At 36.5% G+C, this 60,529-nt stretch overlaps 8 protein-coding genes and 1 long non-coding RNA gene across 13 annotated transcripts; 1 reads left to right on the top strand and 8 right to left on the bottom strand.

The window, feature by feature from the left end:
• Positions 1–1,805: 1,805 nt before the first annotated feature.
• Positions 1,806–6,016, bottom strand: LOC125585482 (probable disease resistance RPP8-like protein 2). Its single transcript, XM_048754614.1, has 5 exons — positions 5,609–6,016; position 4,714; positions 3,000–4,194; positions 2,080–2,383; positions 1,806–1,980 (listed from the first exon to the last, which is right to left on the bottom strand). The coding sequence occupies exons 1-4, from the start codon at positions 5,797–5,799 to the stop codon at positions 2,100–2,102; spliced, it is 1,671 nt and encodes a 556-aa protein (XP_048610571.1). The 5' UTR covers positions 5,800–6,016; the 3' UTR covers positions 1,806–1,980; positions 2,080–2,099.
• A 121-nt stretch (positions 6,017–6,137) lies between these two features.
• On the bottom strand, positions 6,138–7,490 carry LOC106396093 (probable disease resistance RPP8-like protein 2). Its single transcript, XM_048754612.1, has 2 exons — positions 7,311–7,490; positions 6,138–7,023 (listed from the first exon to the last, which is right to left on the bottom strand). The coding sequence occupies exon 2, from the start codon at positions 7,011–7,013 to the stop codon at positions 6,159–6,161; it is 855 nt and encodes a 284-aa protein (XP_048610569.1). The 5' UTR covers positions 7,014–7,023; positions 7,311–7,490; the 3' UTR covers positions 6,138–6,158.
• A 1,237-nt stretch (positions 7,491–8,727) lies between these two features.
• On the bottom strand, positions 8,728–12,861 carry LOC106396092 (protein GLUTELIN PRECURSOR ACCUMULATION 3-like). Of its 4 annotated transcripts, none has more exons than XM_048754608.1 (16): positions 12,610–12,860; positions 12,441–12,538; positions 11,984–12,122; positions 11,879–11,907; positions 11,704–11,800; positions 11,577–11,632; positions 11,389–11,496; positions 11,246–11,302; positions 11,052–11,143; positions 10,876–10,960; positions 10,536–10,691; positions 10,098–10,180; positions 9,826–10,002; positions 9,647–9,762; positions 9,168–9,252; positions 8,728–9,048 (listed from the first exon to the last, which is right to left on the bottom strand). In XM_048754608.1, the coding sequence occupies exons 1-16, from the start codon at positions 12,669–12,671 to the stop codon at positions 8,989–8,991; spliced, it is 1,500 nt and encodes a 499-aa protein (XP_048610565.1). In that variant the 5' UTR covers positions 12,672–12,860; the 3' UTR covers positions 8,728–8,988. The 4 variants fall into 4 exon arrangements, with proteins under 4 accessions (XP_048610565.1, XP_048610566.1, XP_048610563.1 ...); XM_048754609.1 differs by having other exon boundaries at positions 9,826–9,999; XM_048754606.1 differs by having other exon boundaries at positions 11,704–11,907; positions 12,610–12,861.
• An 818-nt stretch (positions 12,862–13,679) lies between these two features.
• Positions 13,680–18,429, bottom strand: LOC106396193 (probable disease resistance RPP8-like protein 4). The gene is made up of 7 exons (XM_048754613.1): positions 18,262–18,429; positions 17,110–17,987; positions 16,864–17,010; positions 15,038–16,417; positions 14,524–14,530; positions 14,075–14,413; positions 13,680–13,974 (listed from the first exon to the last, which is right to left on the bottom strand). Exons 2-6 carry the CDS (start codon positions 17,975–17,977, stop codon positions 14,095–14,097), a joined length of 2,721 nt encoding a protein of 906 aa, XP_048610570.1. The 5' UTR covers positions 17,978–17,987; positions 18,262–18,429; the 3' UTR covers positions 13,680–13,974; positions 14,075–14,094.
• Positions 18,430–25,020: 6,591 nt separating this feature from the next.
• LOC106396266 lies at positions 25,021–26,651 on the bottom strand. 2 transcript variants are annotated; one of them, XR_001279458.3, is made up of 5 exons: positions 26,367–26,651; positions 25,988–26,056; positions 25,780–25,886; positions 25,410–25,548; positions 25,021–25,330 (listed from the first exon to the last, which is right to left on the bottom strand). It is a non-coding gene; the product is annotated as an uncharacterized LOC106396266 (long non-coding RNA). The 2 variants fall into 2 exon arrangements; XR_007322406.1 differs by lacking the exon at positions 26,367–26,651 and having other exon boundaries at positions 25,988–26,288.
• Positions 26,652–26,876: 225 nt separating this feature from the next.
• LOC106396264 (1,4-alpha-glucan-branching enzyme 2-1, chloroplastic/amyloplastic) lies at positions 26,877–32,398 on the top strand. Its single transcript, XM_013836604.3, has 18 exons — positions 26,877–27,100; positions 27,224–27,348; positions 27,906–28,129; positions 28,318–28,416; positions 28,572–28,614; positions 28,874–28,933; positions 29,086–29,166; positions 29,465–29,581; positions 29,780–29,863; positions 29,966–30,087; positions 30,204–30,323; positions 30,430–30,559; positions 30,644–30,754; positions 30,848–30,976; positions 31,053–31,156; positions 31,228–31,372; positions 31,436–31,993; positions 32,071–32,398. The coding sequence occupies exons 1-18, from the start codon at positions 26,962–26,964 to the stop codon at positions 32,203–32,205; spliced, it is 2,526 nt and encodes an 841-aa protein (XP_013692058.2). The 5' UTR covers positions 26,877–26,961; the 3' UTR covers positions 32,206–32,398.
• A 2-nt stretch (positions 32,399–32,400) lies between these two features.
• Positions 32,401–35,304, bottom strand: LOC106396265 (growth-regulating factor 3-like). Its single transcript, XM_013836607.3, has 4 exons — positions 34,788–35,304; positions 34,495–34,686; positions 33,786–34,131; positions 32,401–32,924 (listed from the first exon to the last, which is right to left on the bottom strand). The coding sequence occupies exons 1-4, from the start codon at positions 34,999–35,001 to the stop codon at positions 32,498–32,500; spliced, it is 1,179 nt and encodes a 392-aa protein (XP_013692061.2). The 5' UTR covers positions 35,002–35,304; the 3' UTR covers positions 32,401–32,497.
• A 3,999-nt stretch (positions 35,305–39,303) lies between these two features.
• LOC106392670 (putative nuclease HARBI1) lies at positions 39,304–40,806 on the bottom strand. The gene is made up of 3 exons (XM_013848865.2): positions 40,795–40,806; positions 40,295–40,693; positions 39,304–40,107 (listed from the first exon to the last, which is right to left on the bottom strand). The coding sequence occupies exons 1-3, from the start codon at positions 40,804–40,806 to the stop codon at positions 39,304–39,306; spliced, it is 1,215 nt and encodes a 404-aa protein (XP_013704319.2).
• On the bottom strand, positions 40,143–43,640 carry LOC106408032. Its single transcript, XM_022718766.2, has 2 exons — positions 41,803–43,640; positions 40,143–41,678 (listed from the first exon to the last, which is right to left on the bottom strand). The coding sequence occupies exons 1-2, from the start codon at positions 41,833–41,835 to the stop codon at positions 41,133–41,135; spliced, it is 579 nt and encodes a 192-aa protein (XP_022574487.2). The 5' UTR covers positions 41,836–43,640; the 3' UTR covers positions 40,143–41,132.
• Positions 43,641–60,529: the final 16,889 nt, after the last annotated feature.

Genomic DNA, 60,529 nt, shown 5'->3' with positions numbered 1-60,529 from the left:
GGCCACCAAAAACAAGTAAGCGTTTCTCAACCATGGTGGCTGTATGACCACATCTAGGAGGTGGCAACGACCCCAAAACCGTCAGCTCCATCCATTCAAGAGACACTAACAGATACCAAGAAAGCTGACATTATCAGAAACTAAAACAAGTTTTATTACAAAACCGAAGTAGACGAGAGGTATAAAGTTTTACTTGTATCCATAACATACACATCTGACAGCCATTTTTTACCATCCCAGCAACCACACCTGCCAATGATCATAGGCTAAGCCAATGCAGGCAACAAGCTGATGAACGTCTAAAATTTCTGATACTCACAACACAATCTTCTGGTTCCCAATAGCAGCGGCAGCAGAGAAATCACGAGGCGTAGGAAAGTCGCCAAAGCTGGTTAGCTCAGACCACTGCCATATATCTGCAGAAAATGTTGGCAGCAGAGTATTAAAAAGTTCTCAGGCAGGTCTCAACGACATTGTTATAACTTGCACACTTACCTGTATCTAGAACCCAGAAGTCACCCAACCTGAAATTGATTTATAGAATGTAAAAACGCTTATAATTAGAAAACATATTGTAGTGCGTACCTCTTGCCACCAGAACGTCCACCAAAGATGAACATATGGCAATCAATAGTGATGGCAACATGAAAGGCGCGAGGTGTAGGTACATTCTGGCACAAACCAGAGTTTGTTCTCTAGTCGAGAGGATAAAGAAGAAGCAAATCATAAGACAAACCCGATTATCACATGATCAAAAAAGCTACACATATATGATACTTAAAACAAGGCTAAGGAGAAAAGAAAAAGAAAGCTCAGAAACAAAAGTAGTAAAATAAGAGAAGAGAGTATCCATTTGATTCCTATTCAGCACCGAACTGGATAATCTAATCGTCAAGTTTTCAGATTTCTATACTTTTTGCAAAGAAACTATCTTTGATATAAGCATCCTTCTAAACAAAGCTAACAATAAACTAGTAGAAACACTAGTCATTACAAGAAGAACAAGCCAAGACAGTAGTAACTAATAAAAAAAAAGCATCTTCTTTGGATCAAGGATTCAATATGATTATTACCAATGTCGTAGACAATGATGTCGTTGAGGAACTTCTTGTCGACGAGGCCGCCGAACACCACGACCATGGATTTTCCGACATTGACAGCTGTATGTCCACTGATTGAAGAATAAAAATAATCAGCTGAAATTAAAATCGAAAATTGAATGGAGAAGAAGTAATTAATTTACCTCCTAGGCTGTGGAGGAGTTCCCGTGAAATCGGAAGAGGAAGCTCTAACCCAGTTATGCATACGTTTGGCGATTGATGTCTGAAAACGCACGGATCACCGCGTTTTTGGATTCGCTTCAAGTACTAGACTTCTGATTTTATTATAATCCGGACCGAGTTTTGTTTTTAAATCATCAATATTGTCCGGTTTGATAGTAAAAGACAAATTACAGAACTGGATGGGAATTAACCGGTTTATCCCGTTACTTCAAAATTTTGGAAAACTCAGGTTCGGTTCGGTTCGGTCTGGGATCCATCATCTGAGTTAGGTGCTGTGTGGTATCATTATTCAATCAAAAGTGCTGATAACTTTGAGTTGTGAAAATTGGATTTGTGATAGGGAACCAGGTCGCGATCGAATGGAACTAAGAGACTTTCTGAGGTATATATATATATATGATTGCGCCATTGATATTATAATGATGTTCAGTGATCTCTATCAAAGCATCGTTCTATCTCCAGTTCCGACTAAACAAGTCAACTAAGCACACACAACGGAGGAGATACGGTTCAACATACAAATGTATTTCAAACTTAGCATTACATTCAAACTTAGCATTACAGTGAATGAGCATCCAACAGATAAACGGAATATAGCAGACAAGATATGTCAACTTTAAAACACCAATACAACAAGAAAACGACGTATTATCACATCACACAATCAATAGTAGGTACTGATTCTGAGTAGGTTCACCTGAAAACAGAATAATAAAAAGGTTAGATAGTTGAGACTTTCACACTAAACTTCAAGAAGAACAATATTGACTTTATACCAAAAAAAAAATATATATACCTGAGACAGTTTTGTTCTCCTTATTCCTCGCCACGATAGTCTAATTGAACACTAGGAATGTGTTGGACTTTGTGGTAACTTTCCCCACTTGGTACGAGTGTCGTCTTCCACTCCTTGTTCTTATCGGTGATTTTCAGTTCCTTTAAAGAAGTGATATACTTGAGCCCTTCCGGTAACTCCTTCAACTTTTCACAATACACAATAGACAAGGTACGAAGACATGGCATCGACCTTTCTTCGACTATCCACTCTTCCAAGTTGTCTAGGCAACATATTTCTAGCTTACATAACTGAGGGAATCCACCTTTTGAACACACCATCTTCCTCCCCACGAAAGCACTGTAATATAATTCAACCGACTTTAAATGAAGCAACATACTTGAGCCCTTCCGGTAGCTCCTTCAACTTGTCACAGAACCATAGTGATCTATCTCCAATTCCGACGACACAAGTCAACTAAGCACCCACAATCGAAGAAGATATGGTTCAACATACAAAATATATTTCAAACTTAGCATTACAGTGAATGAGCATCCAACAGATAAACGAAATATATCACAAACAAGATTAAAATAAACTATTTATTATCACATCACGCACTGGGTTTAAAATAGCGCTTCAAGCCTTGAGGCGGTGAGGAAGGTCAAGCTCGCCTCAAAGCTATAGCGTCGCTTCAGACCGCCTCACCAACTTAAGGCGTAGCTTGAAAAAATACACGTAGGATTAGTGGTTAGTCATAGAATCATTCAGGTTCTTCCATTCTTTGTCATTATCCTAAATCATTAAAATTAAAAATTAATAAATTTTCATAAACAGAGCATAAAACAGAGAATTGATCCAATAAAGTCTTCAAAAAGAGAATCACTCTTCCAAGTTGTCTAGGAACCTTATTTCTAGATTACATAACTGAGGGAATCCACCTTTTGAACACACCATCTTCCTCCCCATGAAAGATCTGCGACCTAATTCAACCGACTTTAAATGAAGCAACTTTTCCAGAATCTGCAGTGGATCCTCCTCCATTTCACAGTAACTTAGAGATATGCGTGCAAGGTGGGGAGGAAATCGAGAGTGATCAGGAAGCCTTGTCGTATGTATGTCCAGCTCTAAATACCTTAGATGAATGAAATTCCAAACGAAATCCACATCATGAGCCCCATCGGATTCGTTGTTCTCATCGATCAATGTAAGCTCCTCCAGGTTTCTTAATTCACAGAGAGATGACGCTAGAATTTCAGAAGTATACCTGCCTTTGAGTTTTATGTGGAGAGTCCTGAGCCTAGTCATTCGGAGGAAGTCTGTGATGCTACCGTATTTTGATCGGAAGCCGGTCAGGTACTCCAGGTTCACTAGATTGCCCAATTCCAACTTTGTTTTAGCGTCAAGAAAATGGGGAAGCTGCAGGAACCTCAACTCTACCATCTCTTTAAAGATACTTGGCAGATGAACTCTTTCGAAGGAGAAAATTCTCAAATAGATTAGAAGCTTTAGATTCCGTAAAGAAGAAGGTACATGAGTTGCATGACCCATGTCTAAGCTCAAATATCTCAAATGAATGAGCTTTCCAATGCTGGATGGTATTCTCCCTCCTTTAGAGTCGTTTTTATCATCTAAACTCAGATGTAAGACCCTAAGTAATTGTAAATTTCTGAGTCCTTGAGCTGACTGCTTCCACAAGTTGCTGTCGAGTCCAAACCCCAAAACAGATCTAGCTTTTTTATTGTTTTTACGTCCCAGCATATCAAGTGCATTACCACCATATACTGCGAGTCTGCGAGATCTTGTAGGAGTATGAGCATTGATGGTGGAGGTGGAAGAAGTAGGGACTTTGATAAACTGAAGAAAGTTCTCTTCTTTGGCTTTATATAAGCATACTTCTCTCATCATGTCATGCATTTGACAATACTCCCATCTGCATCTCAAATCCTCTTTTACTGCAATAACCATATTTCTCCTTACTAGCTCTTCTATGTATTCTTCCCCAATTTTCCTAGTGGTTTTTCCATCGCCACTTGACGTTATTATTCCTTCTGCTTCCCAGTAATAATACAATCTCTCCACTTGTATCATGTCATCTTCAGGAAAATGAGCTAGGTAGAGGAAACAATGCTTTAACTGCGTTGGCAAATCTTCATAGCTCATAGACAATACTCGGTGATTTTCAGTTCCTTTAAAGAAGTGATATACTTGAGCCCTTCCGGTAGCTCCTTCAACTTTTCACAATACACAATAGACAAGGTACGAAGACATGGCATCGACCCTTCTTCGACTATCCACTCTTCCAAGTCGTATAGGAACATTATGTCTAGCTTACATAACTGAGGGAATCCACCTTTTGAACACACCATCTTCCTCCCCACGAAAGATCTGTAATATAATTCAACCGACTTTAAATGAAGCAACTTTTCCAGAATCTGCAGTGGATCCTCCTCCATTTGACAGTGACGTAGAGATATGTGTGCGAGGTGGGGAGGGAATCGAGAGTGATCAGGAAGCCTTGTCATATGTATGTTCAGATCTAAATGCCTTAGACGAATGAAATTCCGAACGAAATCCACATCATAAGCCCCATCGGATTGGTTATCACCGGTCAATCTAAGCTCCTCCAGGTTTGTTAATTTACAGAGAGATGACGCTAGAATTTTTTCAGAACTAGACCTGTCTTTGAGAGTTACATGGAGAGTCCTGAGCCTAGTCATTCGGAGGAAGTCTGTGATGCTACCGTATTTTGATTGGAAGCCGGTCAGGTACTCCAGGTTCACTAGATTACCCAATTCCAGCTTTGTTTTAGCGTCAATAGAAGAGGGGAGCTGCAGGAACCTCAACTCTACCATCTCTTTAAAAAAAATTGGCAGATGAACAACTCCTGCGGATGAAATACTAAAATAGATTAGAAGCTTTAGATTCCGTAAAGAAGAAGGTAAATGAGTTGCCCAACCCATGACTAAGCTCAAATATCTCAAATGAATGAGCTTTCCAATGCTCGAAGGTATTCCTCCGCTAGAGTAGCTTTTATCATATAAACTCAAATCTATGACCCTAAGCAATTGTAAATTTTGGAATCCCTGACCTGACTGCTTCCACAACTTGCTGTCGAGTCCAAAACCCAAAACAGATCTAACTTTTTTTATTGTTTTTACGTCCCAGCAGATCAAATGCATTACCACCACCGTGTACTACGAGTCTGCGAGATCTGGTAGGAGTATGAGCATTGATGGTAGAGGTGGAAGAAGTAGGTACTTTGATAAACTGAAGAAAGTTCTCCTCTTTGGCTTTATATAAACATACTTTTCTCATCATGTCATGCATTTGACAATACTCCCATCTGCAACTCAATTCCTCTTTTACTGCAATAACCATATTTCTCCTTACTAGCTCGTCTATGTATTCTTCCCCAATTTTCCTAGGGGTTGCTCCATCGCCACTTGATGTTATTATCCCTTCTGCTTCCCAGAGAATATACAATCTCTCTACTTGTATTTCGAAATCTTCGGGAAAATGAGCTAGATAGAGGAAGCAATGCTTTAACTGCATTGGCAAATCTTCATAGCTCATAGACAATACTCGGTAAACTGAATCTTGACTGTTGTCATCTATGCGAACTATCTGAGTTTTAATATTGCCATCTACTCTTTTCCACTCTTCAACCATATTTTTATTAGCCAACAAGCCTCCCAACACTTTAATGGCTAATGGTAGTCCTCCACAATATGTGACCATTTCCTTACCTATGGCTTCCAGTTCCTCATCAACATCAAATTCTGAAAACAGTAACACATGTTATAAGATCAGAGTCTTGAAATAATAATAATGTGTCTAGTCTTTTCAAATGTTTTTAAAATATATATTTATAACAATATGCAGTAAATATTCTATAATTAATAGACACACTAAAGTACAAACAAAACATCGTATTATTTGTTTTATATTCACAATGAAATTCATTTCTATTTTTTCTTAACATTTCAATATATTTTGATAATATTTCGTACAATTATATATAAAATATATTTTAAATTCTATGAAACATATTTTGTATACACCAAATAGTGTAACAGTACGATATAAATGTCAGATTTCTAAAATTTAATTAATATATATATATCCCAGTCTTCTTTTTTCCATACATCATCCATGACAATTAAATATTTAGATGTTCCCAACAAGTGAAAGAGCTCAGTCTGGAGTGTTTCCTCATTCATTTGTTTGTTGCCTTTACCATGTGGTCTAAGGTTTTGCAATAACTTTCGCCAAATTTCCATCCGCTTACAATCTTGAGAAACGCAGATCCATGCAAATCCATCGAAATGACTTCGAACAATGTCATGATGAAAAACTTGTCTAGCAAGAGTGGTTTTTCCAATACCACCCATCCCAGATATGGAAACTACTTGGATGCTATCATTCTCCACCAAATGACCAACTAGTTCCTTAACACTCTGTTCCACCCCCACAAGATCCTTTTGAGATCTCTTTGGATATGTTTGTTGGATCTCCCTCTGTCTCTTTTGTAGGGGCGGTGATTTGTTGATGCTACGCTGTATACCAAAGCTCTGCATTTGCGCAACCACCTTGACTATTCTCTTAGTTATGCCTTCAATGTCCATAGAAAAACCTCGGTGATCCACTAAGAAACAAGCAAGTCTTTTCACACGCCCCTTGATCCCTTTTTGGTTTCCACTGAGTTCTTTCAAAAGAAAGGATTCAATTATATCTTCAGCATCAAAAACAATGTCTTTGACATCTTCCAAGAAGTTTCTCACTACTTCATTCTCATATTTCCTGGCATCTGCATCTTTCAACAACGACTGCAACGTTGTTATCTGACGTTTTAGATCATCAACTTTCTCATGAACTCCCTGCAATCGCTCAGATTCTCGGCTCAAGAGGTCCCAGAGTTTCTGAACTCCAAACGACACAAGTCCCTCAGCCATCACTATTCTCCTGTTCCACCATCAACAAATAAGTACAAACTTGTAGTAAGATTTAAAACCGTTTATGAGAATGCTTGGTTGACCTAATAAAATCAGTTAGAGGAACTTTACTCGACTTACTATTATTCAAACAATTTATAACAAGATTTGATGATTAAATGCTTTAAATTGGTAAAACAAGATTTGTAATAATCCAACGAATTTTCGTTTTTAAATTCAGATTCAACCACAACAGAGCCCAAAAGACAGATCAAAGCAAGTTAAACAGACAAATAATGATATAAGAACATGATTTACCTTTCATGTAACAGCTCTGCAACTTGCTTAGCTACGTTCTTTGGAAGAAGAGATATGAGTGGCAATGAAAGAGTAGACTCCAAGTCGATCTTATCAACAGTCTATATTGACTGCCATCTGTGGTTCTAATTTTGAATAAAAAGAAAATATGTGAGTTTTCTAGTCTGTAGGATAATGACTTTTCGCAAGGCAAATAATTCTCCCATATCCTTCCTTCCCTTCTGTACAAAATTTCTACCTTATTTTCAACTTCCAAAATATATTCGTTAATATTTAAAAAATATATTTTTGTTAGAAATAATTAATTAGGAAAATTGATAATATAGACAAAGTTGTTAGATCATGTAGTATATAACACCATACAAACTAGAGTTTACATACTATAATCCTTTACTCAATGATGGGATAAAACTGGAATGTGGCCAAGTTCTTCTGGTTCAACTCCTACTACATGTCGACAAGGTCGATGCTTTGTGGCCTTGACACCAAAATATCATATCTCCGGAATCTATGGAATCTCCGGAATCTGCATGTCCTTCTTCCTCAGTCTCTCTGGAATCTTTCATCCAGTTCCTCATACCAAAGATTGGTAAAAATTATCAAGTGTGGTTTAGATCTTACTTTTTGTTATGATCATAAGTGTTTTAGAGCTACCCAATTTTTAAGTTTTGTGTTTTTTATTGGGAGAGGGGAGAGGGGAGAGGGGAGAGGGAGGGTAGTTTCGAAAGTGTTTATTGTTGGTGATATGGTGGAGATGATATTACTAGGCAACGACCAGTGGGCTGGACATTGTATGGAAGCATCACATCTCAAGTAGGAGACCAAGATTCGATAGTGCAGAACACTGGTCTCGGAGCCACGGGTCTAAAAAAGTTGCTCAAAGATGGATCAGGATTCGAACATGACTTCTTACCAGTGTCCAACGTTGTATTTCAGAACCTCAAGTTTCCTGATAGCCCGCTTGTGAGCTTCCAGGCAAAGGATTTGATCAGAAGGTTGGTGATGAAGGATCCGAAGAGCCGTCTCCGGTCAGAGAAAGGAGCTGCAGTGATCAAGAGGCATCCATTCTTTGAAGGATTGAACTAGGCTCTTATCCGCTGCGCAATTCCGCCTGAGCTGCCTGATGTATATGAGAATGGTGCAACGGAAGCAACTTCTCCTAAAGGGAATAGTAATGGGTATCTTGAATGTAAAGCCATGGGAGATCATCTTGAGTTCGAGTTGTTTTAGGGGATAGAGAAAAAAGACAATACGGGTCTATGCAGACAGAAACTCTGTGGTTTAAGTTATCAATAGTAGCGTTGTTGTTGTAATCCATTTCAAAGTCTAATAGGTGAAGTTTGCCTACTTTTTTTCTTACTTTCCCATTGGCTTCAAGGCAAATCAATCTATGTTGAAAGCCCAAACAAGAAAGAAAAAGAGCAGATGCTGAGGTATGTGGATTAAGTAGAGATAATGAAAATCTTACATATGGGTAATTATCTTTTTTCTCCTTGACTAAGAAGAAGATGTACATGTCTTGTTGTCTATCAGAGATACGATTCTCTTGAGACTGTTTAGCTTTGTTGTTTGAAATGGTAATGCTAATAGCAGATCTTGGTGATCTTCTTGGCAGCTACTTGATGAGTTTAGAAGGGTTTTGTATTCTCCTTGTGAGTTTCATGGTAAAGCTCCTGGATTAGATTAGAAGGGTGGTTTTGTATTCTTCCAGCAACTTCGGAATATCATCCATCCGCAACTGAGAATAACAAAATGTAAAATTGACATGTCAGAGCATGTGCGGAAAGCCTGATGTTTGATTGATTGGTGTCAAATGTTCAAGAGAGCTCATAACAGGAGGAGAGTATGCAGTATTACCTCGGAAGAACTTCTGATATGATAAAATGTAAACGTCTGCTTTCCGGGGAGGCCAAAATCAGTAGATGTTAAGCTGCTCTGTGCTCTGAGACACATACACGCCACAACAACGAAAACAAACATGTGTGAAGGAAAGGAAGAATCAAATGTGAAATTTCATGACGTTTAATACTTTTCAGAGGGGTACAAAGCGATGCATTTACAATCAACTTTTATGTGAGGACTTCACAACATTAAGAAATGAATCAGTTCTGGCAATTCTTGGATTACAAAGTCTCAAGGGCTATTCAAGACACAAAAATGATATTCATATTAACTCTATATGACTCCTAAACTCTCAGGAGATTTATCTAAGTTATTGTAATGCCATGTGGTGATTCCAAGCGCAATCAAGGAACCACCATTTTAATTGAAATAGAAAGATAATCTACATTAACGAGAGCTGAGCTTGAAATAGTTGGAATGGGTAAAGAACTCACGTATATTTTCTGGTAACCAGTCGCTGATAATCTCGAAGCAAGGAACCAAGCTCTTTTAGTTGCAAAGTCTGTGGAGTGGACTCTTTCCAATGTTGACGAAGTGCTTCAGCTGCCATCTTTTCATTGAGAAGCATTTTCAGTACAAGAATAACACAATCACGACAAGAGGAAAAAACCACCTGAATCATGGAGGCTCGATTATCAATTACATCTCCCTCAATCAATCTGGTTCCTAACTCAACGAACTCTTCATCTTCTGACTCCTCAGGGATTTGAAGGCGTAGCCCTGATGAAACAGAGATTCCCATTTCCTTTTGCAAGTCAACGATGGTGGATCCCTCTTGTCCCCTTTCCTGCTATGACCAGACTCTTGGTGTTAAAACAAGTTGAAAAGCTAATTTAACTGCACTGACGAGAAACACATAAGATGACAAGCAGGGACATCAATTACCGTATCCAGTTCTCTCTCTGACTCCTTAGTTTCAGGAAGGTTTCTAAGTTGAGGTACAGAAGACCTCTTGGCTATCGGATCATCTGAGAAAAGAGAAAAAGAGTTAGAGCATGCTAGACATTAATCCACTTAATAAAGAGTCTGAGAAAAGAGAAAAACTTATTAAAGAGTTCCACATCCATTAATCCACTTCTTTCTTTCAAAACGAATAAGAACAATGTCAGAAGGCTAAACAGTTCACTAAGGTCAATCAGGTGTGTAAAACTTCAAAACTTTCAATACAAACTTGATAAAGAAAAAAAAAAGAGTGTGCTAGAAATTAATTGTCTCTAATTGCCTACAATCTGTGACCAGCACCAAGATTGTAACTGATGATGCGTGTACACAGAATGATAGCTAAGTTGGAGTAAGACATCAGTACAAATAAGAGAGAGATACCTTCAGGAACCAGCCACCAAAGATCACCGAAAGTTGATTTTCCATCAAAACCACCAATTAAAAGATGACGAGCTCCAATACTGGTCATGGTGTGGTAAGCTCGAGGTGGAGGAGGCTCATCATTGCTTATTGGTAAGCGCTTCCACTGAGCAGTTACTAGAATGTTAAAATAGAAATTTAGCAACAGCGCGTACAAGACAATGCACAGCAATAAAAGTGATGAATTACATCACAGTTTTATCATCTCACTAGATTGTACTATTGTAAATTACTGATGAGGATTTTTGGGTTTGGAGTGATCCTTTAGCAGAGGAGACGAATCTTATAAGCAAGAATTTACCTCTGTCTAAAATTATAGTGTCATTGTAATAGACATCATAACGACTCAGCCATCCACCAGTTCCATGTCCCCCAAATAACAGAAGCTTCATACATGAAAATTAATGATGTGAGTGATGTATGTCAAGCGAAGCTAACCTTACACAAAAGAACAAACAGAAGCTGAAAAAGACATACATAATGTCCTCCGGATGTCACAGTGTGACCACATCGAGATGATGGTGCTTGGCCAGGAAGCTTTAGTTGGGTCCATCCAGGTGTTTCACGTTCTTTCTTCCAAAACAAAGGTTGACCACAATAAGATCAGCAACCAGAACATAACAAATAAGAGGATATAATGCAATTTTTAAGTAAATTAATTAAGGATGTACCTTCATCTATTAAACCCTTCAAAGCCCACAGATCACCCATGATAGGGCCACCGCCTCCTGTCAAAGATAATCATATCACACACCATAGTCTCAGCTTAGTTGTTATCAGCTCAAGCAAAACAAAGATTTTGGCTCTTGAGTACCTCGGCCACCAAAAACAAGTAAACGTTTCTCAACCATGGTGGCTGTATGACCACATCTAGGAGGTGGCAACGACCCCGAAACCGACAGCTCCATCCATTCAAGAGACACTAACAGACACCAAGAAAGATGACATTATCATAAACTTAAAACAGGTTTATTACAAAACCGAAGTAGACGAGAGATATACTTGTGTCCATAACATACACATCTGACAGCCATTTTTTACCATCCCAGCCGCCACACCTGCCCATAATCATAGGTTAAGCCAATGCATGAAACAAGCTGATGGAAAGTCTAAAATTTATGATACTCACAACACAATTTTCTGGTTGCCAATAGCAGCGGCAGCAGAAAAATCACGAGGCGTAGGTAAGTCGCCGAAGCTGGTTAGCTCAGACCACTGCCATATATCTGCAGAAAACGTTAGCATCAGAGTATTAAATAGTTCCCAGGCAGGTCTCAGTGACATTGTTATAATTGTACACTTACCTGTATCTAGAACCCAGAAGTCACCCAGCCTGCAATTGATTTATAGAAATAATCTATTTAGAATGTAAAAACGCTTATAAGTAGAAAATAAATAGTAGTGCGCACCTTTTGCCACCAGAGCGTCCACCAAAGATGAAGATATGACAATCAATAGTGATGGCAACATGAAACGCTCGAGGTGTAGGACCAACTTTTCCTTCAGAAACGCTGCCAGTACACTCTGGCTCAAACCAGAGTTTGTTCTCTAGACGACAGGATTAAAGAAGAAGCAAATCATAAGACAACCAATTATCACATGATTAAGAAGCTGATCATATGATACTTAAAACAAGCCAAGGCGGGGACAAAAGATGCTCAGAAACAAAACTAGCAAAATAAGAATAATCTCATTGTGAAGTTTTCAGTTTTCTATAGTTATTTTTTTGCAAAGTAACTATCTTTGCCTAGACACTAGTCTTTCATTACAAGCGAAGCAAGCCTAGATAAGTAGATAGTAACTCATAAGAAAGAAAGAAAGAAAGAAAGCATCTTCTTTGGATCAAGGAATCAATATGATTATTACCAATGTCATAAACAATTATGTCGTTGAGGAACTTCTTGTCGACGAGGCCGCCAAACACCACGACCATGGATTTTCCGACATTGACAGCTGTATGTCCACTGATGAAGAATAAAAATCATCAGCTGAAATTAAAATCGAAAATTGAATGGAGAAGAAGTAATTAATTTACCTCCTGGGCTGTGGAGGAGCTCCGGCGAAATCGGAAGAGGAAGCTCGAACCCAGTGATGCATATGGTGGCGATTGATGTCTTAAAACGCACGGATCACCGCGTTTTGGATTCGCTTCAAGTAGTACACTTCACCTACAGTCAAAAACAAATTTTGCAGAGATCGAAAGGACTCTTTGTTTGGTAGAGTCTCATGATCTGATTTTATTATAATCCAGACCGAGCTTTGTTTTTAAACCATCAATTTGTCCGGTTTGATAGTAAAAGACAAATTACAGAACTCGATGAGAACTAACCGGTTTATCCCGTTACTTAAAATTTTAGAAAACGCAGGTTCGGTTCGGTCCGGTCTGGGATCTATCATTGAGTTGTGTTTAGTTTCAACTTTCAAGTGGTTGCTGTGTGTTATTAGTTTTCAATCAAAAGTGCTTGATCACTTGAGTAGTGACATACAAATTACAGAACTAGATGAGAATCAACCGGTTTATCCCGCTATTTAAAATTTGGAAAGCAAAACTAAGATTCGGTTCGGTTCTGTCTGGGAGTTATCATTGCGTTACTGTTTGGTTGTATATTTATGTTTAGTTTCAAGTGGATGCTGTGTGGTATCAGTTTTCAATCAAAAGTGCTGATCACCTGAGTAGTGAAAAAAGCGAACCAGGTCGCGATGGAATGGAACCAAGAGACTTTCTTGAATCCTCAGAGGTGTTGTATATATGATTTGATTGTGCCATTGACCAGGGGCGAAGCCAGAAGAATTATTTAATGGGTGCATTATTAGTGATAAAAAATAAATCTGCATGCAATGGATTTCGAACTCAGGACATTATGGATGCAAACCCTGTTTTTTACCAATTGATCAACTGAAACTATGGTAACTTTAGGTGTAACATTTCAAATATCAATAAATAAGGGGGTGCACGTGCCACCACACCTCTAAACGTGGCTTCACCCCTGCCATTGATATCAACTGTGAGGAGTCCCATTGTGGTGAGAAACTCTTGACTAAACTCCAAGGTTCTATATCAGTTAAAACGGATTAACAATATATTTCATTTAAAAGCTCTTGACATTCCTTAAACCAAATGATAAAATCATGTTAAGAATAATATTAAGTGATCACTATCAAAGCACCATACTATCTCCAATTCCGACCATACAATACAAGTCAACTAAGCACACACAACGGAGACACATCGAAGAAGATATGGTTCAACATACAAAATATATTTCAAATGTAGCAATGCAACACATAAACGGAATATAGCAGACAAGATATGTCAACTTTAAAACACCAATACAACAAGAAAACGACGTATTATCACATCACACAATCAATAGTGGGTACTGATTCTGAGTAGGTTCACCTGAAAACAGAATAATAAAAAGGTTAGATAGTTGAGACTTTCACACTAAACTTCAAGAAGAACAATATTGACTTTATACCAAAAAAAATAATATATATACCTGAGACAGTTTTGTTCTCCTTATTCCTCGCCACGATAGTCTAATTGAACACTAGGAATGTGTTGGACTTTGTGGTAACTTTCCCCACTTGGTACGAGTGTCGTCTTCCACTCCTTGTTCTTATCGGTGATTTTCAGTTCCTTTAAAGAAGTGATATACTTGAGCCCTTCCGGTAACTCCTTCAACTTTTCACAATACACAATAGACAAGGTACGAAGACATGGCATCGACCTTTCTTCGACTATCCACTCTTCCAAGTTGTCTAGGCAACATATTTCTAGCTTACATAACTGAGGGAATCCACCTTTTGAACACACCATCTTCCTCCCCACGAAAGCACTGTAATATAATTCAACCGACTTTAAATGAAGCAACATACTTGAGCCCTTCCGGTAGCTCCTTCAACTTGTCACAGAACCATAGTGATCTATCTCCAATTCCGACGACACAAGTCAACTAAGCACCCACAATCGAAGAAGATATGGTTCAACATACAAAATATATTTCAAACTTAGCATTACAGTGAATGAGCATCCAACAGATAAACGAAATATATCACAAACAAGATTAAAATAAACTATTTATTATCACATCACGCACTGGGTTTAAAATAGCGCTTCAAGCCTTGAGGCGGTGAGGAAGGTCAAGCTCGCCTCAAAGCTATAGCGTCGCTTCAGACCGCCTCACCAACTTAAGGCGTAGCTTGAAAAAATACACGTAGGATTAGTGGTTAGTCATAGAATCATTCAGGTTCTTCCATTCTTTGTCATTATCCTAAATCATTAAAATTAAAAATTAATAAATTTTCATAAACAGAGCATAAAACAGAGAATTGATCCAATAAAGTCTTCAAAAAAGAGAATCACTCTTCCAAGTTGTCTAGGAACCTTATTTCTAGATTACATAACTGAGGGAATCCACCTTTTGAACACACCATCTTCCTCCCCATGAAAGATCTGCGACCTAATTCAACCGACTTTAAATGAAGCAACTTTTCCAGAATCTGCAGTGGATCCTCCTCCATTTCACAGTAACTTAGAGATATGCGTGCAAGGTGGGGAGGAAATCGAGAGTGATCAGGAAGCCTTGTCGTATGTATGTCCAGCTCTAAATACCTTAGATGAATGAAATTCCAAACGAAATCCACATCATGAGCCCCATCGGATTCGTTGTTCTCATCGATCAATGTAAGCTCCTCCAGGTTTCTTAATTCACAGAGAGATGACGCTAGAATTTCAGAAGTATACCTGCCTTTGAGTTTTATGTGGAGAGTCCTGAGCCTAGTCATTCGGAGGAAGTCTGTGATGCTACCGTATTTTGATCGGAAGCCGGTCAGGTACTCCAGGTTCACTAGATTGCCCAATTCCAACTTTGTTTTAGCGTCAAGAAAATGGGGAAGCTGCAGGAACCTCAACTCTACCATCTCTTTAAAGATACTTGGCAGATGAACTCTTTCGAAGGAGAAAATTCTCAAATAGATTAGAAGCTTTAGATTCCGTAAAGAAGAAGGTACATGAGTTGCATGACCCATGTCTAAGCTCAAATATCTCAAATGAATGAGCTTTCCAATGCTGGATGGTATTCTCCCTCCTTTAGAGTCGTTTTTATCATCTAAACTCAGATGTAAGACCCTAAGTAATTGTAAATTTCTGAGTCCTTGAGCTGACTGCTTCCACAAGTTGCTGTCGAGTCCAAACCCCAAAACAGATCTAGCTTTTTTATTGTTTTTACGTCCCATGATATCAAGTGCATTACCACCATATACTGCGAGTCTGCGAGATCTGGTAGGAGTATGAGCATTGATGGTGGAGGTGGAAGTAGTAGGGACTTTGATAAACTGAAGAAAGTTCTCTTCTTTGGCTTTATATAAGCATACTTCTCTCATCATGTCATGCATTTGACAATACTCCCAACTCCAATACTCTTTTACTACAATAACCATATTTCTTCTTACTAGCTCGTCTATGTATTCTTCCCCAATTTTCCTAGTGGTTTCTCCATCGCCACTTGACGTTATTATTCCTTCTGCTTCCCATAGATAATGCAATCTCTCCGCTTGTATCTTGTGATCTTCGGGAAAATGAGCTAGGTAGAGGAAGCAATGCTTTAACTGCATTGGCAAATCTTCATAGCTCATAGACAATACTCGGTAAACCGACTTTTGACTGTTGTCATCTATGCGAACTATCTGAGTTTGAATATTGTCATCTACTCTTTTCCACTCTTCAACCATGGTTTTATTAGCTAACAAGCCTCCCAGCACTTTAACGGCTAATGGGAGTCCTCCACAATATGTGACCATTTTCTTACCCATGGCTTCTAGTTCTTCATCAACATTAAATTCTGAAAACAGTAACACATATTATAAGATTAGAGTCTTGAAATAGTATATGTGTCTAGTCTGTTCATATTTTCAAAAAATTATAATATATCTATCTATTTATACTATTATTAGCGATGTGATTTTTTTACCTTTGATCTCTCATGTTAACCGTTTGAGCGACTAAAGTCGTTGATACCCTTAATCTATAATTAATTTTATAAATTAAAAAGAATTATATATATTTTCTTACTTAATGATTATCTGGAGAATTGTTAGTTTTTATGATGGTCTCTTTTATTTTTACTTAGTATTTTATACTTTACATCAGTTTGTATTACTACCACTTTTTTTTTTGTTTTGAACATTTACGTTCACTTTCAATATGAAGTTTATATTGCTAAACTTGTGTATTGTATGCATAAGAAGGCCCGTAAGGGATTCATATGATTCTTATATATAAACGTACCGGTTATCTCTCTTCTAGGGAATGCGATGCTCTCACATAGCTTCCAACTTTCTTCAGGAGTAAGGATTTTTGGTCTGAAGGGAAAACATGATGGGTCGGCATGCAAACCAACACCTTCATTGCGTGAAGTAAGAATCATCTTCCAACCTGCAATTGTATTTACTTTCATCTCAGGGACTCAAAAGGCATTTATGAAATGTGGCTATGGGGAGTACTAAGTAATTTATGTACAATAAGAGAGGTCACCTCTTTCTTGGGGGAAAACGTCTTTTATTTTGTCCCAGTCTTCGTTTTTCCATACATCATCCATGACAATTAAATATTTAGATGTTTCCAACGAATGAAAGATCTTTGCCTGGAGTGTATCCTCATTCATTTGTTCGATGCCCGTATCATGCGGTCTAAGCTCTTGCAATAACTTTTGCCAAATATCTTTCTTCTTAAAATCTTGAGAAACGCAGATCCATGCGAATCCATCAAAATGACTTCGAACAATGTCATGATGAAAGACTTGTCTCGCCAGAGTGGTTTTTCCAATACCACCCATCCCAGATATGGAAACTACTTGGATGCTATCATTCTCCACCAAATGACCAACCAATTCATTAACACTCTGTTCCACCCCCACAAGATCCTTTTGAGATCTCTTTGAATATGTTTGTCGGTTCTCCCTTGGTCTTTGTCTCTCTTGTAGAGACGGTGATCTGTAGATGATCTGTTGTATTCCAAAGCCCTGCATTTGCGCAACCACCTTAGACATTCTCTTAGTTATGCCTTCAATGTCCATAGAAAGACCTCGGCGATCCACTAAGAAACAAGCAAGTCTTTTCACACGCCCCTTGACCCCTTTTTGGTTTCCACTGAGTTCTTTCAAAAGAAAGGATTCGATTATGTCTTCAGCATCAAAAACAATGTCTTTGACATCTTCCAAGAAGTTTCTCACTACTTCACTCCCATGTTTCTTGGCATCTGCATCTTTCAACAACGACTGTAACATTCTCATCTGACATTTTAGATCATCAACTTTCTCATGAACTCCCTGCAGTCGATCAGATTCTCGGCCCAAGAGCTCCCAGAGTTTCTGAACTCCAAACGACACAACTCCCTCAGCCATCACTATTCTCCTGTTCCACCATTACAAACTTGTAGTAAGATTTAAAACCGTTTATGATATTCCTTGGTTGATCTAATAAAACATGATACATGTCAGAGGAACTTAACTTACTTTTGTTCAAACAACTTATAACAAGATTTGATTAAATGCTTAAAATTCTTAAAACAAGATTTGTAATAATCCAATGAATATTTGTTTTTAAATCAGATTCAACCACAACAGAGCCCAAAAGATAGATCAAAGCAAGTTAAACAGACAAATAATGATACAAGAACATGATTTACCTTTCATGTAACAGCTCTTCAACTTGCTTAGAGACGTTCTTTGGAAGAAGAGATATGAGTGGCAATGAAAGAGTAGACTCCAAGTCAATCTTATCGACAGTCTATGACTGCCATCTTGTGGTTCTAATTTTGAATAAAAAGAAAATAGGAGTTTTTTTTAGTCTCTGGCGATAATGATTTTTCGCACGGCAATAATGCGTTTGCTTAGGCCCTACTCGAAACATTCACTAGTTCTCCCTTATTATTCTTTTTGGTAAAAAAAAATGTCTCCCTTATTTTCAACTTTCAAAATATGTTCATTAATATTTTAGAATTATATTTTTGTTAGAAATAATTAATTGGGAAAATTGGTAAAAGACCAAGTTGTTAGATCATCAAAACTATACTAAAAGCCAAATATAAAGCCATTTGAAGGTGTCCACGTCGGACTGGAAATTCGTCCAGTAGAATTGCAGCATTCCTCCATATCATTAAATGATTACTTGGGTTTGGGCTTCTGTGGTTTTAGGTCTGTATTTTGGGCTTTTGTTATGATATAGTTTCATCTCGCTCTCTCTTCTCCGCCTCTAGGTTTCAAACCAACTTTTCATCTTCTTCCTACTGATCCAGAAATCCATCGGTCATTCCTATTAAATTTCTTCTTAAATCCATCGATCTATCTTCAATGCCACCTTTTCTCTTCGAGGATTGTCGAAGTTCGATTATAAAAAGGTAAAAAGGTTAGCATCCCTATACTCTAAATCATCCTAACAACCCTGAGAATGATGCTATCATAACCTCGATTGTTTTGACTTTCAGTTTCTGGAGGTTTCGTTCATATCTGGAAAGAAGGGATTCGTAATTTTGGTCTTGATCTAAATCTTTATATATAAAGTAAGTATCTCTAACGTCTTTACCTACGATTACGATTGACTTAAATTTTATTCGGTTTTTTGTACAAGAGATTCATCATTCTGAGCAATTATTATATTCTGTATCGGACGATTTATGTTTTGATTGATGTTGTGTTTACATATATAGATACCTATATTCGTTTAATTCTCATAGTTGTAAATCTAATGAAACAATTCTTATCATGTCTCATCTGATAAATTGAACGTTTATTCGAGATCTGTTATTGAAATGTGAAAACTTTGAACATTGATAAGTCTCTATTAAGCGTTGTTTTTCTTTCCTGCATCTAATACATATGGTTTGGTCTTGAAATTGCAGAAAGCGTGAATGAGATTGTGATGGAGTCAAAATATGGTAAAAAGAAGTCCAGCAGTAGTAGTAGTTCCTTATTTTACGAAGCTCCCCTCGGTTACAGCATTGAAGACGTTCGCCCCAACGGTGGAATCTAGAAATTCAAATCTCTGTCTACTCCAACGTAAAGCTTCTTCTTCCCTTCATTACATTACGCTCTCTCTCTCTTCATTACAGTATCATGTTTCTTAACAATATTTCTTTCTTTATTTGCAGTGCGCTAAGAGGCCATCCTGAGTTGTAGCGCACCGAGTCTTCACTATAGTTATAGCTGCTTTCTTTAATTTTCAGTTTATAATTTACTTTCTGTTAAGCTCCGTTTCTGCTTGGTTCCCCAATCCCATCGTTCTCTCCTTCTACTACAAGTTCAAACAACAAGGTGACATGGCTTTATCTGCAATCGGTTTCGAAGTTACAAGAAGCCGCCTGAGGTCTCTTTCTTTGAGCCTAGCATCTTTCAAGACTCCAAGGGACTGGGTCTCCGTACTCTGACCAGGTCCCAACTTGACGAAATACACACTCCTACTGCCTGCGAGATTGTTTCTTCCTCTCCAACGATCACTTCGACTCTTGCGTTCTCTCTGAGTCCAGCTTCTTTGTCTACCCCTACAAAGTCATCATAAAGACTTGTGGCACCACCAAGCTCCTCCTCTCTATCCCGCCTCTCCTTAACCTGGCCGGTTAGCTCTCTCTGAGTGTCAAGTCCGTCAAGTACACTTGTGGCTCCTTCCTCTGCCCTGGCGGCCAGGAATAATCAAGTGGAGACAAAAATTGTTTAGAAGACTCTAACTGTGCCAAGTTAAAGCTGAGGAAAGTCGTCGGAGTCACTTGGTTCTCCAGCACGAGTCCGAGAGATTCGTTTTCCAAGCTGAGCCCCTCATAACTCGCAATATTTCTAACACATTTTTCATCTTTTGTTACTTTTTGTTGCATTAATTTGGAAACAAAGAGCAAATCGACAAGAGTCATAACTCACAAGATTCCTGTAATTATCAATCAAAAGAAAAATGCATACATGTGAATATAATAATTCCATGGTATTTACAAAAATCAAATTAATAATATTAATAATCCCATAGTACTACTATTAACGTATGGTAGCTGGTTTTTTTGCCACATCTTGATACCAAAGGGTCAGTCCTAAAATAGATAAAGGGATGTCTCATTAAAAAAAAAAAAAATTAACCATCAACGTCATACTTTAAATAAATTTGCAATATATAAATAGAAAATTAGTTCTCACATATATACAACAAAATTATACTTTAATAAAATATGCAAACACTATAAAACATGAAAGCAGAGAAATAGATATTAAATAACTAATAAAATTAACATGTGTTATATTCGGACCAACATATGCTTATTCTAAATTAAAAATATTTGTTAGAACCATGAAAGAAAACAACTCATGTATCCTACAAACAAATGAATTAATATTTCTCAACTGAAATGAAGATTTATTATGTGTTTAAATTCAGATAAATGTTAAGCTCAGTTTATCTATTTAAAATAATACATTTGTTACCCTTTTTCTAACATTTGGATTTGTTATTTGTTACCTTTTGGCCTTATTATTAAACATATCAGTACAACTAATTCAGAATATATAAGCAAATATAACCAAAAACATCAAACAAAAGAAACAAAGAAAGGCAAAGAAATTCATTACTCTTTAGCCAACAATTCAACGTCATTACATATGTTTCAATACATTCAGTTGTAAGTGAAGATACTGAAGTGGCCCACACGAAACCCATGTTAGCCCAAGACATCAATGATAGAGAGCTCAAGCTCAATCCTTCAAGTTTCCAATGGTCATCTTATCAACATGAAAGAGATTCGGAAAAGAGGAATAGTACGACCTCGACTGTACCTTGCCACAACCATTTTGATGCTTTCTCATCTGTATGTGAAGGACAATGAAGCTTTAAGCTGTCCTAAATAGCTGGTTCTAATAGTTCAAATTGCCTAGCCTGGATTGTCTATTTGTCACTATAAAACTATTATGTAATAATCTTTGTAAAGGTTAAGGAAAGAGTATTATTCAGTCAAAAGCTCTATGTTTTCTTTGTTCTATATCAGTAACCATAATAATGCATTATAATTGCACCATAACGTAAAGCAAAAATAAATCATCAGATGTAAAACTTTTTCTTATAACAACCTCAAATATAACATAAATATATAAAAAAAACAACAACAAGTGTTAGTAATAAAAATTACTGACATTGTTCTAAACAACTACAAAATATATTCGACTAAGATTTCCTCAAAATTAAGATCTTATTCTCCACTTTATTAAAATACCCTGACATAAAAAAAGAATTTTGGTATTTGAAAACTCAATCTCATTCTCTTAACATAATCACACTTACAACTTGAACATAGAAGAAAATTTACACAAAATTATATATTTCATAAAAACCGATACAAAAAGTGAAAAACATAGTCTACAAAGAAATCTTCAACCGCCTTCGTTCCCATGAGAGTAAGTAAAATTTTAAATTCAACATCTCATTCAAGATGTTTTAAGTTGTTATTTAACTAATAATTCACATTTATTTGTTATTCAGTGTTTCGCTATCAACAGAAACAAATCATATCTAAAACTCATTCCCTGATGATGGATATCTCACCACTTTCAAGTACGTCTACCTATACTATGAATTAAATAAATTGATTTATATTACTAAGTTATGTTCACTGATTTTTCTAAAACAATTTCAGGCACTCCAACTCAAAAAAATCCCATCACATCTACACGTCCTCTTCGTCAAAAAGTCCACCAACTTATCTATGAGTTTCACTTTTCTGTTTTAAGACTTTAATATCTGCTCTTGATAATGATAACAATTTTCCTCTGCTTCTAAACATGATTTACACCAAACTTTTACTTTACAACTTATCTCCTCTACTTTACAACTTTATGCAATTGTTGATCATCATACACGTATCCGTACGTAGCGCAAAGAATGACTCTAGTGTAGTATAACACCATACAAACTAGAGTATACATGCTATAATCCTTTACTCAATGATAGGATACGACTGGACCGAGGCCAAGTTCTTCTGGTTCTACAACTACATGTTAGCAAGCTTGATACTTTGTGACCTTGACACCAAACTATCAGATCTCCGGAATCTGCATGTCTTTCTTCCTCAGTCTATTTGGAATTTTTTCTCCGGTTCCTCATACCAAAGATTGGTAAAAATTACGAACCAACTTATGTAATCATCAAATGTGGTTTAGATCTTACTTTTTGTTATGATCAGAAGTGTTTTAGAGCTACCTAACTTTTATGTTATATGTTTCTCATGGAGGAGGGGATGCAGCAAATATTGATATGGTGGAGATGATATTAATTACTAGGCAACGCTAGTGGCTGGACATTGTATGGAAGCATCACATCTCAAGTAGGAGACCAAGATTTGATAGAGCATTCGATAGTGCAGAACACTGGTCTCGTAGATACGGGTCTAAAAAAGTTGCTCAAAGATGGATCCGGGTTCGAATAAGACTTCTTACCAGTTATAGCTGCAGTTCACATCGCGTGGATATTGCTGTTTGTCTTCGTCTTTTATCAAGCTCCTCAACTTCCAAAGAAGGTGAAGAACCTGTGACTAGATAGAGTTGAAAATCTTTGTAGAATAATGTTGAAGGTTGCTGTATTCATGTAAATTTTTTAATGTATTACCGTTTTATTATTTTGTTTTCATTTGGTAAGTAACAATAATATAGCACCAACAATAAACATTTTCGAAACGATTACTCTTGCCTCTTGGTATATACTAATATTCTCTAGTGATTCTCATGAGATATTTGTGAAACGTTTTGGACTTATCTCCCCCCCTCCAACAACGAGTTATTTATAAAATCTTTATCTTCTTTTATTTTATTTTTGGATCTCAAATTTTTTTTTTCCTGAAATTTTATGTATGGTAAAAAGATGCAATAATTGAGAGAAACCGAGTGAGAGATACTACTTTCTTTTTGTGGATACATATGAAGGAGACGGACGAGAAACGTTGAAGGGGGTCCCACTGAAATATCTGACATCATTACACGTGGCGAACTAAGCTCCGTCCCCTAATGAACTCCGTGCGATATTTAATTAACTAGAGTCGACCCGGGCTATGCCCGGGATTTTTATTTAAATTTTAATTCTAATTATGTATTTAAAAATTTCTTAAAACTTGTTGTCTCGATTAAAATAGTAAATACTAATATTTTTGGGTGTCCAGAGTCTCGATTGTGCTGGTATGCCCAAGACTGGGATGGAGTGTACTAATAATATGTGACACTTAAAGTTCTAATAACGTAATAACTTCCAGAGTGTTGACAACAATGATATTTGAGGAAGAGTTGAAAGAAGACCGATGTTGTGTGTTCACAGGTGGTTCTTTCATGCTTGTACTTGAGTATGGTGGGTGTCGTTTTGTTGTCTTTCTAATTGTCTGTGGATTGTATTTCTTAAGTTAAAAAAATATTTTTAAAATAGGCGTTACGATAAATGATTGCATTAATTGTTTAATTGGAAGACATAATTAAAGATGATGCAACAAATATGTTATCGAAAATGAGTATGCTAATGTCTGCAATGATTTGGATGATTTGGATGACTTTCATGGTTATTATCTTGGTTCCTATAAAACTTATGCACTTCTTGATTTGCTTGTAATAGTAGTGGCAAATGCTTGCATGTGTTTTCCATGTTAATGATGAAATAATCTGAATTGATTTAGTTTTAATTCATTTTTTTAGTTCACAAAATTATTAAATTAGTGATTTGGTTAAAAGGTTTTTTCATTAAAATGAAATACAAAGTTATATTAAAAACGAATCTACATTTATTTATTTATTTTCCTTTTGTCATGATTAGAATTGTTTTCTTTCTTTCTTTTGATTGTGATTGAAACTGCACGGATGTTGAGTTATTTACTAAATGCTATATCTTCTTACAAATCACCATTGTTTGTTATTCTTATAGCCTTTATGTTTGTTCCTTGTTTATGATAGCAAAGTTCTTTTAACTTTGTATTAAAATCAAACACCACCCATAAGTTGAGCGTTGAACAACGTGTTCCTTTCTTAAAAAAAAACGATAATAAAATTATTTTAAAATAAAGGGTTTGTTAAATTTTTTTACAATTAATGATGCGAATACGAAACTGGATACGACATCATTTAGTAATTGTACAATTTACATGTTCTAGGCTCTAGTAAACCAGAAACTTCTCCATCTTCTTCGCATGGTGTGGTTAGGATCCGCTCTCCCTTTTACGTCTTCTTCAACTTCATGGGTACACTCGTTCAATAATCTGTTTTGCAAGATCCGCTTGTCACTTATTCCGATCGAGCTTTCATTACCTAGGCGTATTTGGTCTAAACAGATTTTTTTTCCATGCGCTTCCATGTGCTATATGAATATATTTGAATTCTATTTTGTAATTTTCTCTCATTTTATAAAGATAAAGGTTACGGTCATGAAGACCCATACACACATGTCAGAATATGAAAGAATCGAAGCAAAAATAACATATTCTAATACACATTCTATATTCTTGTACTCACGATCAAAAAACAAAAAGGTTGACAATTTTTTATAGTGATTTTCTCACATGTTACTCTACTATCATCAAGCCAAGTATCTTTTAGACTTTTTAAGCTACTTTCTACAAATTGAAAATACAGAAGAATTATGAGCTATTGCGCGACAATGGAACCTCATGAGAGACCATGGTTGATTCTCGTTCTTCCACACTGAAACTCAATTCGAAGGATCAGGAGAGCACACCTATTCTTGACCAATAACCACTATACCTGAAGAGTTGATTAGCAACACAATGGTAAGTATTATACACTATGCAATCTTCTCGCTCTCAAGGTTAACAAATCTTACCATCATCGATGAATCCTAAACCAAGACCAGGGACTGCAGATTGACTGCGGATTGTGTTGGGGTCTTTGATATGCAAGAAGGGTCGATTCTGGTTTACAACTCTTGTTGTGCTAAGAATCAAAAGCCGCCCGTCTACAAACTGTGATCAAAATAACAAAATTCATCAAGATTATGCAACATAACCAGCTCAGAGAGTTGATGGTCCACTGCTACACCAGGGAATTCACAAATATTCATCATATACATTCCCCACTTAGCATGAGAAAGCTATTTTGTCTAAAAGACCGTTACTGTGTGAAAGGATTTAGATGATACTGAACTTACGAACAACGCTTGCTAGACTTAAAATAATAAAGAAGAGATTTGATACCTGTCCGTTTAGCTCTCATAAAGCTTTCACAGCTTCTCCTTTAGAAGAGAATGTGACATAAGCAAACCCTTTTGACCTTCATTTGACATCATCCGTTACAAAATCCACTGAAGCGACCAAATATTTGAAGAAGACAAAAGAGATGTGTAAATGCAGCTGCGTCAAGAAATTCCAAACTAAAAATGGTGTTAAAATTTAAGAGAATGACCTCCAAGTACTCTGCAATATTGAGAAAATGCTAGGGTTAATGTCTCTTATGTGTTTGAGAAAGATACACCTGCAACAAATTGAGCATTCAGTTTTAGTGACAGTAGGATAACTGAAACTCACATAAGAAGAATCTCATGAGATCTGCCCTAAGTCAAAAAGACGATGATGTTATATAAGAAGCAAATTCACACATACAGACGCAACATAAAACAGAAAAAAAAAATCAAAATAGCGTTCATAGCATATCTGAGACATAAGAAACCACTGGAACTCATAAGGAGAAGATGATGCTTTTACATCTGGAAGTTTGAAACTTCAGGATTGTTCAAACTGCGAGAAGGAAGTTTGAGACTAATGTTCATGGGATGAAAACTGACCCTTTTATAGGTGGAGATCCACCACCTCTAATAGGCATTGAATGAGGCGAGGGAGTTAAGAAGGCTGTGTTAAAGGCGAATGGTTAATGCATCCCGTAACGTTTCAGAGGAGATGAATTGCAGACAAACCGACACGAACATAGCTCGACCCAGAGATTGGCACCAAGATTCGTCTTACACAACTTTCCAGAAACTCTTCATCAGTTTATCAGAGCAGAGGATAATGAACACGACAAACCCTGGAATTCCATTGTTTCAGAACGTGAAGAAGGTGATTGTTTCTTAATGGGGCTAAACTATTGTTTTGTTATTAGCCCAAATAAGATATCAAAGCCCAACTGTAAACCGTAAAATCCAATTTTACCAAACGAAAGAATAAATGAAACGCAGTGTGTAGCCTTAGTGGACACGTGTCGCTCTCTCAGAGCCTGACTTTCTGACGTGTCTGCCTACGTGGCGCTCTAAAGAGAGAGTAAAACACTCTTTTATAATAATAGATAGATAGATTGATTTATATCCTTATTTTAGATTTTATTCCTTTAAAGCTTTTTCTCTTCGCTTCCTCTCACTATCTCTTCTCCCAAAGTTGAATGCAATGGTTTACACGGTTTCAGGCGTACGTTTCCCTCACCTCCCATCGATCAAGAACCAGTCCCTCCCAAGTTTCAACGACGATCGTAGTAGAACCAACGCCGTCTCCTTCTCTCTGAGGAAAGACACTCGTTCCTCCTCTGGTACTCCTCCTCCATCCATCCATTCTCATGGAGTCAATGTGTGGATTGTATTCTGTGATTTGGTGTTTAGCTTTTTTTTTTTTTTTAAACTGAAATTGATTCTGCTAATGTGATTTGGTGTAGGTAAGATCTTTGCTCGGAAACCATCTTCTTCTTCTATAGCTACCACTGCGTCTGAGAATCTCGGTAGCCATCAGAGTGACAGCTCTTCAGCAGAACCTCAGGAAACTGTTTCTCAAGTAACTCAGGTTTGTTGTTTTTGTCTGTCTACTAGGTTATGTAACTATGTTAAAAACCTATGCTGTGTGGTTTGTGTGTAATTGTGTTATCCTTTCTGTTTCTTTTTCATGAATAAACTTTTTTTTTTTGGTGATGGCGTGAAGATTCTATTTTCATGTTCTGTTTTTGCTGGGTGATGGCACTTTTGAGTGAGAGAAAAAAAAAACATTTTTACTGGATTAAGATGTTAATGTCTTTGGTCCTGCTGCTCTGTTTGGCTTGGCTTTCTGTTTATTATATTCCGATGCATAAAGTTGTGTTCTTTTTGGTTTTCTTGGATCATGAATCAAACATCCTCTGTGTTTCCGTTTCTGTGTTGACTGCTAGTTATTGTGTATTATCACATATGAAGCTATATGTATTCAACCAAAAAAGAAGCTGCAAGAACTTTCTTACTCCATTACGTATGCATCTGTTATATATTCATGAATCTCTCTTAAAATGTGTCTGACTCTTGTATGATATTCTTTTTTCAATGCACTTACATGGTTTCTTGCATTTATCATTTCTCACCTTTTCTTATTAGGTACATGACGATGTAGATGCTCAGAAAGCTGAGACAGAGGGACAAAAACAAATTTCTGCACTTTCAACATCTGGAGACAAGAGTAATCAAGCAAATACTGCAAGTATGTCAGAGTCTCTCGACCAAAAAGTTGTACAGAGGAGGATCCCACCTCCTGGAGATGGGAAGAAAATATATGACATTGATCCTATGTTGAAGAGTTATGATGGTCATCTTGATTATCGGTAAACTATCTATTCTATACCTTTTACTTGTTTTCAAAGGGTCAAAAGTCTCCCATCATTGTTTTCGTCATCAACCTAGTAAACTCTGGATTTAGTTTTCATGGACAGGACATGGTTTCATGTCATAGCTTAAAAGCTTTGTGTTTCTTTTCTTTGGTATATTCTAATTACACCGCATGCCGTCGCAGATATGGACAGTACATAAAACTGCGTGAAGAAATCGACAAGAATGAAGGTGGACTAGAGGCATTTTCTCGCGGTTATGAAATATTTGGTTTCACTCGAAGGTACACATCATTTTAATATATCCAAGTGCTGTTTCAATAGCTTTAATAGTTCCTACTATTGCATTCTCAGCACTCTAGTCACGGTAAAAAGTTAAGTAAATACTCTACAGATAGTTGGTATTGCAGTTGCTAATTATTTTTCACTGCTTTGCTAGCGCCACTGGTATCACTTACCGGGAATGGGCACCAGGAGCTAAGGTTTGTTTTATCTCATTTCTCAGCCTAAAAGAATTTGTTTCATTATTGTTCCGTCATTAGAGTTTCAGAATTTGTCTTTGTATGTCAAATGCAACTTTTCATACCTGAAAAGAGTAGAATCATGGATTGGAACTCATGCAACACCTCATGAATGAAAGTAGAGTAGGGCCCTGTTGTTGTGACATCGGTTTTGTCCATTGAATATATTCTAATTACTGTTTTTATCTTACAAATTGTTTGGCTAATTTTTCCTTCCCAGGCAGCATCACTGATTGGTGATTTTAATAACTGGAATTCCAAAGCTGATGTCATGACTCGGGTATGCTGTAACTTCCATTTGAGCTGATAGTTAAGCTAGTAGTTAAATTTTACTACAAAATGTCTTTTTGGAAGCATGCTTTACTCTGTTATTGGTCTGTTCCTTTCTGGAATTTTGATCTGAGACAGTCTTTTCAATGAAATTTTGAGCAGAACGAGTATGGTGTGTGGGAAATATTTCTGCCGAATAATGCAGATGGCTCGCCAGCAATTCCCCATGGCTCCCGCGTGAAGGTAACATGTTTATAGTTTTCAAGTCACTGGTCAGATGTGTAACATTTTTGATCCATTACAACTTACTGCTGCTACACATTTACTTGCAGTTGTGAGAAAATATAGAAAAAACATCTTATTTACAACAGACAACTAGACAGCTTTATGACTTTTAGTGCATTTCCAATGATCTCATGCGAATATATATATATTGGAAGAGAATTAGTAGTGTGCTACATGTATCCTTTTGGAGTAGCATACACAGTTTCAGCTTTGTAACTCTTTTCCATAACTTTTATTTTATTTCATGCGTTGGTAGATTCGCATGGATACCCCATCTGGTATTAAAGACTCCATTCCAGCTTGGATCAAGTACTCTGTCCAGGCACCAGGGGAGATCCCATACGATGGAGTATATTATGACCCTGCTGAGGAGGTACAAACCAATACCCTTCTCATGTCCTTTAGTGTTTTTGTAGAGATGATCTAAACTCTTCAAGTTGTAGATGTTCAAAAAAGAACATTATATTTAGTATTTAACTCATAACGTGTATATATGTGGTTTGATATATTTCTCGTTTTTTTTCTGGTCCTGTGATTTCGCGAAGGCCTAAAGAGTGCTCCATTGTTTCAGGACAAATATGTATTCAAACATCCTCGTCCAAGGAAGCCCACATCACTGCGTATATATGAATCACATGTTGGAATGAGTAGCACGGTCCGTTCCTTTCCTCTTTTCTTGGAATGATAATCACTACAATAAGTATTAAAATAAATATTAATGTTATAGGTAATGGGTAATGTTATATTTTATCTGCAGGAACCAATGATAAATACATATGCTAACTTTAGAGATGATGTACTTCCTCGCATAAAAAAGCTAGGCTATAATGCAGTTCAGATAATGGCCATTCAAGAGCATTCCTATTATGCCAGCTTTGGGTATCTTTCTATCCGAGATATTACTTGTCTATTTACCTATCATCCAACGCATTCCTGTGATATAACCTTTTCTTCAGCTGATGAATGAGAATGTAACTTCTCTACGTGCAATGCAGGTATCATGTGACAAACTTTTTCGCTCCTAGCAGCCGCTTTGGAACACCTGATGACCTTAAATCTTTGATAGACAAAGCTCATGAGCTGGGTCTGGTTGTTCTGATGGATATTGTGCACAGGTATTGTCCTCTCGTTAACACTTTCTCCAGAGTCATCTTACATCAGATAGTTTTGTCGCGAAATCAATTAAAAATGGATAATCACCATTGTCTTAAATTAAACCAGCCATGCATCAAAAAACACATTGGATGGTCTGAACATGTTTGATGGCACTGATGGTCAGTATTTCCACTCTGGATCGCGGGGTTACCATTGGATGTGGGATTCTCGTCTTTTCAATTACGGAAGCTGGGAGGTATCCCTCTCTAGAGTGATACTGCAATATTGATATGAGTCTGCCTCTGAATTAATTTATTTTCCTTGTGATACTGCAATTTAGGTGCTTCGATACCTTCTGTCCAACGCGAGATGGTGGCTGGAAGAATACAAGTTTGATGGGTTCAGATTTGATGGCGTGACTTCCATGATGTACACTCATCATGGACTTCAGGTGATACTTTTGCATGGCATCATATATTATAGTAACTATCCATTACATCAGTGTCGGTACTTTCGGCAAGCTAACTGCTCTTGTTTGTGGCAGGTCGAATTTACTGGAAATTACAATGAATACTTTGGATATTCTACCGATGTTGACGCTGTGGTCTATCTAATGCTGGTGAATGATATGATTCATGGGCTATACCCTGAGGCTATTGTTGTCGGCGAAGATGTAAGTCTTATGCACTTACGTTTAAGTGTGAAAACTAAATTATCCCTGAAACCTCTCTTGCATTCTCTCGTTACAGGTTAGCGGGATGCCAGCCTTTTGTATTCCTGTCCAAGACGGTGGTGTGGGTTTTGACTACCGTCTGCACATGGCAGTGGCTGATAAATGGATTGAGCTTCTCAAGTATGTCCTCAGGACTTCTTCGCAAGAATGAATCAAATCGATCTGATTTCTTGTGTTGTAATATTCTGTAGGAAGAGAGACGAGGAGTGGCAGGTTGGTGATATAGTTTTCACGCTTACCAACAGAAGGTGGGGGGAGAAATGTGTCGTCTATGCGGAAAGTCATGATCAAGCCCTTGTTGGAGACAAAACGATTGCGTTCTGGCTCATGGACAAGGTACCAATCTCGCTACTATATCACTCTGCTAACACCATAACTAAACATCTTACTGTTTTGTAGGACATGTATGATTTCATGGCGGTGGACAAACAGGCCACACCACGTGTAGACCGCGGGATCGCCTTACACAAAATGATACGGCTCATTACGATGGGACTAGGTGGAGAAGGATACCTCAACTTCATGGGGAACGAGTTCGGACACCCTGAATGGATCGACTTCCCGAGGACTGACCAGCACCTTCCTGATGGCAGAGTCATCCCGGGGAACAACGGTAGTTACGATAAATGCCGGCGCAGGTTTGATCTTGGAGATGCAGAGTATCTTAGGTACCATGGACTGCAAGAGTTTGATCGGGCGATGCAACACCTCGAGGAGAAGTATGGTTTCATGACTTCGGAGCATCAGTACATATCTCGCAAGGATGAAGGAGACAGAGTCATTGTGTTTGAGAAGGGTAACTTGGTGTTTGTCTTCAACTTCCATTGGACCAACAGCTACTCTGACTACCGTATTGGTTGCTCTGTTCCCGGAAAGTACAAGATAGTTGTGGACTCGGATGATTCTTTATTCGGTGGATTCAATCGGCTAGATGACTCCGCTGAGTTCTTCACCTCTGTAAGAACATTAACTAAACAAGAACGAAAGATAAAACTCATTTTCAATAAAAAAGAAACTGACAATTTGCTATGCAGGATGGAAGGTACGACGACAGGCCTTGCTCCCTCATGGTGTATTCACCGTGCAGAACTGCTGTAGTTTATGCTGCAGTAGATGGTAATGAAGATTCGTCTCTGGTGCCCATAGGCCTTGTGCCTGACGATGTTTAGGAGTAAGAGAAGAACGACTGAGTTTGCCTACTGTAAGCTTCTTTGTAATACGAAGATTTATTTCTTATCTCCTTTAGTTTCTTGCAGTATTATAATAACTTTTAAAAGTAGCTTATATATGCTTCATCACAGATTGTAATTAGTGATATGAACACTTGCTTAGTTCCAAAAAGATAAATATTTGAGAGGAAAATCTGCAGAGAACTCAGAACTGTAACATAAAAACCTTCAAAATCTGAATATAAAAACAAAACAGTAGAAAAACTGCAATGCTGTGTTGGTTTTAGACTGTTCAATGAAAGGCTTGTGTGGAGACACCGAGCTGATGGAGAACACTGGTTGGGGAAGACGATGAGGAAGATCTCAGGGCTTCGGCCAATGGTCCCCCCATGTGGTGGTGGTTGGGAAGTGACACTCCACCGCTCCACCAGCTCATGTTTTGCTGGTCCCTCCCGTTGTTGTTGCTCCTAGCTTCCTCCTCTTCGTTGCCTGTAGACAGCTTTAGAGAGACGTCCGAGGAAGAGTTTACGGGCATGGAGATGGAGAGACAGGTGGTTGAGCTCATGGGGGTTGAACTATTGTCGGCTTCGGAACGAGGCCAGTCGTCAAAGAAGTGCCTCAAAGTGTGTCCTCCCTCTGATATGTTGTTGCCAAATCCATTATGGGATTCGTATGGCCTCTTGTTGTTGCTGTTGTTGCTTCCTTGCCTCAACTCCGAACTGTTAACAGAATCCACATCTCATCATTCGAGTCACAGTAGGTGAAAACAATCAACCCCATATAGAAAAACAGAATACAAAGCAAAAAAAAAAAATAGTCAAAAGAGATTCCAGAATTAGGCTCAGCAACATAGTTTTAAACACTTTATACTGTTTAAGCTCTAAAAGCACCTTTTAATGCATGTTTTTAGAATTGAATAATTGACAGATTAGATTATTGTTATTAATGAGTTATGTAGCATGTGATTTGTGTGTGTGGATAGGGGAGGTGGGTGCAGAAGAATCTAAAAGCTTTAACTTCTCTGCAAGATATGAGACATTTATGGGTCAGCTTTCACTAAGGTCCTACCATTTCACTACTGTATCAAACTCTCTCTCTTCTATTTCTCTGTTTGAAAAATTTCACACCTTAGTTTATAGAAGAAAAAAAAAACAGATTCTATCAAATCCAGTGTTATCATTATTATCTCTTAGTAGTAGATATTTTTCTTCACAAAGAAAACAAACAAAAGAACCCTTAAAATGATAAGGATGTGTCTCTCAGTTTCCAACACTACCCCTCTCTCCAAAATATTGCTTCACTTATGTGTTATGTTACCCCAAAGTAGTGTGATGTACATCATCAGTTTCATAGTTATCAAATATCAGAATTGCTTTCCTCTAAATCTTTAAGGTGAAAAATAAACTGAAGATTTGGATAAATTTCGTCTCATTATTAGTCAAAAAAACAATTGTTCAAGTCTCAACCAGTCTTATTGACTTGAAACTGAAGAAAGAAAAGTTAATGTGTTTAATGTTTTGACCAACAAGAACAACATCTAAAACAGACAAAGAACAAACACAAGTGTCTTTTTTTATTACCTTTGACTAAGGTGGAGAAGTTCAGATGAAGAATTGGATGAACCAGAACCAGAACCAGAGAAGAAGAAACAAGAAGATCCTCCTCCTTGACCCACTTCCTCACCACCGCCAAAAGCAAACAAAGATGTTGTTGCGGCGGGTGCTGAAGCGGGAGCAATGGGAGTTGAGGTAGTGGCATTGACGGTAGGAGTTTCCACAGGCTTTCTTGAACGGTTGCGGCCACGGTGCATGTGGCGCTCGCAATACTTGTGGCCAGGGAAGGCGTCCCTTGAACATCTCCACTTCTTACCATCCGTCCTCCTGCATCTCCCTGGCTCAGGATCCATCGCCCCCTTCCCCATATACCCTATGTTTTTCCAGTTCATATCACATATCAAAATCAAGAAACAGAGATCCTATAAACTATAAAACTTTCATTTCAATCATAGATGTTAGGTTTCCAATACAGTATTTTAAACTAAATTAGACAAAAGCAAGAACCCATCACATGGTTCTTCAAGATTTGCAAAAACAAGATAATACTAAATCCAAAGTCTGGATCTTGGGAACACAACTTCAACAACAACAAGCACAGAGCCCATGCATCCCATTTATAAAATAGATTAAAGTTTCTCTTCAAACAAGAAGAAATAATTATTAACAATAAAAAAAAGAAGCATATTCTCTTGAGGGAATGAAACTAATAAGGGAGAGAGAGATATGGACTCACAAGCAGGCTGGTAGTGAGGGAGGTGTTGAAGAGGGTGGTGAAGAAAGTAGGAAGGAGATAGATGGAGAAGACTTTTCTTGATGGGTAGAAGAAGCTCTTGTGGAACAGCAGCTCCAGCCAACATGTACCTGTAGATCAGTGCCTGTAGTTCAAGCTCTTGCCACTGTGCCCAGCTAAAAAAGCTCCCAATCTCTACAAACAAACAAAAAAAAGAAGACAAAACCCACATCAAAATCTACAACACATATCTATAATGAGTGAACAGTCCATCTCTGAGTTGTAGAAAGACTCACTGGGGAACCTGGAAGAAGAATCTTGAGACAGGGAGGATAGTTTAGAAGCGGTAGGCTCAGGGGAAAAGAGTGGAAGAGCAGTAGAAGTTGCAGTTTGGGACTGAATCTGATCAAAGACATGTTTTGGTATCTTAGCTGCAGAAGGTTGGTCTTCTGACTCTGTCTGCTGCTGCTGCTGCTGCTGGCTTCTCCATTGCTTCAGTTGCAAATCCATTGGAGAGAGAGAACCTTTTTGTGTTTGTTTTCAGGGTCTAGTTTTTATAGCAATGGGAAACAAGAACAAAGTATTGTTCGCGTTGTGAAGAGCAAAAGAAGAAAAGAACAAACCTTTTTGCCCTCTTAGAAAAAAAGCTTTGTTCTTTGCAGTCAGAAAGATAGAGTAGACAGAGAAGGAGGAAAGAGGTTTTTATTAGGGGGGAAAAAGACAGTGAGACAAGACAGATGGGGAGGAAACTATACAGTAAAAACCAGTATTAATTGGGTTCACAAATCTTCATTAATCTCAAGATTATTAAAAGAATGGTTTTCTGTATTAATAATTTAATATCAATAATATATTATTAAAAAAGTCAGGAAACCCAGAAAGAACACTCTCTGCAAGATGAAGATGGAGAGGTAATAACCTGGAGTTTTTCTGTCTAGCTGCCTTGGAAATATCACTTGCATACTATCAACATTTTTTAAATGATTAGCTCTCTTAATTAGTTTACTGAGAAAACATAAAGCCTGCTGCGAAGAGATATTTTAATTGGTGACAAAATAATAGAGTCCTTATTACAGAAGTGATTCGTTTGAAAGATTATTTAATGAGTGAGTTACTTCCTGATACAATTTGCATTTGGTGACAAAGCGAACATTACTTTAAATTTGAGTTAGTAAAGTTCGTTAAATTCTTATTTAATCATATACGGAACTGAAATGTACTCTCAACTCTCTCTCTCTCCCTCTCTCTCTCCCTCTCTCCTATTTCTCTGTGTTTGACCTTCAAATTGTGTACTGTCGTCCATATCTTCTATTCTTATCTATAGACTAAGCTCTCTCTAGACTGTAACATTATTTCAGTGGAATCCGTTGAACAGTTAGTGGAGTCGGTTGAAAATTCTAAAAACATGGTATTATATAAAAATAATTACTTCATGGGGTTAATGGCCGGCCAATGGGAGATAAACAGAATTGTCAGAAACCTAATCTCTTTAGCAGAATAAAAGTCACAAAACTCTTTAATAGTTAAGTTCGGTAAAAACAGTCCAAGGAGGACAAATCAAACGTATCTTGCAGATCAAGCGGATCATGCAGAAAAGATATAGATCAAGTAAGACAAATAATTTTATAAATTATGAACGGCAAAAGCAGTTCAAAAATACAGATCATATATTTAAACAATAAAAATTACACTAAAATATCAAAAACATAATATATAAACAATACATAAACAAAGATAAAATAGTTAATAAAAAATACTTTGATTTGCCCATAACATATATGCAATATTATCTCTAATGCTAGGTGTATTATAACAACTTTTATTACATGCTTACAACTTTTTGTAAATTTTTAACTATATTTATATGCATAACATGAAAATATAATTTATATATGTATAATTATAAATATAATTATAATAACAATTAAAATTTATATGATAAACTAACTTTATAAAAAAAATAGTTCATTAGTTTATTTCAATATTCATGTTTATAACAGAAAATCATATTAATTTATAAATGATTAATTTAGAAATAATATCTTAATAATATCTTTAATATTTTTTTCTTAAATAAATATACTCTTATATTTATATTTATTTATCATTCTTAAATAAATATACTCTTATATATACTTTTTTTTTCCCTTATGCATAACAAAAAAGAATGAGACACAGCATAGCACCACGATCAAAAAACACAATACATCACGCTACAACTCTTTTTTTTCTAAACTTACAACACTTTGCAATTAAATATATTATATTTTATAATAAATAATAAATATATTACAAAATATAACAAAAAGAAAACTTACCTTACGTGAGAAAAGTAGATGCGCACAACAAAATAGGAAATAAGTACTAGTAAGTGTTTCAGTAATATATAATAAATAAATAATTGTAGAATTAATTCATTTAAAAAAATATTTATTAGCTAAAAAGAAGGCAGAACAAAATCCTACAACATCAAAAATGGGGTGGATAGTAATGTAGGCAGATGAACTGCATTTATGCAGAAAAAGACAAAAAAAATGTAGCATATATGCAGTTCTCCTACTTCTTACTTTTAAATTTTTTAAAAAAATGTAAATGGCAATACAAAAACAGTTCTTCTGCCTAAATGTAAGAACTGCTATTGTCCCACTCTGCCGTGTTAAAAACATACAGAATCTGTAAAGAGGTTTTTTTTCCGTCAATTGATTATACTATTAAACACTGGGTGGAAATGGAGAGGTGACACCAACCAACTTCTTCACAACAAGGATGCTAAATCGGTTCTGTTCACGAACTCGCCATTAACGCCACTACCGTACCGATGCTGAGAAGAGACTAAATCAACAAATCTATAAGGTAAACAAGGATTCAGAGGATATAACCTCTCCGTTGAGTAGACAAGTAGGCAAAACAGAGGAGAGGAGCCAAGATAGAGAGGAGCATCAGAGCATATCTGAACCTTTGAAACCCAACGATTCAACACCACCACACGAAGGAGATATTCTCCACACACCTCCACTCGCCCTCAAGCCACAGAACTAACCCATCCCGGAACAATGAAGATCTAAACCGCAGGATAGAGCGATTGACAGATAAGCTAAACCGAAGACAAGACACAATATTACCGGATCGAAATTACTCTCATATGAAGCCCCTCCTTCCTGACTCCTTGCATCATCTTGTTGCTACTCCAGCGACATGACAAGAACTGTCTCACCGTTGTAAATCCACCAGAGAATCCATGGAAATCCAGAGTAGCTCGCATCTTGACGGTGTGCGAATAAGAAGAGAAACAGAGGTGGGTAACAGAAATACATACAAAATAATAATATTAAGAGGAGGAGGAGAAGACTCTCACGGCAACGAATCACCGGAATCCGCCCCTCTTCCAAGCCAAAATTGACGACGGCTATTAGGGTTTTCTTATCGCCTTTCATTTTTCTCTAGACTTTTTTTTTTTACAGGGGGCCTAAGTATCTTGAATCTGTAAAGAGGTTCTCTTATTGATAAAAGTAACAAAATAATTTCTTATATTCAACGTTCAGCTTTGACCTAATTCATATGTACAAACCGTCATATATTAATGAGCTAAATGCCCTTGGTACGCACAATAAGAATTGGCTGGAAAAAATTGAATTTACAGAATTTGTAGGAAAAAAAATTGTGGCTTGTGAAATCAACTAGAAAAGGAGTACGCATGTTAAAATTTTATGGATCTTTTAAACGATTGAATGTATGTGTCATTTATATAAAAGATGTTGGTTATACTGAATAGCTAGCAAACCTACGAATGTGATTTTCACGTCCTGCAAATACTTGGTGTTACCCAGTCTTCAGTTTCCACTTACAGAATGACTGATCGTTTGTTTAGACCATCTTTCCATGTCATATAACATGGCCATTCAGTAGTACCAACATGACCAAAAAAAAATTTACATGGCCATGGTACGTAGTTTACGTAACCAACTTAATAATTTTGCTGCGGATCCAAGCATGCATCTCCGTAATGTAAAGCCACTGAAATTATATTTTGGGCAACCAAATTACTTGTTAACAAGTTGATATATTTTGTAATTATCTATCGATGAACATTAATAGGAATACTTCACACTACGCTATATGATCTCGAAGATACAGAGATAGCATTGAGTTCGGAGTGAATCATAACAAAAATCAATATTTGTTTAATTGTTTTGTTAGCCGTTGGCTCCTATTTGAAATATGTCATGAGTTACTCTTTATGCAGTCCAACAAAAAAAAAACAGCTAGTCTCTACGTAGTTGCCATTTTTAGGCTCTGTTTGTTTCTTCATCTAGATGAATCCATTCATCTGATCCATTTATGTGCTCCATCTAAATGATCCATTCAAATTTTTGGTCATGTTTGTTTCTCCATTTGGATAAGTCATTTGAATGACCATTTGAATGAATTTTATGTTTGTTTCTCCATTTAGATGAATCATTCAAATGAGTTTAATAACCAAATTACATATATACCCATGTTTTAATTTAATCATATATTTGATATCAATTTTAACTACATAAAATTTTGTTATTCATTCTAAAATATATTTACACTGAAATTATTTTAAAATTAGCATTTTGACATTTATAAATTTTTATTTCATATAAATTTCATATAACTTTATTTATAAAATAGACTCAAATTTTAATAATTTTTTAATAAACTTTCAAACAACTCTAAGTAGATATTCAAATTTTAATAAACTTTCAAACAGTTCAAAGTAGATATTCAAATAAAGTAGATATTCAAATGCCAACAATAATGTTTATAAAACTGAAATTTAAAAAATGTCTAGTATGGAAGTCTAGTTCCTCTTGCCATCTCCATAGTAATACAGTGACGCACGCTCTCCATCAGTCTATCACCCTGCGGAATGTATCCAACATGCTCTTCTTGATCATCACCATGCTGTTCATATGATTCCACTCCTTCCCAATAAGAAAAATCAGTATCTCCATGTTGTGAATCTCGAATAAAGTTGTGGAGGGCCATGGTTGCTGTCACAATCTTTATCCATTTCTTCAACTCATACTTGGGATGCTTTCTGTCTAAAACTCTCCACTTGGCTTTCCAAACACCAAAAGTCCTCTCAATCATTGATCTTAAACCGGAGTGCTTGCGGTTGAACAATTCCCTAGTGTTTAATGGTGGACCTCCTCTGTTGAACTGATCTATATGGTATCTAGTCTTGCGATGAGGACCTAAGTAACCAGTTCTGATTGGGTAACCTGAGTCGACCAAGTAGTATTTTCCAGCTGGTGGGTGAGGAAAAGAAGCTTCTTCAGTAGCACAGTATGTTAGCACCTTCGTGTCATGTGCTCTCCCGGGAACTCCAACATAAGCGTAGATGAACCTCATGTTCAAATTACAAATAGCCAGCACATTCATGGTTGGTTCACCTTTTCTACCTCTAAATGGCTCACTATTCCCAGATGGTGGACGAACAGCAATATGAGTTCCATCTAAAGCACCTATGCAGTTCTTAAAGTAAGACCAATACTGTGGTTTACCTTCTAGAAAAGGACTAGCAGTTGCAAACTCATTCCTAGTCGATTTCACAATGTTTGATGCAAGCTTCAAGAGAGAACTTAATACCTGTAACAGAACATAATACCAACGTTAAAATGCAATTCTAGAACAAGGCGCCTACAACAACAAACACCATATTAATAAGAACAAGGCCACTCTTTATCAAATCCCATAATAACGTTGGTGTTCTGTTCATATTAATAAGAACTATAGGATTTGAACAAACACCAAGCTTCAAGAGAGAACTTAATACATGTTCTAACTTCTTTTTCACAGTGTCAGTTGAATGCTGATAATGCTCTGATATAGCCCGTACAGTTGCGTCTTGTCCGACCGTCTCTAAGAACATTGCAACACTCTCCTCAACGTAAACATTGTGAGTCTCCTTTAACCCATACTTTTCTGATAGCACCTTACACAAACTCTTAAATGTTTCATGGTTCATGCGTAGAATCTCATAGCATTGTACCTCAGACCCGTTCATAAAACGTTGCACACGTCGCCAACCTTCACCTCGGTTTGTCCTGACTAATTGCCTATCAGCATCAGCTTCTGTTGCTCCACACATCTCCTCCAAAAGAGCACACATGTACTGATTCTCATCAAATAACAAATCTAACTCATCATCCTCAATTAAAAGTCTTAATATGCTCTGCAAATACACAAAGAATTTAGTAACAGATATTAGAATTTAGTAACAGGTTTATACACAGATATTAGATATTAGAATTTAGTAACAGATATTAGACTTACGTTACTGTCCATCTCGACTTCCTCTACTTCACCAAACTGTATCCTCTACTTCACCAAACCTGAAATATCAAAACCAAATGGTTCACCAAAGGTGAGAACCATTGCACTCCAAACAAAAGTTCATACAAAACACAAACAGAACAGTAGAGTTTTGAACATAACAAACACAAACCAAAAGAACAGTAGAGTTTTGAACATAACAAACACAAACCAAAAGCTGATTCTCATAACAAACACAAACCAAAAGAACAGTAGAGTTTTGAAGATAACAAACACAAACCAAAAGAACACTAGAGTTCATACAAAACACAAACAGAAACACAAGCATAACATAGTCTTCAAGCATCTCTACTTTCACCAGTAGCATACTCCAAGTAGAGAACCTTGTCCTCATCATCTTTATAGAACAAGAAGGTCTGACGATTGGTAGGGTCATGCTTGAGATGATCGATGGCTGCCTTGTACAAAGGAGACCAGTGCCTGATAGCAGACAGTGAGTGTAAAGCTTCCATAGCTGTAAGCTGGTTGCAACTGAACTCAGGGTGGTTCCCTATCATCTTGTTCTTGTCAGAAAGACAATCTACTACAGCCTGTCCTACTTGAGCAGCCCTTGATCTCTTCCTGTTAGCTTTTGTTCTACTGGATGAAGGGCCAACAGTTCTTGATTCAGCTGGAGCACTGATATCTTGAGTAGGAGGAACTTGATCCACATCAGTGTCTTCAGCATCACCATCATTATTGTCGCCTTGCTTATCCAAAGAGTCTTCGCCTTGCTGAGCAGTCCATCCTTCACCTCCACTTACATGAACCGCTCCAAACACATTCTCCAACAAGTCAACATTTGCTAGTGGATTCTCTTTAAGCTTTCTAGCTGATGGGAATTCCTAAAAACCACAACAACAGACAGACATCACATGAGGAGACAGCAATAACAGACAGACATCACATGAGGAGACAGCAACAACAGACATACATCACTTAACATAAACAAGCAAGCAAAGATTGTACCTTAAAAAGTTGATCCCACCAGTCATCAAACATGTCTACGTACCCATTTGCATCATAGCCAAGTCCGGTCCTCTTGTTGATCAACCGTTTGAACCTTGCATACTGAGTTTTGCAAGTAGTGTGCTTGATCCCAAATTTTCTCCAAACGTGTCTTTCCCCATAAGCTTCATAAAACTTGTCGATAATGGACTGTCTCCCAACTTCATTAAGATTTCCTTTTCTTTCATTTCCTTTCAGCTTCTCCTCAACTCTCAGTTTGAGGTAGAACCGGGTTTGCTCATCAGTCCATGCCAGGGACTAACATTCAAATATTCAATACCAGAGACTAAACTAAACTAAGAGAACCATTCAAATATTCAATGCCAGAGACTAAACTAAACTAAGAGAACCATTCAAATATTCAATACCAGAGACTAAACTAAACTAAGAGAAGCATTCAACAAGCATACAAATATTTAAAATATACTCACATCAGTACTAGGGACAGATGTCATTGCAATCCAAGTAAACTGCAAGAAACAACCTGCCAGATAAAGAGTTTCCTCATCAATGTCAATGTTTCTTGAGCACATAAACACACAAGAGATGCTGTGATTGAAAACCACACATAATATGAACTAAGAATTGAACTGAAGATCGACCATTAAACTCAAGAGACCCATAAGGCACACAACATTCTAAGACACATACGTAAAGATATGTTTATCAAAAACACATGACCAAACGAGAGCTAAAGATATGTTTATAAATCCTATGAAACAAGAGCTAAATATATGTTTATAAATCCTAACGAACACTCCTCACAGCAAACCCATGAATATCCAGCAAACCCACCAAGTTCATTAGAGCATAAAACACAATGTTGCTTTATGAATACAAGCAGAACATATACCATAAAATAATTCACAAGCTATGAGATTTCACAAGCTACTAGTGAGATAAGCTAAGCTAACAAGAAACTTGAAGCATACTTATGTAATCAAACCAAGCAAACCCATCAGTATTTCAACACATTCTCAAGCATAAACCCATGACAATTTCAAAAGGAAAATCAATACATAACATAAACAGAAGCAAACCCATAAACGAATTCAAACATATAAGCGTAGATCTACGAAGAAGAAGATCAAACCGGTGAGAGAGATGACGAGACGACGAGATAGACGGCGAGAAAGAGACGGCGAGAGAGACGGCGAAAAAGAGACGGCGAGAGAGAGAGGACAAGAGATAGAGAGACGGCGAGAGAGAGAGAGAGAGAGCGACGGTGAGGTGAGAGCTTCAAGCTCCTTTCATGGTGGCTAGAGAGAGAGGACGAGAGAGAGAGAGACGGAGAGAGAGAGAGAGAGAGACGGAGAGAGAGAGAGAGAGAGAGAGAGAGAGAGAGAGAGCGATGGTGAGGTGAGAGCTTCAAGCTCCTTTCATGGTGGCTAGAGAGAAACTGAGATTTGAGTTTGTCGCAGAGAGAAAGCTACGACGGATAAAAAAAATGAAATTAGGTTTGTAATATTTGAGTTTTTTCAAGGGCAAAATCGACATTTGGATATTTCGACTGAATCATCTCCAACTAACTGCTTCGTTTCGGTTCATTCAACTGAACCATCTCCATCCAACCTAATTTTCGAAAATCATTCAACTGATCCATTCGAATGAGTGATGTTTTTTGTGTCCAAACGAACAATGCGCTCAGCTTCAGCCAAATGATTCAGTTGAATGAAGAAACGAACATGGAGAACCACCAACATTGTAGGAAAAGAAATTGCAGAAGTTTTGGTTTAATTTTTTGTTTGTCAACGGTTTGAATTTGTTTTCTATTCATTTTTTTATTCAATTCAAGTTCTTTTGGGGGTTGATTTGGAGGTTTTATAATCGGTTCAGCTCAATAAAAATTCACCACTCAATGGAGTGAAGAGAGAGAGAGAGAGAGAGAGGTAATAATGAGTAAAGAGAACCAGTTGGCTGTGTCAGAAGTGGTAAAAGCATAAAAGTGAGTTGTAACAAGTGGGTGGTAAGGGTTATTTAGCTTTTGTGTGATTCATCTTTGATTTGACTACTCATAGTACGTCTCTTTTTCACATTTAGTCATTTACCCTCTCGTTTCTCTATTTTTTACATTACTGACCTCATAAGTCTTTAATAACACTTCACTCGCACACCAAATAAATGTCCCACTCACTTTCACTGGTGTTTGTTTTCTAATCTTTTATTATATCCTCTTCATTGGCGTTTGTTACATGTTCTCGTTCTTACGATATCTGTTAAAAAACCAGTAAATAATAATATGACAAACCGATAAGTTTCATTGCGTAAAACAAATCGTGACATATTAAAAGTTGGTGGGAGAGTAGCTTTTCTCTTTTTACGTTCGGCAGGGGAAGTTTGTTTATTTTTATTTTTTTATTTTTTTATTTTTTTATGTCATGCTTTCGTTATGAATCTTCTTCTATTAATTTCAGAAATTGATGGTAGATTTTTAAATAAAATTGACAAAACGAGTTAGTATAGTACAATCAAATCTGAACGAAATCGTAATATATAAATTTGAGAGGAACAAGGACAGAGAGAATGAGAAGCAAGAGGCAAAGGAGGAAGGCGAGAGTGTTCACATGTCCAAGTGAATGGCAAATACGTTTTTCTGACACAATTTGTCCTGACACTAGTTTTTTATAATTTCATATTTTCTACTGTAACACATTGTAGTTTTTGATTGTTTTTTAATTGTTGTTATCGGAAAGAAACGTACGGTAACGATAATAGTGGATTGAGCGGTGCACCATAAGCGGATTATATAGTGTGATGCAGTTTAACTGCGATTTATATAAGAGAAACGCATGCTGCAAAATAACTACAGTTCGTCTGAAAAAACGGTTCAAAATAAAATATAAATGGTAACATAATGAACTGCGAAATACATATAATATATTTATATTTTACAAACTAAAAAATACATGATACTAATATATTATTAAAATATATTTTATTTAAAATATATTTATATATCAGAACTCAAATCTGACCCCATTAAAATAAATCTGAACCAAATTCGATCTGATAAAATTGAATCTGAACCAATCTGAACTCAACATAAATGCTGAAGGGATTTTGTTTTATGGTATTTTGGGTTGTAGGTGTTATCCTAACCAAACCCAAACTCAAAACTTGAAAAATTCAAAATCCAAAAATGTTAGTGATGGACAACAATAATGTGATTTGAGTAAGCCACAAATTTATTGACAAAACTATAAGTATATTGAGTTTAGTCAAAGTACATATCAATATTTTTGAAAATGGTAACCCGACTAATATCTGAAACCAAAACTATTTCGAGTTCAACCGGATCTTAGACACGTAACTAAATCCGAACTGAACCCGACTAAACCTGATCTAAATCCGATCCAACTTTTATAATATTCGAACGGAGATGAAATTTATGAACCCAAAAATCTGAATCCCGAATGAGCCTGAATTGAAACCCAATTGCTCAACCCCACACAATATTAATAATTTTGTATCATTCTAAAAACTAAAATAAAAAATAAAATAATAAATACTAGTTTAATTAAATTTATTAAATAAATAATACCCATGTGAAATACAATTTATGTATATTATATAGGAAACATTAATTGTTGAATATGTGTTTTCGCATTTTAAAAAATTAAAAATAATATAAACAGCTTTTTTCTGTTCAACAATAGTATACATAATACATACACTTCTAACCACACCATTTTCATCTCTTGTTAAACATGGGTGCGGTCGAAGACCAAAACCTTCCTGCACTCTGTCCCGCACTACTTTTTTACTCTCTCCGTTTCTAAATAGATGATGTTTTAGAGAGTTTTTGATGTTTCAAAATAGATGATGTTTTCATATACCAATGTATTTTTTAACTTTATCAAAAACTATGTAGCCAATGATATTTTGTAATCTATTTTGTGATCGGTTAAATAACTTTTATGTTATATTTAATGATATTTTTAAGATAAAAAACAAGTTTTTTAATAGTTGTGCAGAATCTTAAAACTTCTTATATTTTGAAATAGATGGAGTATTATTTATTTTATTTATAAAATTATTAACAAAAACACTAGTGAATGGTAACATGTAGTATTTTGTACCGCCGTGCGCTCTTCTCACCCCGCAGCTAATATTCGAGGCCAATATTACAAAACAGAAGGGTTCAGATTCAGTCCACGGAGGTCCTACTTTTTCCTTTGGACCCAATCTTATTTTTGTTGTAGTAAAAGGCAAGTCACGCCGGCACGCGAGGGCCTCACGTGATTCCACGTGCTTTATTATCAGTCTTATGGTTCTCTAGTTCTTGCTTTTAATGTAGTTTGGTAAATAATTTAATTTTCCTTTTAAGCCTAAAAATTACCGAATATTATCTTTTATTTTGTGTGTTCAAAAAAAAAAAAGTTTTCAAAAAAAAATATCTTTTATTTTGCAAAATTTTGATTCTTTCTCACGTGTGTTTTAAAAGATGATCTTAGCGAAAGACGAATCTATAGACGCCTACGAAACATATTTTCCCGGTCCACTTTTTTTTTTTTTTTTTTTTTTTTTTTTGCCATCTATAGTATTATTATAAGTGTCTAGGTCCAAACTGGACCAAACCCGACAATATTTACAACCAAAGCCCAAAAGAACTCAAAACAACATAAAAACATATTAAACAGAAGCCCATTAAAGGTAAGCCCAACACCGAAACCAACCCGACACGTCAAAAACACGTGTTTACGCTTCAACTGCGAGACAAACACGTGTCACCATAACCCTACTCCTTTTCCACCGCCGAAACCAAGCGGCGTTTCACCGGAATCCCCCTGGTTCACATGCATCTTCCACGGCCGTGCTCTTTTCTTCGGAGAGATTTCATCGATCAACATCGATATCTCATCCAGAGCCACGAAGCCGGCAGACACAGGATTAAGAAATCCAGAACCTCCATCTCGTTTGCCTTCCACGCCTTATTTTCATTCTTGGAGAGCATCAATCGATCTATTCGAGATCTCATACAAGAAAGCCAATCCGACAAACCAGAACACCGTAACAGATAACCCACCGTGAATAAAGATCAAAATCCAAAAGCCGGCGACGCAAGGTTTTGAAAGCCGGTCCACTTATGCTTTGATACCATATACGTTCACGTGATTGCAAATATTTAAAACTCTATATATAAGCACATGCCTAGATATGTAAATCTAACTATCTACGGATTTATTAACTACACAAAAAAAGGCTCCTACCAAACTCGGGAGCAACATGTGTATTTAAATATCATGAAAGAGAGAAAAGAATTTAAAAAGAACAAAAAGGAAAAAAGGAAAGAATAGATCTTTCTGGTGAGAAAACACACACACATGACACAACACAGTACCACAAGGTATCTAAGGGCATGACCGCACGTGTCAACATGCAAGATCAAAGACATGCGATCTTTTAATAGTTTCACATTTTCTGTTTAAAAAAACTCAAAAGAATCCAATGCAAAAGATTACATCCTGTTCGTTTACGTCTTGTGCGATCTTTGATCTGTGACATACGTCCTGCAACTGATCGCAAATCGCATGTTATTGTTCGTTTTGCTTTCGCGTAACATGCGACCTGTGATTGGTCGCATATCGCAAGTCGCAGGTTATTGTTCGTTTTAATGTCGCGCGACTAATCGAACGACCAGTCGCGGATTTCCATTCAAGTCGCCCGAAAAAATAGCGACTAAAAATTAAAAAAATTTTGATCGCGCGACTGGTCGCAGATCGCAGGTCACGCGACACGTAAACGAACATAGTTTTAGTCGCAGGTCGCAGGTCTAGTCGCAGGTTGCAGGTCGCAGGTTGCAGGTCGCAGGTCGCGCAATATGTAAACGAACGTAATATTAGTCACAGGTCGCAGATCGCACGACACGTATACGAACAATACCTTCTTTGCCTTCATGTGGTGCCAATCTATGTTTAAAACTATACTACTAAACAAGTTGCTTTCAATAAGATCAACCGTCTAGCATGTCTGCTAGAGGGTTATAAACTGAAATTAACATGTGTATTTGTTCCAAAAGAACATGAATTTTTTTTTTACTAAGACAATCCCTAATAGTTCACTCTATTTTCATTCTAAAATAGAATAATTCTATAATAAAACTGTTCTATACTCAAATAGTATTCTATTTTAAAATAGAAAATAAAATGGTGAAAAAAAAATAACTTATTCTGTATACAAAATAAACTCAGCTTTCACTCTATTATAGAATGAAAAATAAAATATCAGTAGAGTACTTTTACGAGAATTTAGAGTGAAAATATGGTAAAATTGGAAATTCCTTAAAGACTTTAACATATTGTTGTAAGACCACAAAAATATGATTAAAAATATAAACTAAAACAAATTAAAATTGATAATACAAACGATTAAAATTAATAGTTGAGATTTTGTAAGACCACTCTAAATTTAATGTGTAGCGGTTCTATATAATTTTAAACTGTAAAATACAACTATGCGAAACTGTTTTGTAAGACCTACCTGAAGAAAAAAAACTATTTTGAATTGTAAGCTTTTACGAGTAGTGTTGGTTGAAAATGAAAATTACATTGCATATGAGATCTGAGGTTAGTGATAAAAGCTTATTTGGGGGTTCAGAGTATATATTGACATATTGTTTAATGGATACGTATACAGAGCCTTTTTATTTGCATAATGAGTTTTACGGTATTTTTTTTTTGTTTTTGCTTAGAATATATCCAAAAATATTCTCTATTTTAGAGTTTGCAAAACTCTAAATTTGAAGTTTCAGAGTATATTTTTTTCTAAAGCAAATACTTCAAACTTAACTTCAAAATTATATGTATTTTACACTATAATCCTTATATTTGTTATAACTAATATAAATCCAAAAAAATTATAAATACCTAGCACATATATAAAAATATTACAGTAATATTAATTAATAAAATCTTACATTAAATATATAAAATTATAAATAGAAATACTTAATTAAATATTAAACTACAAAAAAATACCACATTATTGCATAAAATTATTTCCGTCATGCTCCATCTTTGGGTACACAAAAAGTTTTGGACAATATTTTGAAAATTTTGAAGGTTCCGGAGCAAATTTGCGAGACTATTAGTGATATTATAATATTTAAATTTTTCTAATAATTATATCTTCATGTATCTTATTTAAGAGTTTTTTTATTAAGTTTCTTTTATAATATTCTTGTTTTCTAATTATAGTCTTTAAATATTTTAAATCTTATTTTAAATTTTTTAATTTAAATTTTTGTGTAAAATGTGAATTCATAAAAACAAATTTGAAATATTTTTGATTTATAAAAAATAAGGATTAAAACGATAAATGAGAAAATACTTAAAAATCATAAATGCGATGTGTAATTAATTATAATGATCAAATGCAAATAAAAAGATGAAACTTGAAGTTTTGAGTAGTGATACTTCAAATTTAAAGTTTTATGAATTGAAGTTGATGCAGATAGATTATAAAACTTCAAATTTAAAGTTTTATAATATTCTAAATTTGAAGTTGATGCAGATAGATTATAAAACTTCAAATTTAAACTTCAAATTTAAAGTTTTATAATATTTAAATTTTTCTAATAATTATATCTTCATGTATCTTATTTAAGAGTTTTTTTTATTAAGTTTCTTTTATAATATTCTTGTTTTCTAATTATAGCCTTTAAAAAATTTAAATCTTATTTTAAAATTTTTAATTTAATTTTTTGTGTAAAATGTGAATTCATAAAAACAAATTTGAAATATTTATGATTTATAAAAAATAAGGATTAAAACGATAAATGAGAAAATACTTAAATCATAAATTTGAGGGAGTATATGTTTTAGTATTTATCTTAATTAGTTAGAATTATCTTAAGGATTATATGTTTTAGTATTTATCTTAATGTGATGCAGATACAAATAAAAAGATGAAACTTGAAGTTTTGAGTAGTGATACTTCAAATCTAAATTTGAAGTTGATGCAGATAGATATTTAGATATACTCCAAATATCATAATTATCTAGTTTATTACTCCATCTGTTTCATAATAAGTGTCATTCTAACATTTTTTTTTGTTACACAAAAAGTGTCACTTTACAATTCTAATGCAAATTATACTTACTTTCAGCTGAAAATTAATTGCAAGCTGCATTGATTTTATAAATAATTTTATTTATCTCAAATACTATTGGTCAGAGAGATGTAATTAATAACAATTTACATATATTTCAGCCACTTTCTTAATCTGTGTGAAAAACGTCAAAATGACACTTGTTCAGAAACGGAAGGAGTATATGTTTTAGTATTTATCTTAATTAGTTAGAATTATCTTAAGGATTTTTAATAGTTTATAGGTTATTTGGTTTTTATATAAATAGTTTTCTTATGCCAATAGTTGTATTTAGTGTATGATTTGATTATAAAAGTTAAGATTTTTCTCTTTATTTCTTGTTTTCGGCTAGAACATAGGTGTTCTCAACGAATTTAAGAAAACATTGATCTTAGACATTTTTAGATTAAATAAGATCCTTGTCTTATGGTTCTGCTACATCAAAGTTCTCTTTTAGAAAACATGAAACTCTATATTTTAAGTTATATAGTTTATTTGGGAAATGCTATTAATGAGTCGCCGGGAAGTCATCGTATTATCAGCTATGGCTACAAGATTTTGATATTCAGACATCAAAATGTTCCGACTTTGTCGGATACCAAATACATTGTCAAACATTTGATGGGCTTTTATTCATCCGGTATAATAGTTTTCTATCTGACACTAACGCAACAAGTTTCGTACTCCGATAGCCCAACCCAATCTATTAGTCCGTTTATATTTGTCATAAGTCAAAGTAATAGTTTTCTCTTTGGACCCAAATAAAACAAGTCTATTTACAATTTCGCAACTCTCAACCACAAAATAAAGTTATATAAACCATGAAAACTTCGAAACAAGATCATTTAATAAATATATATGGAGTGCAACACATTCATCAAGGCCTACGAACTAAGATTCGTCTGTAGAAGATTTGTATGGCAGAGGAATAATATATGAAAATAGTTGGAAACGAATTTACAGTAAAAAAATTCAATTACCGTTAGGAAGAAGTTGGATTCTCGATCCATTTTACGACACTTTTAATGCTTGCCTTATTACTTTTGTAGAAGTTCTTTTCGTGTGTTTGATTATCCATGGTCGCCTTTTGATTTCTTGAAATATTTCAGGTGTCTTTGATTAGGGTTCTTATTAAGGCCACGTACACTCAAATCGAAAGGCACTTATTATCCTTAGGATTCTGAACGAGTCTCATGAGCATTATGCTTCGCCTGTCTCTATATCTATATCAAGGACAATTTGGCTCTCTTCCATACTAACTTTCACATTGATTTTTTTGACGTCACGTCGAGCATTTCCGCTATTATTTAAATTAACAACAAAATATAAAGTCATATCATGAGATTGTAGGAACTTGAAGTAAAATCAGTGTCGGTTTTATGTATTTTCTTGGTAAGAACAAAAAGCTTACAAGTCTCAATACTTTGTAAGTGCGGATGAGTCAGAAATATAGAGCAGAAAGTAAATGACACACTGAGTTTCACTACAAGAAAACAGCAAGGATACTAAGGAAAAAAATCGTCGGAATTTCGTCGGAATAACGTTATTCCGACGACATACCGACGAAACAAGTCCTCGGAAATAATTCCTCGGAATTTCTTCTTTCCTCGAAAATCTCTCGGAATTTTCTGACGGAATTCCGAGGAAACAAATTTCCGAGGAAATTCCGAGGATCACTAGTTAGTCGGAAATCTCCTCGGAATATACCGAGGGAGAACTTCGTCGGGATATTTCCTCGGAACTTCATCGATCGATGCGTTTTTGGACATATATACATCGATCGATCAGTTTATAAAAAAACGTTCGGAATATACCGAGGTACACCTTTCCTCGGAATATTCCGAGGAACATGTCCCTCGGTATATTCCGAGGAACATGTCCCTCGGTATATTCCGAACGTTTTTTTATAAACAGATCGATCGATGGATATATGTCCAAAAACGTATCGATCGATCGAGTAAAAAATATAATTAATTTCCTCGGAATGTAAAAAATATTTATTTTTCAAAAAAATATAATTTTTGAAATTTAAATTCGAAAATATAAAATTAAAATTGAAATCATATTAATTAATATTCAAAGTTTCACAAATAAAAATAAAACATTCCGAGTTTTTGGAAAAAAAAACTACGGGTCTGGCACGTCCGGGAACACCTCGTTCGGGTACATCCTCTGCATCATCTCCATCATTTGCTGGTTCAGCCTCCTCTGCGCCTCATAGCCCGCCTGTTGAGCCGCCATCTGGGTCTCCAACAAAGATATGCGATCATCCTTGTCCTTCAACTGAGCCGTAAGTACTTCTGGATCAACAAAGGGCGGTGGTGCAGAAGAAGGAGGAACCGACCGGGTGCGATGACCCAAACCGACCAAACGTCCCTTCTTCTTTGGAACCGACTGAATAGAAAATAGCCAAATTTACAAATTTAAACCAAGAAATAAATGAATTGAACTTTAAAAAAAAGAACTTACGGATTCAACGATTTCGTTGATTCGAAACCGGGACAAGTTGGTCGAAGCCGTCGAAGCGTCATCCTCGGTTTGAAGCTGAGACACTTCGTCTACCACCTGAGTTTGGACCAGGTCGACCACGTCCCTCACAAGACCGTCATCGATCTGGCCAGTCTTCTTGTTGGTATACGCCCTTCTCATTAGGGCGAGATCATCAACCGGCTCGCCATCATTTTCTTCCGCCTTGAAAAAAAAACATAAATTAAAGAAACATTAGAAATTAGAAGAAATGCACAATAAATTGAAATTCTGAAACTCAAATAATTGAAGCAAAAGCGGTTGAACTTACCATGCGATCTCCCAGAGTGGCAATAGATTGAGCACCCAAGTTATGCTTGTAGATGCCCTTACCTTTACGGTCGCTCCTGCGGTTGGTGGAGTTGGTGGAAGAAGTTTCTTTCGTCTCTTCCTTATTCCAATGCGCACACAACTCCTTCCAGACCGTGTCGTTCATCGACTTTGGGACCTTTTAATAAAAAAAAAAAGTTTAATAAATAAAAACATAGTTAAATAAATTAAAAAATTGTTTAATAAATTAAATCGAACCTTATTGATTTCCCACTTCTTCTTCCACTCGTGGATCTGCTTCCCATAGTTGTCCATAACTTTATGGACGAAGTGGTGATAGATAAAGAGGGTCTCATCGGAATTCCAGTTGAACTCTTGCTGAAAAAAAAACACAATTAGTAGAAAATTTATATTAAAGATTAAAAATGTAAGTAAAAAATTAGAATACTTACCGCAAACTGACGAGACCACAGAGCCTGCTTGTCGGTAGGGAAGTGAGTGAAAGTCGGATGTCTCCTGTCGAGGGCCGAGTACATCATACGGTTGATCCATGCGCTGATCCCGTTCCCGGATCGGTTGAACCTAATAAAAAGAACAAACGGTTAATAATGAATCCAAATTTAAAGAAAAAAAAATGTTTAATTACCATGTTTGACCCCGTCCATGTGGATACGGAGTGAGATACGAAAGATGGTCACGGCCGGGCTGTTGAACCAACTCCGCAACACTCATCACTCCCGGAGGACCCGGAGGAGCAGGAGCGGATGCAGCAGCGGGAGCGAGAGGAACAGGAGCGGGTGCAGCAGAGGGAGATGTATGGTTGGAGTTGTGGGGCGAAGGAAAATCCTGAAAATGGCTGGAATCCCGAGACTGGCTCTCCGTACCACCACGACCACGACGCTGTCGAGGCCGGGTCTAATCATCATGAGACCTGTAAATTAAAAAAATATATTTAATAAATACATAAATATATAAATTATTTTTTTAAAAAAAAAAATCCCAAATAATAGTTTTTAATCACAAAAAAAGATTTATAGATATTAAAAATATTTAATAAATATATAAAAATAGTTCTAATAAACAAAAAATAGTTTTAATAAATAAAAACTAGTTTAATAATTACAAAAAATAGTTTTAATAATATATATATATTTTTTTTTTTTAAATCCCAAATAATAGTTTTTAATCAGAAAAAAGTTTTATAGATATTAAAAATGTTTTGTAAAATCCAAAAAATCGAATTTATATACAAAAAAGATTTTGTAACATCCAAAAAATCGAATTTATATACAAAAATCATTTTATAAATAAAAAAAAATAAAAAAATTATAAAAAAATTCTAAATCAATTCAACAAAACAAATTATTCAGCCAAATCACAATTCTAAACCTATTATACAACCAAATCACAATCCTAACCAATTACCCTAACAAAAATCTATCAAAACTACACAAAAACCTAACAAATAGAACCAAAGAGAGTGGGATATGGTCCTTACATGATTTGTGTAAGAGAAGGGGGAGATCGCCGGAGATATCGTCGGATTTGAGGGGGAAATCTCCGGAGAGAAGAGATGAGTCGCGCAGAGGAAGAAGAGAGAAATGAGGAAGAAGAAGTGGCTCGTGGTTATAAAACCTAGGGTCCGACGGATATTATCCGTCGGAATTCCGTCGGAATTCTAATTTCAATTTTCGCGAAATTTTTGCCCGGTAAAATGAAAATATTCCGAAGAAATTCCGACGGATAGTAAAATATCCGTCGAAATTTCCTCGGAATATTCCGAGAAAATACCGAGGAACTAGTGTTTGGGGTTTCAAAACATCAATTTTTTTGCCGTATTTCATTTCTTATACAATTGTAATGCATACCATTGAGGATTCTTTGTATAGATGAGCATAAACTATGAAATAACAAATTTCAAAACTAATTGAAAGTATTCCTTTTACCGTTCATTAAAAGGTATAAGTGTTTCTCTTATGTTGTGAGATTTCGTTCATACAATCGGAAAAATGTTAATTATACGGTAAGGAACAAATTTTGACTTCATAATGAATGTAAGACACTTAATAAGGGTTATATAGGTATTATTCAAACCGCAAAACGTTGTTTTCGGTTTAAAAACCCTATTTCCTCGGAAAAGCCTCGGAATATTCCGAAGGAATTCCGAGGAAACCCTTTTCTTCCTCGGAATTCCGTCGGAATATTCTGAGGAAATTCCGAGGAACTAGTGTTTGGGGTTTCAATACGTCAATTTTTTTTTAAAACGGATTGATCGATGGATATATGTACAAAAACGCATCGATCGATAGAGTATATCAGGTGTTCCTCGGAATTTTCTCGGAATATTCCGAGGCTTTTCCGAGGAAACAGGGTTTGGAGTAACAATGTGATCGATCGAGAACAAAATCTCGTACGTTTTTTTATAAACGGATCGATCGATGTATATATATCCAAAAACGCATCGATCGATCACTAAGATGGACCAAAGCGTAACAATGTGATCGATCGATTAGATTATCCCACCGATCGATCGAGAATATCAACTGTTCCTCGGAATTTCCTCGGAAAATCTCGTAAGTTTTTTTATAAACGGATCGATCGATGGATATATGTCCGAAAACGCATCAATCGATCACTAAGATGGACCAAAGCGTAACAATGTGATAGATCAATTAGATTATCCAATCGATCGATCGAGAATATCAAGTGTTCCTCGGAATTTCCTCGGAAAATTCCGAGGCTTTTCCGAGGAAAGAGGAAATGTTCCTCGGAATTTCCTCGGTATTTCTTTTAAAAAAAAAAAATCAATGGTAGTCTGTTTCCGAGTCATCATCACCAGATGAATCTGAATCTGGATCTTGGTGAAACTCTCCAATCACTGGTTCATCCTCTACGTGAATGACGACTTCCTCTCCGAAGTCGGTTAAATCGACTACAAGGCCAACTCCAGCTAAATCTTCTGCTGCACTTAAGTTGTCGGATGCGCTTGGTTATAGTGGGTCTTCCAGCTCAGAACTTCCCTGAACTCGGCCTCTCGGGTTGAGTCTTGTAACAGTAACCCATGGATCATCTCTGTTCCTTACCCGGGGGTACTTGATATAACAAACCTGTAACATTTAGAAAATTATTAGTAAATTTATAAATTAATACACATGATGATGAATCATTCTGAATAATTAACATTTAATTACCTGATCGGCCTGAGAAGCAAGAATGAAAGGATCATAATATTGCAGCTTTCGCCTCGAATTTACTGATGTAACACCAAATGCATCTGTTCTCACACCTCGATCTGGAGTGTTGTCGTGCCAATCACAATAGAAAACAGTACAGCGCAATCCAACCATGCCCAAATACTTGATTTCCAAAATCTCATGTATGTGTCTGTAGTATACATCATCTCCTGATGCAGAACAAACACCAGCATCATAAGTCGTACTCGAACATTTCCTCTTCTGAGTTGTGAATGCATATCCTCGAGTACAAAATCTCGGATATGACTTCACAACAAAGTTTGGTCCAACGACCATCTCACGTATCCAATCGTCAAATGTTTCACCTCTGGCCAAACCAGCAGACACCTATTAATAGCACATATATATATGTTATATCAATAAATGTGAATTAGTATAAATATGTGATAAAATATATTTTAATTTGTTTAAAGCACTCACATAAGTAAACATCCATCCAGTAAATTTTCTCTGCTTCATTTCTTCTAGTTCGTCCTCTGTGGCGTATCTATACTCGAACCGCTTTTCTGCCATGAAAATCCTGTATATGATGACAATAATGTAATTAATTAAGATTTAAATTTCAACTTGTTAAAATAAAAATTTGTAAGCTAATTTATTTACCTCTCATATTGAAAAACGTCTTCGCAGTTGGTGAGCAAATATGTTTGCAAATGACTGCGCTCCTGCTCAGTAAGTCAACGGTCCTTTGGTTTTCCGCTAAGTCGTCCAACGTCTGTGAAAATGTCTAGAACCGTAACATGATATGTTGCCCTCTATCATCATGCCGAGCAGGTCTTCTGTTTTTGGTCTGAACTTCTGCTGGAAAGTAGTACTCGGCAAAGTTTGAAGTTTCTTCATTGATCATCTGTGTGACTATAGAACCTTCCACCCTACCTAAAGTTTTCACCATCTTATTCAAATGGAACATATACAGCTCATACAGATACATCCATCTATACTGCACAGGACCATCAAGTTTCAATTCTTTTGCCAGGTGAATAACAAGATGCTCCATAACATCAAAAAATGAGGGAGGAAATATCTTCTCAAGCTTGCACTGAATCACGACTATGTTAGTCTTCAAATTTTCAAAACCTTCAAGAGTCACTGATCTCTTGCATAAATCGCGGAAGAAACCACTTAGCCCTGCAATTGCTTCATGAACATTTCGTGCTAATAGTTCCTTGAAGGCGAACGGAAGGAGGCGCTGCATCATTACATGGCAATTGTGGCTTTTCAAGCCAGTAAACTTTCCTTCCTTTCTGTCGATACAGTTACGCAAATTTGCTGCGTAACTGTCTGGAAATTCCACATCGTTTGAAATCCAATCAAAGAACGCATCTTTTCCCTCTGCATCAAGTCGGTATATGGGAAAAGGAGCCCTACCATTCTCATCAACATGAAGTTCTGAACGAGCACATATATCGACTAAATCCAGTCTTGACTTCAAATTATCCTTTGTTTTACCTTGAACATTAAGGATCGTGTTCATGAGATTGTCAAAAAAGTTCTTCTCAATATGCATGACATCTAAATTATGCCTTAGCAGATGATCCTCCCAGTATGGCAGATCCCAGAAAATACTTTTTTTTGTGCCAGTTATGTAGTTCTCCAACAGCATCTACCGGAAAACGCTCATGTCCACCGACGTGTGGCGTCCTTTCTGCACCAAAATCTCTTAGTTGTATCTTCAAATCTTTCCCACAAATTTTTGAAGGTGGACTGTCAAACACCCTCTTGTTCTTCGTAAACAAATTCCTACTCCTACGATGTGGATGATCAGGTGGTAGGAATCTCCTGTGACAGTCAAACCAACACGTTTTCCTTCCGTGTTTCAGTTGGAAAGCATCAGTGTTATCTTGACAATATGGACATGATAGCCTTCCATGCGTTGTCCATCCAGACAACATACCATATGCTGGAAAATCACTTATTGTCCACATTAGTATTGCCCGCATTTGAAAGTTTTCTTTACACGAAACATCGTATGTTTCAGCACCTTGAGCCCATAGTTGTTGCAACTCATATATTAGTGGCTGAAAAAACACATCAAGTGATCTCTTAGGATGCTCTGGTCCGGGAACGAGAATCGAGAGATACAAAACCTCTCGTCGCAAGCACAAGTTTGGGGGTAGGTTGTATGGTGTAAGAATGACGGGCCATAGAGAATACTGTCTTCCACTCTTGCCAAACGGACTGAAACCATCAGTACATAATCCAAGGTAGACATTTCTTCTCTCATACGCAAAGTCGGGATACTTTGATTGGAAATGCTTCCACGCTTTTGCATCTGAAGGATGTCTGATCTCACCATCTGTTGAGTGCTCCGCATGCCATCTCATTGGTTGCGCTGTGCGTTCAGACAGATACAACCTCTGTAACCTTTCCGTCAAAGGTAAATACCACATCCTTTTATATGGCACTGGAACTCTTCCACTCGTATCTTTATAACGAGGCTTTCCACAAAATTTGCATGTAACACGCTGTTCATCCGCCCTCCAATAAATCATGCAGTTGTCGCTGCATACATATCTTACCTGATACGATAAACCAAGACCAGCTACGAGTTTCTGAACCTCGTAGTATGAACTAGGAGCTACATTATCCTCGGGTAGAATACCTTTTACAAAATCAGCAATCGCATCCACACAGTCTTCAGCCAAATTATAATTCGTTTTAATGCCCATCAATCTTGTAGCAGATGATAAAGCTGAATGACCATCTCTGCAACCTTCGTACAATGGTTTCTTTCCAGCATCCAACATATCATAAAATCTCCTAGCTTGTGCATTGGGTAAATCTCCCCCTCTAAAATGATCATTTACCATCTGCTCAGTACCTACACCATAATCTACATCCGTTCTAATTGGTTCTTCTAATCTAACCGCTGGCTGAGGTTCGCTAGTACTACCATGTTCATAATCAGTTTCCCCATGATGATACCAAATTTTGTAACTTCGTGTAAACCCACTCAAATATAGATGAGTCCAAACATCCCACTCTTTAATAACCTTTCTATTTTTACAATTAGAGCAAGTACATCTTAACATACCTGCTTTTGTTTCCGGTTGTCGGTGAACTAACCCCATGAATTCGGTTACACCTCGTTGGTATTCTTCCGTAAGCAATCTCGTGTTCGGATCCAAATGAGGTCGATCGATCCAAGAACGAAAATAATTTGAAGAAGACATATTTTTTATGAATCAAATTTGTGTGTAAATAGAGTAAGAGGGAGGATGAAGATATGGAGTGAATGAAGAGGAAGAGGAGTGCTTGTATTTATAGTTTAAATCCTGCCGACAGATCGAGGAAATTCCGACGGAATTCCGACGCCAACGGCTAGTTCGTCGGAATTTCCTCAGAATTTTGTAAAATCCCCCAACGGCTATAATATTTCCTCGGAATTCATCGGTTTTTTCCGAGGAACACATATTTCCTCGGAATTTCCTCGGAATATTCCGACGGATTGATATTTCCTCGGAATGTCCGTTAGAATATCGCTGTTTTCTTGTAGTGTTTGTTAACGGGGTTCGTTTCCTACATCCCCGTAGCCTCGTCCAAATTTCATTGATCACTAGAACAAGAATGCAAATACATCATTATTTGCTAACGTATACATCAGGCACAATTCTCCTGACACGCTCTTTTCTAGATAGATATCTATGAAGATTAGGAATCAAACACGCAGGCATATATCCCATCCGGCCGCACCAGAGCTCACTGTCTTCACACAGCTGCAATCTTTCCAGACCTCCTCAATGAAACCATCTTTGCTAAACTTCCCCTGAGTCAAGGCTTCAACCTACCACCTCTCGGAAGATACATCACCATGTACTTCACCAAGTACGTCACCGAGTACTTCACCAAGTACGTCACTGAGTACGTCAACACCAAACGCACACCACAGATACCAACGAGCACGTCACACCAACACACAACTTGGTCACCACACCTCAACGGACACACCAAAACGCTTGATCACCCAAGCACACATAAAGCTCACAAGAGCTACACACGATGGCTAACTCCATCACACAAAGCGCCAACTCCAACGCCACCAAACTAAGTCCACATCAGACTCCATCGGACACTACGTTAGACCGTAGGTCAACACTCAACACTTAATGAAAACTCTCTCTCTCTCTCTTTTCACTTAATCTCTGGGTGTATCTTCTTCTCATAAGGGCACATCCCTCCTTATATATAAACCGTAGACTTGCTCTCCAAGTTTATTAAATGCACCTTAATGAACTTCTATTCATATATAAGGAAACTTCCTATTCCTCTCCAAGTAACACTTCTTCTCCAAGCCAAGCCTCTTTGCTTAATAGAAAACGTCATTTGTCTTCAACAAGATACTCTCTTTCCTTTTCCAATCTCCACTTACACACGCAATCACCTTAGACAATCTCCTTGTAAGAAACTTCTCCATTCGACGTCCCGGACACACCTTCTGATGTACATCACGAACTACATCAGAACCTCTCTGGAAATATCATCTACATACTTCTGTTCATATGATTTGTTCAAAAGCTTACAAGTCATGATAAAATATAGACCAAAGTTT

The sequence above is a fragment of the Brassica napus genome, chromosome C4, assembly GCF_020379485.1.
Source record: "Brassica napus cultivar Da-Ae chromosome C4, Da-Ae, whole genome shotgun sequence".
NCBI lineage: Eukaryota > Viridiplantae > Streptophyta > Magnoliopsida > Brassicales > Brassicaceae > Brassica > Brassica napus.
Note: the sequence above shows the minus strand (reverse complement) of the source record. Positions and strands in the feature narration are given on the sequence as shown.

Bases quoted from the DNA above. Each gene is read 5' to 3' on its own strand.
- LOC106396193 (XM_048754613.1), bottom strand. From the start codon at position 17,977: ATGGCTGAGGGAGTTGTGTCGTTTGGAGTTCAGAAACTCTGGGAGCTC. The intron at 17,011-17,109 runs GTGACCTCTCTT...ATACAATTGCAG, and splicing joins CGTTTTCCCCCAAGAAAGAG to GTTGGAAGATGATTCTTACT. The intron at 16,418-16,863 runs GTACGTTTATAT...TACTGTTTTCAG, and splicing joins CCCTAGAAGAGAGATAACCG to AATTTAATGTTGATGAAGAA.
- LOC106408032 (XM_022718766.2), bottom strand. From the start codon at position 41,835: ATGTTTGATGACTGGTGGGATCAACTTTTTAAG. The intron at 41,679-41,802 runs GTACAATCTTTG...TGTGGTTTTTAG, and splicing joins GGTGGGATCAACTTTTTAAG to GAATTCCCATCAGCTAGAAA.
- LOC106396265 (XM_013836607.3), bottom strand. From the start codon at position 35,001: ATGGATTTGCAACTGAAGCAATGGAGAAGCCAGCAGCAGCAGCAGCAG. The intron at 34,687-34,787 runs GTGAGTCTTTCT...GTTTGTTTGTAG, and splicing joins TTCTTCTTCCAGGTTCCCCA to AGATTGGGAGCTTTTTTAGC. The intron at 32,925-33,785 runs GTAATAAAAAAA...TTCTGTTAACAG, and splicing joins CTTCTCCACCTTAGTCAAAG to TTCGGAGTTGAGGCAAGGAA.
- LOC106396264 (XM_013836604.3), top strand. From the start codon at position 26,962: ATGGTTTACACGGTTTCAGGCGTACGTTTCCCTCACCTCCCATCGATC. The intron at 29,582-29,779 runs GTACAAACCAAT...CCATTGTTTCAG, and splicing joins ATTATGACCCTGCTGAGGAG to GACAAATATGTATTCAAACA. The intron at 30,088-30,203 runs GTATCTTTCTAT...CGTGCAATGCAG, and splicing joins TCCTATTATGCCAGCTTTGG to GTATCATGTGACAAACTTTT.
- LOC125585482 (XM_048754614.1), bottom strand. From the start codon at position 5,799: ATGGTCACATATTGTGGAGGACTACCATTAGCCATTAAAGTGTTGGGA. The intron at 2,384-2,999 runs GTGGATTCCCTC...TGTGTTCAAAAG, and splicing joins GAAGATGGTGTGTTCAAAAG to GTGGATTCCCTCAGTTATGT.
- LOC106396092 (XM_048754606.1), bottom strand. From the start codon at position 12,671: ATGCATCACTGGGTTCGAGCTTCCTCTTCCGATTTCGCCGGAGCTCCT. The intron at 12,123-12,440 runs GTAATAATCATA...CCTGTCGTCTAG, and splicing joins CATAATTGTTTATGACATTG to AGAACAAACTCTGGTTTGAG. The intron at 9,763-9,825 runs GTGGTTTTTTCC...CTCAATGAAAAG, and splicing joins ATCGAGCCTCCATGATTCAG to ATGGCAGCTGAAGCACTTCG.
- LOC106396093 (XM_048754612.1), bottom strand. From the start codon at position 7,013: ATGGCTGAGGGACTTGTGTCGTTTGGAGTTCAGAAACTCTGGGACCTC.
- LOC106392670 (XM_013848865.2), bottom strand. The intron at 40,108-40,294 runs GTATTAAGTTCT...GTTCTGTTACAG, and splicing joins TGAAAAAGAAGTTAGAACAT to GTATTAAGTTCTCTCTTGAA.